General features: G+C 34.7%; 1 pseudogene; it reads left to right on the forward strand.

Moving 5' to 3' along the window:
• The first annotated feature begins 20,085 nt into the window (after positions 1–20,085).
• LOC120188022 lies at positions 20,086–49,803 on the forward strand (annotated as a pseudogene).
• The last annotated feature ends 10,854 nt before the right edge of the window (positions 49,804–60,657 follow it).

Genomic DNA, 60,657 nt, shown 5'->3' on the forward strand with positions numbered 1-60,657 from the left:
AAGAGATGCCAACTGATCTTGATATTATCTCAGGTAAGTGTGATACCAACCACTTTTTCTTCTATAATGTTGTAAGAAATAGAAACACATCAGCTATAGGAGCCATGTACAGAACGATATCCATGGAATTCTTGCCGCTGGGGATGAAACGCAAATGATAAAACCAAAATAGATGAAACTCAATTCACCCTGGCTGGCAATGATAACCACAGTAACAATGGGAATAAGGGTAATATACATAAGTCAAGCCTCGCTCTTCAATGTCATCAAGTAAGCAAAACTGATGTGAAAAATAGCTTCGTAACCTCAACAGTATGGTTGAAATTAATTCCAGGAATCTCAAAGAAATATTTCAATCATCACTGACATACAAAAGACCAAATTCAAAGCCGATATCTTGAGGAATTCGACCCTGGATCGAATAGTCTGCCTGGGGACCATCTTTATCTATGCAACTGTGATGTAGCTTAAAGAACACGCTGTCATGTGACACTTAGTTAAGAAGATTGGGTATTTGAAACCACACTTGCTGAGTAGATATTTGTTCAACAACAGGACCATAATGTAACTGCTTGATGAATGAAGCAATTATGTATAGTCAGCTCGACTACCATTATTCTCCATTTTTATTCTTCATACAGTTCTGTTTCATTGGAAATATTTTTTCAAATCAATGATATTTAACACATGATGTGGGCCTTCAGCATGCCCTATATTTGTTGATATGATCATTCAAAATACATCAAATTCTTGATTCTGATTGAAAGGGGTTTTCAGCATGTCCCAGCAATTGCTTCTTGTTAATCTGAGCCTTCAATTACCCCACATGGATCTGTCTGAAGTAACCTTTAAAATGCCCCAAATTTGTTGATACAGATGTTAAAAGTGTGCTCAATATTTCTTGTTGAGATGAGCCTTAAAAAATGCCCAAATATTCATATTGACGTGGGCCTTCAGGATGCTCCACATGTAACATTTTTGTCTGAAATGGGATTTAGAGATGCCCTAATATTCTGCTTCTGATCCACTTTCAATGTCGGTTGACTGGAATATCATGATACGAACGAGGTCCAATTTTGACAATGCACTGTTGTAGGTACTTGTAGCTTTATTCGTGCCTCAAATCTGTTTATCTTGAATACTCTCATTTTGGTGTCACTAAACAATAGTTGTCAAGTAACTTGAGGAATTCTCTTCATGTTATCACAAATTAAGAAGTACTAAATCATTCTGACGAAAATGTATGAGATATATGCCTCTTCTGAATGAGGTGACCATTTACAGTAGTACAGGTTCTTGAAAAGTCTGTACCTATGCAACATGTTGATTCTGATAACTACTCATCTGATTATGAAGCAGCCTTTCAGGATGATTTTACAGATATTGATAGTTCTTCAGATACCTAGGAAATCCTGAATTCTGATTCTGATGAGGAGAATAAACTGTTATTCTTGACGAAAATGGGTACTCAGAGGCTGAGGCTTCAATAGCCATGAAGAGTGATCTGGATTCATCAATTACATAGTTGACAGATTTTATATGTGTTGCTCAAATGGCTAAGCTGCTGACGCACTTCTTCTGGTAGAAGATAGGAAGTTATTATGCAATATTCCAATGACAAGAAATGTGAAACTCAGGCAATAATTTTTGGAAAAGGGAAAGTAGGGTAAGCTTGAAAAGAAGTTTCTCAATGAAGACGATCAGGCAGTTCATCTTTTAAATCTAATGATTGTTTTGGGTTCTTACTGAATCAGATCAGATAACTCAAAGAACACTTCCAGAAGATGCTATTATGCCTCCTTATTTCTACTACGAGAATGTGGTACTTGCTCCAGTTAGTGTTTGGACCGAATTATCATGGTACTTATACGATGTAGAGCTAGAATTTTTAGATTCGAAGTATTTTGTGCTGCTATACGAAAAGGGGCTATATTCATAATCTGTCAATTGAGAATAGATTTCCTCTTATCCGCTTCATCCCGCACCATACATGATGCTTTTCCATTGAAAAAAAATGGTGGTCTTCCTGGATCCAAGAACAAAGTTGAACTGTTTAAAAACATGTACAGGAAGTGCCAAATTGACATAAAGGATCCTAGGCTCTTGAAGCTTATGACGATGAGCCACCTTCAAGTATCCAGAAGTATGTTTTTGATGAGTGCCGAAAATGAAATCTGGTATGGTTGGAAGGAATAAAGTTGTTCCACTTGAATCTGATGAGGTGAAAATGCTTCTAGGTTTCCCTAAAAACCATACAGAGGAGGAGGATCTGCTAGAGACATGTTCCTCGGTGATCAATGTCTTGTCTTTTTTTCTGGGATCAGTGATGTAGAGGTTTCCTTCTACTGTCTTGGCATACATTGAAAACATATGCGCAAGAACTGAATGGTGATCAGTTAGAGCAATTAAGGAATAGATTTGACAAATTCGACCTTTTTGTCAGATGCATCCAGTGTAACAACCTTACCGGAAGAAATAAACATCAGGATGAACTAGAAGATTTTTGTTAGTGCATTTTCTTGCAATGGTTGCTACAATGACTGTCTCTTCTTCTGCTTCAAGATAGACATATCCATATGCCACTCTTCTCTAACCATGGAAAGGTTTAGTTCAAATGGGCTATAAGTGTAAAATATGTTACAATGTCTTATTTTGTGCCATAAGTTCTCAATTTCAAGTTCAGCAATCTTCTGAAGGATATAATGGATATAATCCTGACAAGGAAAATGATCGACATGGAAGAATTAGCAATGATGTACCAAGACTTGAGCAAGTATCACAGTATAACCCGAGTGCAAGTGGGGGACTTGTTCATTCCCATAATACACTTTAATGGGACTTATAGCTCTGTGATGTAATCTTCTAGAGAACATGGATTGATGGCTAGGGAAAATAATTTGTATGGCGATGCTTATCGCCCTCAGCATGAGATAAGTGATAATCTTTCTTGATGGATTACTATGATGTCACAGGAGAGCGTCACAAGTTCAATTCTCCAAACTTTCTGGCTTCTCAGACCACTTGATTTCAAGAGTGCTTCATTTTGGCTTGACTTATTCTTTTTCTTTAATAGAGGTAGAATAGGCAATAACTTGCTTCAAGGACCTTCCTCATTTGAGACTGTCCTGTTTGAAAATGTTTTTTTTCTTTCTTTATCAAAGAATGAAAGAATTTTGTAAAGTATTGCTCCTTATAGGTTCACAATAGAATCAAATCATAAAACATGAATTTATGAATATCAATAATCAACTACACTTTAAATAAAAATATATAGTCTTATGGCAAGTGTCAAAATTATTGACAGATTTAAGGTGTAGGTTAATTCTGGTAAAGTAAGGTATGTCAGGTTGATCCAGTATATATGTCTCTTTGAACTTCCACTATCTTGAAGGAATGGTCGTTATGCTCATTTCATAGAGATATTTCTTAGTTCTAGAATCTCAGGAACGTCTTTGGGATGTACGATACTTCATCAAGAGCTTAAGATCGTCTCTAATGTCGTTATTACACCATTCAATATTCGAGCTGCCTTTTCAGGTTTTCAACTCAAATCCTCCTTTGGTTCCTAGATGTTATTTAAAAATTTATATCTTGAACCCCCCTTTTATCATTTTTCATATCATGCATTAAAGATTTAAAAAACCATTTTTGCCAATAAAATCAATCTTGAGAGGCGAATGAAATATGAAGATAGTTTCTTTCACATAAAAATCCTGTATGATTAGAATGGACTTTTCAGGTACGTAACGTAGGCCAGGGCTTATGGTTACGAAAGAAGGGATAAAAAGGCTCAAACAAGTGTTTAAGGGTAATTAAACCAAGGAACAATTCATTTGATGCCTTCAATCTTGCCTTGCTTGACTTGGATATGCTTTGCTGAGGATTTTTCCATAAGATTTATTTATCTCCAGCGTTTCTTGTGCTTCTTGTTGAATATGAATCTTTGAACTTATTGCACTTGATCAACCTTATATCTTGAGGCTCATGAGTCACCCATCTTGATTCAATTTTTTTCCTTTTTTCTTTTTTTCTTTCTCTTTTTTTATGAATGCGTATAGGACTTCAATTGTTTTGAGAAAAAGGCTCAAACAAGTGTTTAAGGGTAATTAAACCAAGGAACAATTCATTTTGATGCCTTCAATCTTGCCTTGCTTGACTTGGATATGCTTTGCTGAGGATTTTTCCATAAGATTTATTTATCTCCAGCGTTTCTTGTGCTTCTTGTTGAATATGAATCTTTGAACTTATTGCACTTGTTCAACCTTATAGCTTGAGGCTCAATGAGTCACCCATCTTGATTCAACTTTTTTCCTTTTTTCTTTTTTTCTTTCTCATTTTTTATGAATGCGTATAGGACTTCAATTGTTTTGAGAAACTCCTTTTCCTCTTGCATTTTGAAAATTCTTTCGTTATTCTTGATTGGATTGATCTTCAAGAATTTGCATTTGATCTACCTTGTAGTTCAAAACTCTCTCCATTTCATGAAGATTGCCTTTGTAATTGACAATCTTTATTCCTACGAGCATATATCCTTCTTCTTGCCCCCCAATGTGAGGGTGATCCTTGGTTAAGGTTGAATCAGAAGAAAAATCATTTAGGCTCAAAAAGGGGACAACAAGGGATATATATACATATATTTGAAAGGATAAATGAAACAATGCCGTTCATCATCTCATACACAGAAGCATTTGTAAAAAGAGTTATCCCCAGGGGGATGAATATTCAAGATTAATCTTTATTTACATGAAAATATAATTAATGCATGATATATTTGTAAATCAATCTTTTTTCTTGTTCTTAGAGTATGCCCCAATCACTCGAAATATCTTCGATAAGTGATCCATGATGCCTCATCTCGTCTCTTCTTACAGAATATTCACGAATAATTTGAAAGTTTGGTTCTTTTGAGGTCTTTTGGTTCATGATGGTTTTGTATTTGGAAGGACAAATGTGACTTTTGAAGTCGTGTATATAGTGGAGGGTAAGAACCAATCAATCCGAGAAGGTAAACATCTGGATTTGGTGTCTCAAAAACAAGTAGAGGCATTATTCCTGAGTCTCAGATAAATGTATGGTCAAGATATTATTTTGGTGAGGATGAAGTAATTGGAATTGGATGTGATATGGAAGGTATAATTTTATCACTTGCCAAAGATCTATAATTCTTGAAAAAGAATATTTAATCTACTTGATACTCAAAAATTTCAAGATTAAAATTAATTCTTTCTTATAACCATAAAGCAACACAAATTTATTTATTACACAAAAAGCGGAGAAGAAACAAAACAAATTAAACAAGATGCTGAAAATAGAAAGTACTACAGTGGTAGATAACACTTCCACTTGTTTATGCATCATTACTCCTCTAATGTTGGGTGTGTAATAGGATCAGGGTCATTGTCCTCATTTGCCCCCCACTTCTTGATCATTTCTCTTATCTGGTCTCGTTTGGATGATTCCTCAGACGCAGCAATCTCTACTTCTTTTTTAGCAGCTTTGTGGTCAGATCTTATCTCCTCGTTTATCAGTTGGAATTTGGGTTCAAAACAATTTTTATTGGTGACAATAGCTTTGTCCTGATTCTGAACACATATTGTAGCTGGATGGGCGTAGTATTCATTATGTTCTCTAAACTGCCCAAAGCTCCATCTGTCCTCAGGAAGTCTGATATTGATGTTTGAGATTTTTCATGACTGCATCTTCCCAGTTTATTTTTAGACCTACGGGCCAATCTCGGATTACATCCATGGGAACCTTTTTACTTTGATTTCCTTTCCCATTTTCTTGTGTCTGATATTCTTCACAGGATTTGATCACATTAGTCTCAGTCGAGGTAATAATTTCTGAGTGTTGAACTTTAACCTCTTCTTTTACCTTGCATTTTTTAATTGCTTGCTCTAAAGGATCTTGGAAAATTCCCCCAAGTTTATCAGAAACCTTAGTTGAACAACTTGGAATTCCAGTCTGATTTATCCAAGGAACATCCTTATAGGTCCAATTCTCATTTGGAGGCCACAGTGATTGAACAAATCGTGGAGTAGTTAATTTGGCTGAGAGTATTTTTGAATGCAATTTTTCAACTGAACAGTGGAAATGAGGAAATTGAAAACTCTGCACATTCTTTTCTTCTTGATCACCTTTGACCCTTTTCTATGTCCCTTTTCTTTGGGTAAAACTTATCTCTCACAAGTGAACTTTTTCTATTCATTGATTCTTCATTCACCATTAATTCATCCATGCCCCTCGGGACCAAATCTTGAAGCTGCCCTGAATTACCATGCTCTTTAATAGGTTCTTGATCATCAGACACTATCACGTCGAACTCATTATCATTCAGAACCTCATTCATAGCCTTCATAGCGGGATCCTCTAAGGGCTTCTCTCCATAGATCATATCATCATCATGCTCATTAACATGGTCATTTGTTCTGTTGAATCAGCCTGGAACTTTTTTGCATGATCAGTCCTTCTTGTTGAGTCTTGATAAGTTGCTCTTGCAATTTCTCGATTCTACCAACCCTTGCTAGAATCACATTCATGGCTATATCCTCTTTAGGAAGACCAAGTTAGCTCCACTTTGATTTCAAAAATTCTGTCATGAAATTCTCCACGTTGTCATGATTAAATGCATGTAAAATAGTTTGAAATAAAATGTAATTATACAAGATGGAAATGCAAAAAAATGAAAATGTAATACAACATAAGAATGCAAAAATGCAAAATGCAAATGCAAATGTAAATATGTGAATAAAATTGCAAATTGTGCCATAAAAAGCAAACATAAAAGTATAAATGTAAAATGAAAAATGCAAAGATACAAAATGCAAATGTATGTATGAAAAGGTGTTACTCAAAGGAGTGATCATCTTAGAACATATTTTATTGAACACAAAGTTTCTGTGCATCAAACAAAACTTTACATGCAGGGGACAGCTTTCAGTCCTAACTTCAACAAAACTTACATATAGGGGATACTTTCCCTCCTAACTTCTTTAAACAAGTTAGTCTATCAGCTTATGGGCCATATTGCTTGTCGGACTGCAGCTTCTTCCGTGAGATTCTCTTTATCTTCTGTATCAGTTCTCGGAGTTGCTCATTTTCCCTGTAAGAGAACTTTTGTGTTCAAGAAGTTCTTGAACAACATATTCATATGTTGCAGTTCTTTTCAGCTTGGTGACCCTGTTATCCACTCTTCTGGAGTGTTTCGTATGCCAGCATTCGAAAGGCTTGACTAATCTTTTGGAAATCTGCATGCATGATTTCCACTTCTGTGCTCAATTTATTGTTTTGGTCATTCAAATAACATGCTTGAGCTTCATAAAACCTCCTACTCTGAATGCCCTAATGATGCTCTTACCATAGACTGCTTTGGTATCAATCTGGCAGAATCTTTGTGGAGTACTTTGGTATTAATATAACAGGATCTCTGTGTGGCATTGCTTGCTTCTATCCTCAGAGTTTCTCAGGATGTCTTTCCTTGGTTGCATCATATTTTATTTGATCATAAAACTTTTTGTCCATTTATGATTTCTTTCCAATTTGATGAACAGTCTTTCAAGTCAAACATGCAGTAAAAAGATAGAAAAAAAATGGTTAGTACCAACTAATGGAAAGAAAAAAAATTTCTATCTATCAAGGTATAAATCATAACCTCATGCTTTCTAGTTCCATGCTTTGTTTGAAAAAAATTAACCTAACTGCATGATTACTAGTTCACATACATTTATTCAGGAAAAAATAAAAAATCAAATAAATTAAAAAAGATAAAAAGTTAGAACTTATTTCTCCTTTGTGTACACCTACAGACAGAGGTTCAGTACTGTCTTAGATCAAGAGAATTTATAGGGTTTATTATATGTAGGGTTTCAGTTCTAAGAGTAAAGGTACCTGAATTGTCCTTGTTAGTACCCCTTTGGGCTGCTAACCCTCAATCCTAGTCCATCACAGACTAAAGTGGATCGAGTTCAATTCGAGGGGATATACTTCTCTATGCCTGACACGGAGAATAAATTCTCACGAAGACATAGAGCATATAAACCCCGAAAGCTACTTGCTAGGTCTGACACGGAGAATAAATTCTCACGAAGACGTCGCTTTCACTCCCACTTAAAAGGGATAAACTTCTTTATAAAGCTTATGTTATGCAATGCAATGTGTTTTGTGTGTGAGGAGAAATATCCAAACCTCTGACAAACAAATAAACAACGAAATTTAATAATGAAAATAAAATAAAAATAATTAATAAAAATAATATACACATAAATTATGAAAATAATAAGTATATAAAAATTTGAAAGGAAATAATTATAAATTAAATATATGAATTTTTAATTTCTAATTGATAGAGACAATTTAAAATTAATTTCAAAGCTTGACCAGGTCCCCAGCGGAGTCGCCAAGCTGTCGTAACCGGTTTTCGCTCGGGCCCGAATTTATTACTTGGCGGGAAAAGTGATATGAATAAATCGTTTTAAAATGTTTTGGGAGTCGCCATTGACCTTTTTGGGTTAGGTAGGTCAAATACCTAAAAACAATCTTTTAAAATAGTTTTTAAGAAAACATAATTTAAAAGATAAATTTGATCTGCGTAACCAAAAATTTAATAAAAAAGGATTCGTGGTCGATTACATTTAGGGAAGGATTAGCATCCCTACATACCCAAAATTGGTACTCATTAATTATAAATTGTCTCTATTATGGGAAAATTAAGAATTCAAAAATATATTTAATTCATAATCTTGTTATTTCAAATTTATAATTTTAAGAAAATATATTATATTTTACTAAATAAGATTTATTTATTTAGAAATATCAGAAATGACTTCTAGGTGTTTTAAGACAACTCCTTCTTAATATTAAAAAATAAATAAATATTAATAAAACATTTATCTAAAAATAATATATATAAAAGAAATAGATTTATTTATAAAAGTAAAATTTTTATTTTTATTTAAAAATATCAGAAAATGGACATCCAGTTGCTTTAAGACTGCCCTTTCTTAATATTGATAAATATATATTAAAATATGATTTTAAAATGATTTAAAAGTAATATATTAAATAGGATTTTAATAGAAAAAAATAAATAAATATTATTTATTAAAATTATATATATGTATTTATGATTAAATACTAATAATATTATATTAAAATAAACATGTAAAAAATATTATTTATTAAAATTATATATATATTTATGATTAAATACTAATAATAAAACATATAAAATTGAAATACAACTAAATAATGACAAAATAAATAAAATTAAACTATATAGTATAAAATAATAAAGCTTATAATGAAAATATTAATGACTAAATTTAATGTATTAAAATTAAATATCTAATTAGTAATTAATTATTTAAATTATAGTGGCTAAACATGCTATTTTACCCATTTATTAGTTTAGTGACTAAAATAAAATTATATTAAATTCAAATCTCAAATTACAATTAACTAATACATGCATTTCGAGGTTAATATATTAATTAATAAAATTATAATGACTAGATCGGTTATTTTACCTAATATATATATAATTATGTAAATGACTAATTTATAATAAAATAAACTTATGAGACCAAATTAAAAAGTTTAGAATTCTCTTTCAGTGACTAAAATGCAGAGTTTTAAAACTGTAATGGCTACGGGCATGGTTATTCCATGCGTAAAATTACGAACACACCCCTCCTCAAAACGACGTCGTTCAGGGAGGGGTATAAATACCCATTTAAACCGGCCCTTAGGCCATTTTCCTTTATTTTCTGGTTTTGCTTCTCTCTCTTTAAAGAGAGAAGCTCTCGTCTTCCTTTGCCAGAGAGAAAACTGGCCACCGGCCGGTGGCTATTTTCCGGCACCGACACTCCCGCACGGTGGCCGGATTTTACAAATTACCCCTAAATCATCTGTTTTTAAACCCTAAGGCCAAATCCAATACCCTCTTCTCCTAAAACCCCCTAATATTTCTTAGATCTAAGGAAAATACTTTTGGTGTTTTCACTGTTTGACGGCGATTTGGAGAGCTCCGATGGTCGTGGTGAGTTTCTCCTTTCTCCTTTTATTTCTTCTCGAATGGATGTTTGTTGGTGTGGTATTTTGTCTGCTGGGTTGCTCTCCTCTATTTTTTTTGTTTGTTCTTTTCTTTGGGTTCCTTCTTGTTGGTTGCTTCCTTTCTCTCTGTTGATGTTGTTGTTTTTTGGTTTCACAAGTATGGTGGCTTTTATAGCCACCACCGAGGATGCTCTCGGAACCGGTCCCAGAGATGAGCTGTGGTGACTCACCGAAGAATGGGACGCGTGGACGGCTGGAATGATTCTTCTGGGAGCTTCGACGGGCGTGTGGCATCAACGTTGGAGGCGGCCGCCGCTTGGTAGCAGAGGAATCGGCGACTGGCCCTAGGGTGATGATACCCTAGGATTTTCCTGCTGGACTCGTCTGGGCCGTTGGATCACTCCAGATCCAACGGCTGATATTGTCTGGCGGTTGGGATGAGATGGAAACCTTAATTTGGTTTTAGAGTTTAAATGGGCCATATGGCTGGTTCTGATTAGGCCTGGGCATGTAAGTGGGCTTTGGGTTTGGGCCTGCTTTTTTATTTAATAATATATATATAATATATATAATAATAATAATATAATAATAATAATAATAATAATAATTTTAATAATAATAAGTAAACTGAAAAATTATTTTCTACACTTTGAATTTGATTACGATAGAATAAATTTCCTAGAAATCCATCTCGAAGGTCATGAGTGATATATATTTTGACTTCGTATTCTACCTTTAGCTTTTGGTCTCATTAATGGTCAAGAAATGAACACGATCGATCATATGGTTGTTGAAAATGTCAGAATTTCTGATTCACAAATCTATAAAATATGTCAAATCAATATTAAGCTGACTCGAACCAATTATCACTTAGACTAATCAACTCGATAATTCTACATGTGTTGAATATAAATTCGTAACAGGAACCGAGGGGCTCCAACTAAGGTGAAACCTTTAGAAGATTATAAGATGATGTTCCTTGGTAATATTCGATGAAGCACTGAATATTTTTGAGATCCGTAAAATCACTAGAATCTTAAGACATTTTGATAACTTATTCAATAAGAGCATATTGCATCATTCGCAAGTTAATGAATCAATAAAAATATAAACTCCTAGGTGACACATGTAATTTAAAAAACATATAATATCACACACTACACATGTCTCAGTTTAGCCCAATTATGCTTTTAGGAGATAATTTACAAAGTTATCAATTGAGGTCAACACTATCAGCTCAACTAATTTTAGTAATTTAGATAGTCAAATCATAAATAATGCAAAATTCAAGGACTAATCCCTAGGCACCAAACTACACTTTAGCATTGCTTTCCATCCACAGATAGATGACCAGTCAAAGCGTGTCATTCAGATCTTAGAAGACATGTTTAGGTGCGTCATTATAGACCTTGAAGGTAATTAGGAGGACCATTTGCCTTTAATTGAGTTCACTTACGATAGCAATTATCAGTTGAGCATTCAGATGGCTTTGTACGAAGCCTTGTATGGGTGCAAGTGTAGCACACCGCTTTGTTGGTCAGAACTTAGTCAAGGAAAGATAGTGGGCCCAGCCTTGATCAGAGAGATTGAATAGAAGGTTTGATTAATTCGGGATCACTTGAAAGAAGCATCCAATAGATAGAGATCGTATACAGATTTAAAGTGCAAAGATATAGAGTTTGCAGTAGGGGACAAAGTGTTCCTCAAAGTGTCCCCTTAGAAGAAAGTACTTTGTTTTGGGCACAAAGGGAAGTTGACCCGCATTTCATAGGACCTTACAAGGTATTTAAGATGGTTGGACTAGTAGCTTACCGGTTAGCCTTACCGCCAGAGTTGGAGTATCCACAATGTGTTCCACATGTCCATGCTTAGAAGGTATCGTTCCGATCCTTCCCACATCATACCCTTATAATAGATTGAGGTGAGCGAATATAATCTATGAAGAAGATTCGATCAGGATCTTGGCGAGGGATGTAAAGGATCTAAGGAACAAAAAGATCCCTTTAGGAAAGTAATGTGGAGGACCCATGGCGTCGAGGAGGCAACTTGGGAAACCAGGGAGGATATGCACTTCAGTATCCGCATCTCTTCTATCTAGGTAAATTTCGATGATGAAATTTCTATTAGAGGGAGAGTTGTAATGCCTCGAATCCTAAGTTAGGAGTTTCAAACCCGAGTGGGTTAGTTTGTAGGAAGCCTTAGTTCAATTTTGAGTGGCAATTGGGCTTGCTTGGACCCAATTTGAGGTAAAAAGGACATTTTTATTTGGGATCAAAGTTATAAGGACCAAGGAAATAACTACCATTTTTATTTTGAAAGGTTGAATCCCATTAATTGAGAGTGATCTCACGTCTGAAGCTTCTCTTTTTCCCACCCTCCCTTGTTTTTTCCTTCTCTTCCTCGACCTATTCTCCTTCTCCAACACTTGAATAAAGGTTAAGCTTTTATAGTCCCGCAACTTAATCCGATTTTTGCTAAGGTAAGGAACGAAATCAGTAACCTTAGAGCTTTCATTTAAGGTATAATATCAAGTTTTGGTGATAATGGTCATTTATGGGTTTAGTGGGGGTTTAGAAGCCCATGGTATTCAGTCCATTTTTTTAGAGGTTTAAGCCTTAAGAAGTGTTCTTAATCTTTTTCTAACCATCCAAACAAGTTAGTAACTTATCTTGGAATTGATTTTTGTCTAGTGAGAGAGTTGGTGAAAGCTCCAAGAGTAGAGGCAAAGAGAAATTGGTCATTGGTTGAGTTGAGGACATTTCCAGTAACTTAGAAGTTAAGGTAACACATTTCCATACCACTTGTAGATTACTAGTGTTTGATTGGTTTTCATGAATTCACGAAGCATGTAAGAGCATTATACTATTTTAGTTTATAATGTTATTCAGAATGAGAATTGGCCTATAATAACCCTTCTATCAGACATAAGACTTAATAACGTTTGGAACCTTATAGGGGCCTTTTAGAGAAATGGGGTGTCATTTTCTTTCCCAAACAAGGCATTTTTAGGTTTGAGTATTGGTACTATTAGAATAGTAACGATATTGTTTCTTATAGGCCTAATACGAATAGGATTTTTGCGAGGAGTATCGATACCTTCATCAAGTATCGATACTGTTAGCCCAATATTGATACTCAAGGATAGAGTATCGAAACTATATTCATTCCTTAGATTTCAAATGTAAATTTGGTATTCATAGCCATAGGGTATCGATACCTTACTTAGGATATCAAATTTCGAATCAATGAGAGTATCGATACCCTAGTAGAGGATTATTGATACTCTAAATTAGGGTATTGATACTATAAGGTTATCCATATTTTAGAATATAATTTTGGTATGGTACCAAGGTGGGCATCGATACTCCAGTGTCAATATCAATACTAATAGGAAGAGTATCGGTACCCTTATGCAATTTTGGGCAAAAAGCTTAACTTGGGAAAATATTGATGAGGGTCGAAAACCACCAGAACTCCCCAAATAAAACTACAAGCAAGAACAATAAATTTGTACAATAACAAATTAAGATTCTACAGGTCGACCAACATAAAACTAGTCTTTTCGTGGCGTTCAAGAAACAACTAGGACACCCGTGTTACTTTAGCATGACGATTCCTTGCTATTTGAATATCCAAATACATCAAGTAGTGCCAAGGAACTTCATTGTTGGTTGGGCGCAGATGCCCCAAGTACTCTTAGGATTAAACCAGTCGAGTGTACTTTTTGATTCAATTCTAGATCTCACCCTAGATACTTGAGGTATTAGGGTAGACTAGAAGGGTGTGTGTTTCGATATGTAAAATCCTCTGATTCCACCATGATGCCTACCTCGAATTTTCATGTTTATGACCTTATATGTTTATGCCTCTGCCTGCTAGCATACCCATATAGTGAATACATAATTATTTATGTGGCATTAAGTTTGTGAGCTCAACGTTCCGAACTTGTTTTGTGCGCATATTCTTGGGAGAATTCTTGAGGAGCTTATCGTTAGTTCGTGATTATATTTTTCGAGGCACCAAAGTATGTCTTGACTCTTTATTAGAGGGTATGTACTATTCATATACCTTCGTGTATTTAGATGTACTATATTTTGTGTCAATTACTATGATGTTATTTTAGGATGTATTTGGGAGCTCCCCATGTAAACTTAAAATATTTTGTTTTACCTTTCAACAGAGGATTTTAATTAAAAGTTCTACAAGTTTTAAAGAAAGTTTTGGGTTAGCACTTCAGTGGTCCCGTGTGATACTCTAATCCTTTGATCTTTAGGTCAGTTCGGATTAAAGTGTACAAACCAATAGTATCAATACTATACAAAGTAATACATATACTTATGGATGGGGTCAATACATATTTAGGGTTCAAGTATTCATTCCTATAATATCGTTAATACCAATACTAATACTTCACTTTAATACCAATATTGACTAGATATAAATCTAACTATTACCTAAGCATCTATTAATTAGGATGGTACTAGTACATCCTATTGATTTAGTGTTATAACTGTCTATTTATATTGAAACCAAATGCACCAAATAAAATTCATATTCATATACACTTATGGTTTCATACTATTTTTAACATGATATTAGATCATTTTATCATATTCAAAACATGCATAAAATTCATGCATCATAATATTTAAAAGTTATACTTAACAGAATCAAACAATATCATTAAGCACACATTACTAATCATATATCATGTATACAAAGCCACCATCTAAGAGCAAAAGATCATTTCACTTAAAATTGCACATGCATGTTTTAGGGACTAAAACATAAATATTTTAAACATACATTAATAGAAAATATAAAATTTAAATGTTCATTATTAATTATAGTTATAAAGTGATTGGATAAATCATAAGCAATATGACTTATAATCAAATATTAATCAAGAAATCATGTTTTGGACATTTGAATTTATTTAAGGCTTAGGGGGTATTATAGGTCTTTAATGAATGAAATTTTACCATTTTCCCTCGATTTAGCCTTAAGAGATCGATCATTTGAAATCATAAGCAAATATGACTTATAATCAAATATTAATCAAGAAATCATGTTTTGGACCATTTTGAATTTATTTAAGGCTTAGGGGGTTATAGGTCTTTAATGAATGAAATTTTACCATTTTCCCTCGATTTAGCCTTAAGAGATCGATCATTTGCATTTTAATAGGTAAGGACTAGCAAGGGGTCGATCCTTTAAGGGAATAGATCGATCCTTTGCTTGAAGAGATCAATCATTTAGGGTAAAGAATTTATCTTTTTTTTTTCTAAAAAAATGCAAAAAATGCATATGAACATGCAAGAACATGCTATCGAATATTCTTGCAATCGATCTTATGGTTTATGAGCATGCTTGGACATACTTGATACACTTAGAACATGTCAAAACACATGTTACATACACCATAACATCAATTAACCAAATCAACATGCTAAAACATAAATATTTTAAAACATACAATTAAATGGAAAATATCAAATTTAAATGTTCATTATTTAATTATAGTTATTAAAGAGTGACGGATAAATCACAAGCAAATCTGACTTAAAATAAAGTATTAATCAAGAAATCATGTTTTGGACCATTTTTAATTTGTTTTAAGGCTTAGGGGTCATCCTAGCACTAGGGGTTATTATAGGTCTTTAATGAATGAAATTTTACCATTTTCCCTCTATTTAGCCTTAAGAGATTGATCATTTTTATTTCAATAAGTAAGGACCAGCAAGGGATCGATACTTTAAGGGGAGAGACCGATCATTTGCCTGAAGAGATAAATCATTTAGGGTAAAGAATTGATATTTTTTTCTGAAAAAATGCAACAACAAAAAAGCATATGAACATGATATCGAATGTTCATGTAATCGATCTTATGGTTTATGAGTGTAAACATCAATTTTTCATTTTTCTTAAATCATTAAATTATTTTTAATTATTATTATTATTAAAATTATTATTATTATTATTAATATATATTACAAGCCCAAAGGACCCGGAGGCCCATTTTACAACAAAAACCCATATCAATATGGCCCAATAGTAACCCTGAACCCTTCTAGGTTTATCCATACCCAGCCGCCGCTTCTATCAACCGTTGGATCTTTCAGATCCAAACGGTCCACAGGATACCAGCGTGAGCCCTAGGGTTTCATAACCCTAGGTTATCATTCAGCCGCCGCTGCTTCCAGACGTTCCAGCTGCCAGTGCCACGCCACGAAATCGCCGCCTCGCCAGAAGCCTCCAGAAGCCAGCTGCCTCACCAAATAAATGCTCTATGGTGAGTCAATGCCATAGCTTGGTGACTCACCAAGGCTGCTACCCATGGGACCGGTCCGATGATAGCCTCGTCGAGGCTATAAAGCCTTGGCTCACCTGCAATAAGAAAAGGGGGCCAGAAAACGGGAGACAGCAACACCAACAGCAAGCAATCCAGCCACCATCAAACACCAAAATAACGAGATAAAAATCGAAAAAACCTTACGAGGAAAGCCACACCACCACCGGAGTAACCACGCACCTCCACGCTCCACAACAAACCTTCGAAAACCGAAGGTATTTTCGTAGATTTGCTCCGATTTAGAGTTTTTTAAGGGAAACAGATACCGGAATCGTCATTAGGACGATCCGATCTACATTGTGGTATAAAGTTTTATTTTCCGGCCACAGGAGGCGGTGGCCGGCGGTGAGGTTGGCGGTGGCTATCGGCGCCGGAATTCCCTCCGGTGAGGGAATTAAGAGAGAAGGAAGAGAGAGCTTCTTCTTCTCTCGTTTTTGAGAGAAGAAGAAGAAGAGAATAATGAGGCTGCTGGCCCTTCGGGCTAGCTATGAAGGGGTATATATATCCCTTCCCGAACGACGTCGTTTTGGGAAGGGGTATATGCGTAATTTACATGAATGGCTAAACCCTTTCCGTAGCCATCCGAGTTTTGTAATTATTCATTTTAGTCACTGAAACTAACTTTTGAATGTTAATTCAGTCTTCGAATTTTATTTTATTATATTTAATCTTACCAGTATTAAATAATATATTTAAGATAATATCACATTTAGTCCCTAATAATTTTAATATTTCTATTTTAATCACCGATTAAATAAATAATGGTAATTACATACTAGTATTTATATTTTATGATAATTCTAATCATGTCTCTTAAATATTTATATTTTATAATTTGATCATTAAATTTTATATAATCTTAATTTTAACCATAAGTTTTATTATTTTTACATTTTTAAGTTCATATATTTATGAATATGATCCATTAGTTTTTAATATTATTACTTTTAATTTCTTTCATTTTAATTATTATTATTTTATTTTATTATACGTTTGATATATGTTTAAATTATTATCTTCATGATATTTTTTATTATTATTAAGTTATATAAACATATTTATATAATATTTATTTATTTATTCTATTTGTTTATTAAATAAAAATCCTATTTATAAATTACTTTTAAGAAAAATAAACATATTTTGATATGTATTTATTTTTTAATATCTAAGAAAGATCTGTCTTAAAATACCTAGAAGTCCTTTTCTGATATTTCTAATAAATAAATATTTTATTTATAATATATATAAATTAATTTTTTCATAATTATAATTTTTGAAATAATAGGATTATAAATTAAACATATCTTTGAATTCTTAAATTTCTAATAATAGAGACAATGTATAATTAAAAAGTACCAATTTGGGCGTTGTAGGGGTGCTAATCCTCCCTAAACGTAACCGACCACGAATCCCTTTTTATATTAAAAAGAATGAATTTTTGGTTAAAACGCAGATCAGTTTATCTTTTAATCGATGTTTTGTTAAAAACTCTTTAAAGGATGATTTTTAGGTATTCGACCTACCTGATCCAAAAGGTCGATGGCGACTCCCAAATTATTTAAAAAAAACCATTTATTCACATCACTTTTCCCGCCAAGTAAAAAATTCGTAACCGGGCGAAAACCGGTTACGACAGCTTGGCGACTCCACTGGGGACTGGTTAAACTTTAAAATCAATTATAAATTGTCTCTATTAATTATAAATTAAAAATTCTTTTCATTATTTATTTATCTGTTAGAGGTTTGAACATTTCTCCTCACACACAACACTTGCATAACATAAAACTCTATAATTGAGTTTGTCCCTTTTAAGTGGGAGTGAAAGCGACGTCTTCGTGAGAATTTATTCTCCGTGTCAGACCTAGCAAGTAACTTTCGGGGTTCATATGCTCTATGTCTTTGTAAGAATTATTCTCCGTGTCAGACATAAAGAAATGTCCCCTCGAATTGAACTCGGTCTGCTTAAGTCTGTAATGGACTAGGAAGGGTTTGACAGCCAAGGGGGCATCAACAAGGCAATTCGAGTACTTTACTCCTAGAACTAAACTCTGCATATAATGAACCCTAGAAATTCTTCTAATCTAAGACAATACTGAACCTCTGTCCATAGGTATACACAAAGGAGAAATAAGCTCTAGCTTTTAATTTATTTTATTTCCTTTTCTTTTTCCTGAATAAATGCATGCGAACTAGAAATCATGCGGTTAGGATAAATTTTCCAAACAAAGTATGGAACTAGAAAGCATGAGGTTAAGATTTATACCTTGATAGATAGATTTTTTTCCATTAGTTGGTACTGACTATTCTATTTTTTCTTTTTTTTTTATGCATATTACATTTCTCTAATCTGTTCATATTGATTTCTTTTATTTACATTGCATGATCATGGCATAACCAAAAGGTGTTTACTTGAAAGACTGTTCATCATATTGGAAAGAAATCGTAAATGGACAAAAAGTTTTATGATCAAACAAAATATGATGCGGCCAAGAAAAGACATCCCGAGGGAACTCCGAGGATAGAAGAGAGCTATGCACCTAGAGATCATGTGTCCATTAAGGAGCAAGAGGAGATACGAGAAATAAGAGAGCAGATGTCCAAGATGATAGATAGAATATCTGTTTTAGCCAAAAGAGAAGAGATTCATGCACGGAAAGAGAGAAAGCTTAATGAACATAATCCTGCAATTTTAGATATGCAAGGGACTTCTGATCCTAACTAATTTGAGAAGTTACAGACAATCATCATCCGTATTCACAAGTCATCTAGAGATACCAAAGAAATGATGACAATTGTAAAAGCTTCCAGAGAAGAGAAGAAATCATGTAACCTGAAATCATCGAATTTTAGTATGCTCCCGATATCTAAAACTCAGGTTCAATTCAATACAAGAGGCGGTTCTCATGTTGATGCTATACTTATATCATCATATAAAGAGTTGTATGAAAAGTTACTTGAAGCACGAGAAGTGGCTCCATATTACATAAAACCATTCCAACCTCCGTATCCAAATTGGTATGACATCAATGTTCATTGTGAATATCATGCCGGAGCTCAAGGACATACCATCGAGAATTGTCTTGCCGTCAAACATCGAGTCCAAAGTCTTTTGGATCAGGGAATCTTGCAGTTTATGATAAATGATCAACCTAGTTTGGTAATTGAAGATCCTGCCAGATCAACACCAAATGTATTCAAAGGTAATAGCATCAGTAGGGACGTCTAGAAGGAAGACGATTTGTTGAGATTCGAAGCCCAAATATGTCATTTGAATGATCAAAATGATAAATTGAGCACCGAAATGGAAAGCATACAGGAAGATTTCCAGAAAGTCAGTCAAGCCTTTCAAAATACTGGTATAGGGAACACCCCAGAAGAGTGGATAACAGGGGTCACCAAACTGAAGAAGAACTGTAACATACATGAAGGACGAGCCAAGAAGTTTTATCATAATTCACGAGTTACAGAAGAAAAATACAATACATCTGTTAGTGAATTGAAAAGATGTCAAGTCGAAAATCAAAGGTTGAATAGTGCTATGACCAACATGGAAGCATCATATCAGATTCATCAGCTTGAGATCGATACTGAATTAAAAGCCACTATGGCCAAGAACAAAACATTGAAGAAATGTTTAGATGATTATAGAGATCTTGTACGAGAACTTCTTGAACATAAAGAATCTCTCACAAGAAAAAATGAACAACATTGTTTACAAACCTGGGAATTGACACAGAAGATGAATGAAAAAGACAATGTCATAAAAGAAGCTGATGTTCAAGCAAACAATGTGGCTCATAAGCTGGTGGACATAGCTGGCTTCGCAAGAGAATTAAAGCAGATTGAGAACTCCACACCTGAGCATGAGTGGAAGTTAGTTTGGCTTTTACGGGAAATAGAGAAGTTAGGAGTGAAAGCTATCCCCTACATGTAAAAGTTTTGTTTGATGTACCGAAGCTTTTGTGTTCAATGAAATCTGTTCTAAGATGATCACTCTTGAGTAACACATTTCATACATGCATTACATTTTGTATATGTGCATTTTCATTTTGTATTCTTTTTATATCTTCGAATTGCACATTTTGCATTTTTATTTTTGGCATTTTGCATTTAACATTTACATTACATTTTTTTATTTAAGTACTGTTATGTACTTTAATTATAAAAACATGTAAGTAATTAATGAAAGGTTTTGTAACAGTAAAACCAAGGTCATTCATTCATTTTACTTTACCATCATCATGAAAACAATGGAGCAATCTTATGAGGGACTACAAGATCAGTGGCCAGAATAATTGACAGGGTTACCTCAGGATATAAGGAAAGAAACATCAGATTCAGTACCAGATGGATCAAATCAAATTATTCAGTGTATGGCATCTGATAAAGAAGAGATAATTGATAAAGAGTTACCATGCTATCAGATTGAAGAGTCGAGAAAGATAACATACTCTGGGGCATCCCAATTGAACCCAAAGAATAGCCTTGTTCATCATTCGCAATATGAGGAAAGATTCAAGAAGATGGATGAAGCAATCAGAAATATAAAAAGTGTTGATGCCCACCACAAAGAATTAGAAGCAAGAGAGCTCATCTTGGTTCCAGATTTGATTATTCCCCATGAATTCAAAATGCCTGATTTTGAGAAATATGATGGCACCAGTTGTCCCTTAATCCATTGGAGAATATTTTGCAGAAAAATGGAAGGATATTTGAGTTCTGATGATCTATTAATTCACACTTTCCATGATAGTCTTGTTGGCCCAACAGTAGTCTGGTACAATCAGTTAACCCAAGAACAGATCAAGAGATGGGTAGATCTAGCTGATGCATTTTTGGGACAATATCGGTATGTTAAAGGCTTAGCTCCAACACGTATGGATCTTCGAAGAGTAAAGAAGAAAACCAATGAAAGATTTCAAGAATATGCCTTAAGATGGAGAGGAGTGGCAGCACAAGTTCAACCTCCCATATTAGAAGAAGAAATATCACGTATGTTTCGTGATTCCCTTCCAGCGCCTTTCTTCGAGTTAATGCATGCAAATCCGACAAAGGAATTCGAGAATCTTGTGACAAGTGGAGATTTAATTGAGAATGTAATCAATGAAGAAAACTCAAAAGTCACATCCAGGAGCCCGACGGATCAAAAAACAAAAGCTGGTGATGTGAATGTATGTCGCATCCAGAATCCCCGCAACTGCAAAAGAAAAAGAGCAAATAACTGTTCGGATCGACCAAAGAAAGTCATGCGATCAAGAAAAACTTTGGAAGTGTTCCAAACTTCCATTTCAGACTTGTATCCTCATTTGGTTAAAGGTCAATACATCACACCAAGACCAACTAAAGTGACATCAAACCCTTCTGCTCATAGCTATGAAAATAGTGTTTATAATTCCACTTGGGGGTAAAGGGGCATTCTATAGGCAATTGTAGGCCACTGTTAAAAGAAATTGAGATGCTTGTTGACAAAGGGGTTTTGACACAAGAAATGATCAAGAAATGGGGGGCAAATGAAGAAAAGAACCATGATCCTATTACATACCCAATATTATAGGAATAATGAGGCATGATGCATAAACAAGTGGAAGTGTTATCTACCACTGTAGTACTTTCTATTTTCAGTATCTTGTTTGAACTTGTTTTTTGTTCCTTTCTCCACCTTTTGTGCAATAAATAAATGTGTATTACTTTTATGGTTATGAGCAAGGAATCAAGTTTTAATCTTGAGATTATTAAGTATCAAGTAGATTAAATATTCTTTTAATTTTTCAAGAGTTATAGATCTTTGGCAAGTGGTAAAATTATATCTTCCATATCCCATCCAATGCCAATTACTAGACCCTTACCAAAACCAAATCCTGACACTACATTTATGATCCTGAAGAAATGTCTCTACTTGTTTTCAAGACATCAACTCTAGATGTTTACCTTCTCGGATAGAGTTGGTTGGTTTATGATATTACCCCTTCCACCATATACATGACTTTAAGAGTCACACATTTATCCTTCCAAACACAAAACCATCATAAACCAAAAAACCTCAAATGAACCAAACTTCCAATTATCCATGAATTTTACTGCAAGAAGAGACAAGATGAGGCATCATGGACCAACTCATTGATGATAATTTTGAGTGATTAGGGCATACTCAAAGAAGAAGGGGAAAGTGATTGATTGAAATAAATATATCATGCATTAACTACATTTTTCATGTAAGTAAAATTAATCTTGAATATTCATCCCCCTGAAGATACCTTTTTTTTACAAAGGTTTCAGTGTATGAGATGATGAACGGCATTGTTTCATTTATCCTTTAATATATATCCTATATATATATATATATATATATATATCCTTTGTTGTCCCCACTTGAGCCTGAATGATTTTTCTTCTGATTCAACCCTAACCAAGGATCACCCTCCATATTAGGGGGCAAGGTGAAGGATATTTGCTCACAAGAATAAAGATTGTCAATACATTTTTATTACGAAGACAAGTTTCCATGAAGTCATAAAAGTTTTGAACTATAAAGTATGTCAAATACAGAATGCTTGAAGATCAATCCAATCAAGAATAATGGAAAACCTCCAAAATGCAAAAGGAAAGGAGTTGCTCAAAACAATTGAAGTATTATACTCATCCAGCAAAGAAAAAAATTGAATCAAGATGGGTGACTTATTGAGCCTCAAGTTACAAGGTTGATCAAGTACAAACAAGAAGAGCAAGAAATGCTGGAGATATGAGAAAATGGAAATGAATCCAAAATTTAGCAGTCTAGAGGAATCCAGATGATGGAAAAATCCCCAGCAATGCAGATCTAAGTCAAACAAAACAAGATTGATGGCATCAGAATGAATTGATCCTTGTTTTGATTACCCTTAAACACTTATTTGGGCCTTTTTATCCCTTTCTTTCATAACCATAAGCCATGGCCTACGTTACGTACCTAAAAAGTCCATTTTAATCATACATGGATTTCTAAGTAAAAGAGAATATCTTCAGAATTCATCCCGCCCCTCAAGATTGATTTTTATTTGCAAAAATTAGTTTTTAAAATCTTTAATGTATGATATGAAAAATGATAAAAGGGGGGTTCAAGATGTAAATTTTTAAATAACATCTTAGAACCAAAGGAGGATTCGAGTTGAAAACCTGAAACGGCGGCTCGAATATTGAATGGTGCAACAATGACATAAGAGATGATCTTAAGCTCTTAATGAAGCACCACACGTCTCAAAGACATTCCTGAGATTGTGGAATCGAGAAGCATCTCTACAAGATGAACATAACAACCATTTCTTCAAGTTAGTGGAAGCCGAAACGACATACTGAACCAACTTGAAAGAACCTACTTTACCAAAATCCACCTACACCTTAAATCAGTCAATAATTTTGACACTTGCAATAGGACTATGATTTTTGAATGATTTAAAAGTGTAGTTGATTTATTTGATATTCATTAAACTCATTGTTTATGATTCGATTATATTGTAAACCTGAAAGGGGTAATACTTTGCAAAATTCTTTCATTCTTCAATAAAGAAAGGAGAAAAAACATTTTCAAACAGGACAGTTTCAAATGAGGAAGGTCCTTAAAGAAATTGTTGCTTATTCTACCTCTATTGTAGAAAAAGAATGAACGAGGCCAGAAGAATGAAGCACTTCACATTTTTGAAGGCAAGTGGTCCAAGAAGCCAGAAAGTCTGGGGAATTGAACTTGTGACCCTCCCCTATGACATTATTAGCAGCTCATCAAGAAAGATTATCGTTTATCTCATGCTGAGGGCGATAAGCATCACCAGACAGATTATTTTCCCCAGCCATCAATTCATGTTCTCTAGAAGATTACATCATAGAACCATGAGCAAGTCACTACCTGCACTCTGTTGTTAGCTCAAGTCTTGATACATCATTGCTACTTCTTCTATGCCGATCACTTTCTTTGTCAAAATGATATCCATTATGTCCTTCAGAAGATTGTTGAATTTGAATTTGAGGACTTATAGCACAGAATAAGACGTTGGAACAAATTCTACATTTGTATGTCGTACAGGATTCCAAAAGTTGAGATAACCAGTTTTACCATCAACTAAACCTTTCCAATGTTAGGGAAGAGTGGGATATGATAGTGTGTATTTTGGAGCAGCAGAAGAGACAGTCACTGTGGCAGTCATTGCAAGGAAATGCACCAACAAAAATCTTCTAGTTCATCCTGATGACGTTTATTTATTCCAGTAAGGTTGTTACATTAGATGCCATCGACAACAAGGTTGAATCCTCCAAATCTACTCATCAATTGCTCCAACTGATCACTATTCAGTTCTTGCACATCTGTTTCAAAGGTATGCCAAGACAGTAGAAGACAACCCTGCATCACTGATTCCAGAGAAAAGAGACAGGACATTGTATCACTGGGGAACTTGTCTCTAGCATCTCCTCATGTATAGTTTTTAGGGAAACCTAGAAGCTTTCCACATCAGGTTCAAGTGGATTAACTTTATTCCTTCCAACCCATACCAGATTCCATTTTCAGCACTCATCAAGAAAATACTTCTGGATACTCGAAGGTGACTCATCGTCATAAGCTTCAAGAGCCTTACAGATAATTTTTGTCAATTTGGCACTTCCTGTACATGTTTATAAATTGTTCAACTTTTTCAATGGAAAAGCATCATGTATGGCACATGGAGGAAGCAGAATAAGAGGAAATCTGTTCTCAATTGGCAGATTATGAACATAGCCCATTTTTAGTGTAGTATCATGAAAATGCTTCGAATCTACAAATTCTGGCTCTACATCGAATAAGTACTGTGATATTCCAGTCCAAACATTAACTGGAGCAAGTGTCATGTGCTCATAGTAGAAATAAGAAGACCCAATAGCATCTTCTGGAAGTGTTCTTTGAGCTATCTGATCTGGTTTGATATGAACCCCAAAACCAATCATTAGATTTGAAAGATGAATTTGCTCATAGTAGAAATAAGGAGCCCAATAGCATCTTCTGGAAGTATTCTTTGAGTTATCTGATCTGGTTTAGTATGAACCCCAAAACCAATCATTAGATTTGAAAGATGAATTTGCTCATAGTAGAAATAAAGAGGCCCAATAGCATCTTTTGGAAGTGTTCTTTGAGTTATCTGATCTGGTTCGGTAGGAATCCCAGAACCAATCATTGGAATTGAAAGATGAACTGCATGATCGTCTTCATTAAGAAGCTTCTTTTCAAGCTTCCTCTGCTTCTTCCTTTTCAAAAATCATATCCCAAGTTTCGTCTTTGCTTGTAATTGGGGCCATTGTATAATTGATTCCTATCTTTTACTGGAAGAAGTGCGTCAGCAGCCTTCGCCATTTGAGCAGCACATATAAAATCTGTCAACTCTGTAATTGATGAATTCGGACCACATCTCTCCATGGCTATTGAAGCCTCAACCTCTGAATATCCTATTTTGTCAAGTATAACAGTTTATTCTCCTCATCAAAATCAGGATTCAGGATTTCCTCGGTATCAGAAAGAAATCAATATCTGTGAAATCATCCTGAAGATCGCTTCATAATCAGATGAGTTGTTATCAGAATCAACATGTTGCATGGGTGTGGATTTTTGATGAGCCTGTACCACTGTATATGTAGTCTTGCTATTGCATCAGATTATTGTTCGCGTAAATTGGTTTCTCTCCCACAGAAAAGTATATTTCAGAGATGGCCTTCACTGAAAGATGATAAGCCACTGTGTCAGCCTGGAATGGATTACCAAGCTATTATATTACTCTGTCTGACTAAATCCCTCCAGATACAGAAAATGGTCACCTCATTTCAGACGTTTTTGTCAGAATGATTGAGTACTTCTTAAATTTGTGACAACATGAAGAGAATTTCTCCAGTTACTTGACAACACTATTGTTCAGTGACACTAGAATGAGAGTATTTAAGATAAACAGATTTGGGGCATGAAGAAAGCTACAAGCACCACAGTGCATTGTCAAAATTGGACCTCATGAGGATCATGATATTCCAGTTAAACATATATTGAGAGTTGAATCAGAAGCAAATATTGGGGCATCTCGAAAGCTCACTTTAGATAGATACATGTGGGCATTTTGAAGGCTCAGATTAACAAGAAGCAAATGTTGGGGCATGCTGAAAACCCTTTTCAATCCGAATCAGAAATGTTGAAATATTCTGAATATTTATCAGCAAAATGTTGGGGCATGCTGAAAGCCCATTTCAATCAGAATTAGAACTGTTGATGCATTTTGAACACTTGTATTAGCCAATGTTGGGGCATGTTGAAGGCCCACAACATCCTGTGTCAAGATCATTGACTTGAACAAATATTTCCAATGAGACAGAAAGGTGTGAAGAATGAAAATGGTGAAACAGTGAGAGTCGAGTTGACTATACATAATTGCTTTGTTCATCAAGCAGTTATATTATGATCATGTTGTTGAACAAATATCTACTCAGCAAGTACGGTTTCAAATACCCAATCATCTTAAACCATGTGTCACATGACAGTGTGTTCTTTGATAAACTACATCATGATTGTATGGATAAAGATGGTCCCCAAATAAACTACTCGATTCAGGGTTCAGTTCCTTAAGATCTCAGCTTTGAATTTAGCCTTTTGTGTGTCAGTGATAATTGAAAATATTTCTTTGAGGTTTCTGGCAGTTAGTTTCAACCATAATGTTGGGATTATGAAGCTGTTTTTCACATCAGTTTTTGCTTACTTGATAACATTGAAAAGGGAGACTCGATTCTCACTTATATTACTGTTATTCCCATTGTTATTGGGGATCATCATTGCTAGCCAGGGTGAACTGAGTTTTCATCTATTTGGTTTTATCATGGGTGTTTCATCCCCAGCGGTAAGAATTCCATGAACCTCTTTCTGTAGCCCCTATAGCTGATGTGTTTCTAATTCCTACAACGCTCATTACAGAAGAAAACGTGATCAATATCACACTTGCCCTTGCCCGAGATGATATCGAGATCAGTTGGTATCTTTTATTCAACTCGACACTAGCATATATTGTGAATTTGACCAACTTTTTGGTCATACTAACATCACACTTGAATCCCCACTGAGTTTTGTTCTCAAATGGTCTTGTGACATCATACAAAAGCTTTGAATACTAGGCAAAGAGCTTCAATAATTGAGAAATCTGAGCAGAAGCCATAGGAAAGGATGAATGTGTTGTCAAATGCTTTACGAAAATCTGAGCAGAAGCTACAAGAAAGGAAGAATGTGTTTTCAAATGTTTTACATCTCGACAGAACATGAGATGAAGAATGTGTTGTCAAATGTTTTACGAACCAGTTATTCTGATGTTAAACCAATGTTGTGATCATATGGTTTCCATTTTTAATCCAAGATGAAGTTTGTCTTTTTCAACTTCAAGATTATAAGATGAGATATGATGAAGATTTCTTTCCGCAGAAGGAGAGCTGAAATTTTAACCACAAGAAACTAGTTAAACGACAGGTTGTGGTTAAGCACCTCAACATGATATGGTCCAAGTTGCTTTGTTTGAGAACCAATTAAATGTGGAGACATGAAAGGAATCGAAATAAATCTCCTTATGATATGTTTCAAGAGTCAAATCAGAACAGACTCTACTCTCCTAATTAATCCCCGCTGAGTCAGACATATCTACATCTACACTCTTCAAAGATGATAGATTCTCTTTTTAAAGATGATAGATTCTCTTTCCAAAGATGAAAGCTTTATGGGATTTATACACAAGTCCAAGCAAATAAAGTTGGTTTTATCCAAGATAAAATGGGGCATCAAGGTCATAATTTTAACTACGATAAGAGTTCCATAAATGAAAGATTTCTTCTGAGACTTAAATGAAGTTAAGAAGACGCAAAGATACAAGTTGATCAGATGATTCTACAGAAATGTAAGCTTGATAGCATAAGTTTCTACACTGATATCCAGAGGTAACCCTGACAATAAATGATGAAGTGAAGGAAGACCAAGTTCACCACTTTGAAGTCAAATGAAGATTGCATCAACATTCATGCATTCATAAAAATATCATTTACACAATAGACAATGCATTACATTGATATATCTGAGTGTATTCAAACATGAAGTTTTACAGATCTTCGGAAGAATAAGAAGATTCAGGGTAAAAAAAATACCTTACACGAAAAAGGTATTCAAAACCACAAATGCAGGAATCATGTTACCCAATCAACATGTTATTTTGAAAAAATGAGAAAACGATTTCCATAGTTTCTCATTCAATCTTTTCTAAAAATGAAATTGTTGAAAAGTAAGAAAACGATTTCCTTAGTTTTTTTACTTAGTAAACTATTTCCCACATTTGTAAGTCCTGCAGTGCATGATGTTTCCAAAAAGCCTTCGGGAGCTTTTTGATGTTGTTACTTTGAAAAATAATGAGAAAACGATTTCCATAGTTTCTCATTCAATCTTTTCTAAAAATGAAATTGTTGAAAAGTAAGAAAACGATTTCCTTAGTTTTTTTACTTAGTAAACTATTTCCCACATCTGTAAGTCTATAGTGCATGATGTTTCCAAAAAGCCTTCGGGAGCTTTTTGATGTTTTCAAAGCCTTAGGGTCATCTGTAAGTCCTGCAGTGCATGATGTTTCCAAAAAGCCTTCGGGAGCTTTTTGATGTTTTCAAAGCCTTAGGGTCATCTGTAAGTTCTGCAGTGCATGATGTTTCCAAAAAGCCTTCGGGAGTTTTTTGATGTTTTCAAAACCTTAGGGTCATCTGTAAGTCCTGCAGTGCATGATGTTTCCAAAAAGCCTTCGGGAGCTTTTTGATGTTGTTACTTTGAAAAATAATGAGAAAACGATTTCCATAGTTTCTCATTCAATCTTTTCTAAAAATGAAATTGTTGAAAAGTAAGAAAACGATTTCCTTAGTTTTTTTACTTAGTAAACTATTTCCCACATCTGTAAGTCCTACAGTGCATGATGTTTCCAAAAAGCCTTCGGGAGCTTTTTGATGTTTTCAAAGCCTTAGGGTCATCTATAAGTCCTACAGTGCATGATGTTTCCAAAAAGCCTTCGGGAGTTTTTTGATGTTTTCAAAACCTTAGGGTCATCTGTAAGTCCTGCAGTGCATGATGTTTCCAAAAAAGCCTTCGGGAGCTTTTTGATGTTTTCAAAACCTTAGGGTCATCTGTAAATCTTGTAGTGCATGATGTTTCCAAAAAGCCTTCGGGAGCTTTTTGATGTTTTCAAAGCCTTAGGGTCATCTGTAAGTCCTGCAGTGCATGATGTTTTTAAGACCTCTGGAATGATGTTTTCAACATTTCAGTTTTACTCAAAAGAAGTCAAATGAAAAACTATTATTTTTCATCTTTGCTCTATTCTTGTTAAAATAAGAATGAGCAAAGAGGGGCAGCTGTAAACATCAATTTTTCATTTTTCTTAAATTCATTAAAATTATTTTTAATTATTATTATTATTATTAAAATTATTATTATTATTATTATTATTAATATAAATATATATTACAAGCCCAAAGGACCCGGAGGCCCATTTTACAACAAAAACCCATATCAATATGGCCCAACAGTAACCCTGAACCCTTCTAGGGTTTACATCCCATATACCCAGCCGCCGCTTCTATCAACCGTTGGATCAAGATCCAACGGTCCACAGGATACCAGCGTGAAGCCCTAGGGTTTCATAACCCTAGGTTATCATTCAGCCGCCGCTGCTTCCAGACGTTCCAGCTGCCAGTGCCACGCCACGAAATCGCCGCCTCGCCAGAAGCCAACTGCCTCACCAAATAAATGCTCTATGGTGAGTCACCGCCATAGCTTGGTGACTCACCAAGGCTGCTACCCATGGGACCGATCCGATGATAGCCTCGTCGAGGCTATAAAGCCTTGGCTCACCTGCAACAAGAAAAGGGGGCCAGAAAACGGGAGACAGCAACACCAACAGCAAGCAATCCAGCCACCATCAAACACCAAAATAACGAGATAAAAAATGAAAGAAACCTTACCGAGGAAAGCCACACCACCACCGGAGTAACCACGCACCTCCACGCTCCACAACAAACCTTCGAAAACCGAAGGTATTTTCGTAGATTTGCTCCGATTGGGAGTTTTTTAAGGGAAACAGATACCGGAATCGTCATTAGGACGATCCGATCTACATTGTGGTATAAAGTTTTATTTTCTGGCCACCGGAGGCGGTGGTCGGCGGTGAGGTTGGCGGTGGCTATCGGCGCCGGAATTCCCTCCGGTGAGGGAATTAAGAGAGAAAGAAGACAGAGCTTCTTCTTTTCTCGTTTTTGAGAGAAGAATGAGGCTGCTGGCCCTTCGGGCCAGCTATGAAGGGGTATATATATCCCTTCCTGAACGACGTCGTTTTGGGAAGAGGTATATGCGTAATTTACATGAATGGCTAAACCCTTTCCGTAGCCATCCGAGTTTTGTAATTATCCATTTTAGTCACTGAAACTAACTTCTGAATGTCTAATTCAGTCTTCGAATTTATTTATTATGTTTTAATCCTTACCATATTAAATAATATTTAAGATAAATATCACATTTAGTCCCTAATAATTTTAATATTTCTATTTTAATCACCGATTAAATAAATAATGGTTAATTACTACTAGTATTTATATTTTATGATAATTCTAATCATGTCTCTTAAATATTTATATTTTATAATTTGATCATTAAATTTTATATAATCTTAATTTTAACCATAAGTTTTATTTTTACATTTTTAAGTTCATATATTTATGAATATGATCCATTAGTTTTAATATTATTACTTTTAATTTCTTTCATTTTAATTATTATTATTTTATTTTATTATTACGTTTGATATGTTTAAATTATTATCTTCATGATTATTTTATTATTATTATTAAGTTATATAAACATATTTATAATATTTATTTATTTATTCTATTTGTTTATTAAATAAAAATCATATTTATAAATTACTTTTAAGAAAAATAAACATATTTGATATGTATTTATTTTTTAATATATAAGAAAAGAGCTATCTTAAAATACCTAGAAGTCCTTTTCTGATTTTCTAAATAATAAATATTTTATTTATAAATATATATATAAATTAATTTTTTTCATAATTATAATTTTGAAATAATAGGATTATAATTAAATATCTTTGAATTCTTAAATTTCTAATAATAGAGACAATGTATAATTAAAAAGTACCAATTTTGGGTTGTAGGGGTTGCTAATCCTTCCCTAAACGTAACCGACCACAAATCCCTTTTTATTATTGAAAAGAATGAATTTTTTGTTAAAACGCAGATCAGTTTATCTTTTAACTGTTTTGTTAAAAACTCTTTTAAGGATGATTTTTAGGTATTCGACCTACCTGATCCAAAAGGCCAATGGCGACTCCCAAATTTTTTAAAAAAACCATTTATTCACATCACTTTCCGCCAAGTAAAAATTCGTAACCGGCGAAAACCGGTTACGACAATGAGCATGCTTGGACATACTTGATACACTTAGAAAATGTCAAAACACATATGTTACATGTATCATAACATCAATTAACCTAGTCATTTGTGCATTATATGTCATTTCATACTTCCTACGAGTCTAACATATTATGTAACAAATTAGTTCTTATCTAGATGATCAATATGTAAAATTAAGGCACATTTCACTTTTGGTCAACTTAGGCATACTTGAAGATCAACTCAACTCGTAATTCAACTTCAAAAAACCTCAAATGTTATTCAAACATGAATCAAAGATCAACAGTCATTATAGGTCGTATAGGTACCAACAACATGTCAAGTCTACAAAATCAACCAAACAACCCAACAAGGTTCCAATATTGCCTCAAAATCAAACTAAAGTTCAACATACACTAGTAAAAGCTCTTTACTTGATCACCATTCAATGCGTTGCCTCTCAAGCTCTGAATCAGTAGCTAATTGTAGAAAATCAGACTATAGAAAGAAAACAGACTGTATAGTAGAAAACAGACTGTAGGAAATAGTCAGGTCTGTTATTTTCTTGCATACTTTCAATAGAAACATATTACATATTTATATAAAAATTATGCCTCTAAACTAGAAAACTCTAAGTTAGGAAAGATATTAATCCTAGGAGATGTAATCCCTTGAAATAAGGGATTTGAAAACATAAAATAATTACAGAATCTCTTGACAACTCATTTCTATAATTCCTACACTACCCCTCAAACTGGTGTATATGTTGTATATTCCCAGTTTGAATGACAGCTCATCAAAAGTCACTCGTGGAAGGGCTTTGGTGAAGATATCTGCAAGCTGTTTCTTCGTCGGAATGTACTGCAGTTGTGCAACTCTATTATTGACCTTATCGTAAATAAATGTATGTCTATCTCAATGTGTTTCGTTCTATCATGATGTACTGGGTTTTTTGCTATACTCATAGCTGATTGACTGTCACTAAAAATCTTAAAATTCTTCTTGTCATCTAAGTCCAGTTCTGTGAGCTTTTAATCCATATTCCTTCACATATTCTGAGAGCCATTGCTCTAAACTCTGACTCAGCACTACTTCGAGAGACAACGTCTTGTTTCTTACTTCTCCAAGTCACCAAATTACCCAAACGTAGGCACAGTAGCCTAACTGATCTTCTATCAGTTAATTCACCTCCCCAGCTTGCATCCGTATAAACCTTCACTGTTTGTCTTAATTTTTCTAAAGATAAGTCCAACTCCTGGGGTAAAAGAACCTTAGAATTATGTTAACAGCTTCCAATGTTCTTCTCGAGGATCACTCATATATTGGCTGACAATGCTCACTGAGTATGCAATATCAGGCCTGGTCAGAGAAAGGTAGATCAACTTCCCAACTAACCTTTGGTAGGTTTCCTTTATTGGATTTCCAGTCCGGTCCTTGCAAAATTTCAAGCCTTGCTCCATTGAAGTTTCAACTAGTTTGCAGTCAAGCATCCCTGTTTCTACAAAAAGATCCAAAACATACTTACGATGGTTTATGACCAGCCCTTCTTCGGACCTTGCAACTTCCATACCCAGGAAATACCTATACTCCCTAAATCCTTGGTTTCAAACTCCTTTGCAAGATTCATCTTTAACTTTTCTATTTTCTATATCACTTCCAGTTATGTTCATATCATCTACATAGACAATTAGGAGCGTTATCTTACCACTCGGTGTAATTTTTCTGAATAATGTGTGATCTGTTTGGCTTTGTTTGAAAGTATTCTGTGTCATAGCCTTAGCAAATCGATCAAACCAAGCCTTGGGAGACTGTTTTAAGCCATATAAGGATTTATTGAGCTTGCATACAGTTTTCTTAGTGACATTTCCTTCTAATCCGGGGAGACCTTCATGTATACTTCTTCTTCAAGGTTCCCATTCAGAAAAGCATTCTTTACGTCCAGCTGATACAATTTCCAGTCCATGTAACAGTTATAACAAATTCAGATGGTATTCAATTTTGCAACCGGTGCAAAAGTCTCCTGGTAGTCAATGCCATAGGACTGAGAAAAACCTTTAGCAACCAGCCTTACCTTGTATCTTTACACACTCCCATCTGAATGATATTGACTGTGAATATCCACCTACATCCAAGCTCTTTCCCTTCTGGAAAATCTGTCAAACTCCATGTCTTCTTTTGCAACACTTTTATCTCCTCTTCCACAATCTTTTTCCACTCAGGAGATTGAAATGCTTCTATCACATTTCTTGGGATTTTCACACTGTTAATGCTTACAGTGAAGGCCCTGAAATTAGGTTGTAATTTCCTATATAAAACATACTTATTTATGGGATGAGCAGTGCATTTTCTTACCCCTTCCTAATAGCAATAAGAAAGTCATCAAGATCAACCGTAGTAGCCTCTTGGTAATCATCATACCTTCTGTTTCAGATGCACAGGATCCGAATCTGGTTTTTGGTTTTCAGAGGCAACAGGATCTGAATTTGGTTCTTGGCGAATGCTAGGCTGACTGATTTCTTCAGCAACATCTTTTTTCTTCTTGAGTAAACACTGAGTTATTTCGGATGGGGAGTTATGGTTTCAGGGTCATTGTTAGGTGCATTTTTTATAGTGGTGGAAGGGGTTTTGCACGGACTAGAGTTCTGAGGTAAGAAGAAAGGTAATTCATCAGAGTTATTTAGGTTATTCCCATCACCCTCACTAGGAACTGGAACTGTGCTAGCCAGCTTTAGAGAGACAGTAATAGGTAAAGAAAGATAGGCTGTAAAGAAATATTGGTTGAACAGACTGAAATTCCTTGTAACTCTCCCCCTGAATTTTGTTCCCAAAAATAAGGTTGGTTTTCAAAAAATGTAACATCAAAGGAGACATATGTCTTTTTTGTGGAAGGGAGTAACACTTGTAACCCTTCTGACTCGAAGAATAGCCCAAGAACACACACTTTATGGACCTAGGATCTAATTTCCCTGTTGTGGATATGAACAAAGATGTACACCCAACACCCGAGAAAAAGACTTGAGTTTAAATGTTTAAAATGGGGTAAAAGTTGAAACGAACCTTAGTAGGAATTTTGAAATCTAAAGTCTTACTTGGCATTCTATTGAAGAGGTACGTGGCTGTAAGAAGAGCTTCCCCCCAAAGATACTTAGGAGCATTAGTAGCAAACTAAGAGACCTAGTAACCTCTAGAAGATGCCTATTTTTCCTTTCTGCTACCCCGTTTTGTTGAGGTGTGTTGACACAAGACGTAAGGGAACAATGAATTTTTCCTTAAAGAAATACCAAGAGTTTTATTCAAATACTCCCATTGTCACTCTCAAATTTTATTTTTGTCAAATTGGGTTTCAAATTTTTTATAAAAACTTTTAAAAAGAGACTATTTTTCCTTTCTGCTACCCCGTTTTGTTGAGGTGTGTTGACACAAGACGTAAGGTGAACAATGAATTTTTCCTTAAAGAAATACCCAAGAGTTTTATTCAAATCACTCCCATTGTCACTCCTCAGAATTTTTATTTTTGTGTCAAATTGGGTTTCAAATTTTTTATAAAAACTTTTAAAAAGACTCAACCTCATAATTTTCTCTTATTAAGAATACCCATGTTGTCCTAGAGTAATCATCTATAAAAGACACAAACCACTTATACCCAGAAATACTTTTGACAGGAGAAGGGCCCCAAATGTCACTATGGATGATGGAAAAATGTGTTGTTGGTTCGAATTTGGCTACAATATATGGTTTTCTGGTGTGTTTGGCTATTTGAAAAATTTCACAGGAAAACAATGATGGATCTTTATTTATAAATAAGTTCGGTAGCATTTTGGAAAGAGAGTAAAAATTAGGATGACCTAATCTAGAGTGCCATAACATAATTTTATCGTATTGAGATCAGAAAATAAAATTGGTTTCCTAAGAGCATTGGATAATGCATGATTATGAGATGTTTACCTCCAAGGGTGTATAATCCTTTGCCCAGCCTAGCACTGCCAATCACCCTCTCGAGTCTTGTGCCTGAAAAATGCAACCACCAGTACCAAACACAACATTACAACCAGAATATTTAATTAATTTGCTGACTGACAGCAGATTGCATGCAAGTCTAGGAACATAGAGGACATTATGAAGTATTAGATTTTTGTTTAATGTAACATAACCACTCCCTTTGACTGTTGTGAGAGAGCCATCTGCTATTTTGATAGAAACTGGTAAGATGCTTTCATTATATTCCTCCAAGAGATCAATATTTCCTGTCATATAATCTGATGCACCCGAGTCTATTATCCATTGTACCGAGAAAGCATATGGGTTATTCCCATCAATAGCAGTATAAGTCATATTGGTAGGCTTGACTGTCATACTGCTCAAAATCTGTTACAGCTCCTCTATCTGTTTCTTGCTAAAACTGCTTGAGGAATCATCTTGAGAGGGAATATGGGCCTCCTTTTGAAATCTAGACCGTTTGGGCTGCCAGTCGGCTAGTTTTCCATGCAGCTTCCAACATTGGTCTATCATATGGCCTGGTTTCTTACGATGTTCACACCAGAGGTGATTTTGCCTCTGCTGCACTGAAAATCTGAAATGTGAAAAAACAGAATGAGATGGGCTGGTCTGGGAAGTGATTTCGGATACTGAGGGATCCCGATTAGCCATGAAAAAAAATAGAGTTGAACAGGAATTGATTTAAAGAGAAGCGGAAATCGGATTGATCGCTCTAACCTGATACCATGTAGAAAATCAGACTATAGAAAGAAAACAGATTGTATAGTAGAAAACAGACTGTAGGAAACAATCAAGTCTGTTATTTTATTCTTGCATACTTTCAATAGAAACATGTTACATATTTATACAAATTATGCTTCTAAACTAGGAAACTCTAAGTTAGGAAAGATACTAATCCTAGGAGATGTAATCCCTTGAAATAAGAGATTTGAAAACAGAAAATAATTATAGAATCTCTTGACATCTCATTTCTATAATTCCTACACTAATGATCTAAAAATGGTTAGACTAAGTGAATGAACAACATTCAAACAAGATATACACATTAAGACTAAAGAAGAGCATCATATATAACATGAACCTCACTGCTTTACCTCACATATTCATCATTGCAATGTCATTTTATAATGCACATGTGATGCACATAATTCCATATAAAACCAAAAAGTTATCAAGCTCAATACCTTACGTTCATGAATGCCAATGTCACATGAATACTTAAAATACCTTGCACTTACCAAATGCAACACATATTCACATCACCATTTCATATTCAAGATTATTGGCACTTTATTGGGAATACAACATACTCATTGGATAAATGGACTCCATAGAACTTCCATTTTGCTGGGGACTCACCTAGGTACCAAATCCACAATACAGTGAAGCAAGCTCTAACACCCCAACCTTAACCCATAAATTTTAGTGGAGTAAACTCTAACACTCTCCTATTCACTGATCCCGATTTCTCATTAATCAAATATATTACTCTTTCCTAAGAATGTTTTCATATCCAAAGGTCTCGTAAGGAGAAGTTTCCCAACTAATCATAATTATCATAAGTAGTTGTTATTTAATGCATAACATATATCATATCCAAAACATAGTTTTAAATCCCATTGCATTGGTTGTCATGATCAACATCTTTTGGACAACAGTATCACCCTAGTCATCCATGGATAATAAGTATTATCTTGTCTATCACACATATACTAATTCACATAGTTTTTTTTTTAATCTTTATGCATCAAGCCAGTAATATAAATGCACATGTCATCATAGCTTACAATGATCATACAATTTCAATGCATCATATTTCATCATAAACATTAAATAAGAAGAGATCACTTAATTTAGAATCTTAGAATATGAGTAACACCTACACTACGCCCTCTTTCAAAATCAATTAAGCACATCAAGAAAAAATGTGCAACCACTCACCTCAATGAAAATGATGCACAAATCACAACGATTCAATACCGAAAACACTGCCAAACGAATACCCAATACAATAACACTTTAATCACTAAATCAACTATACTTAAAAGCATTAATCAACAATGGTAAAAAATTATTAGAATCAATCTTAAATGAAATTTAGAACATATCTAAACCGTCACAAGCAACAAATCAAGGAACTTTTGAAATTTTGGAAAATCAAGCTACATTGATTTATTTGACTTGAAAACCTTCATTCACTTTAATCCAACTTGTAAATCTGATTCCAATAGGAAAATAGCTCTTAAAAATCACAAAGATTAATTAAAAATAATCAAGAACCATTATAGAAATAGGAGCTAAAGGAGAACTCTGAAAATCAACTTGAATTTCCCAAATCCTTTACAACGCAATGCATGTCATCAAGATCATTAAAATGGATCGTCATATCATTAAAGCATGATATATATATAAAAAAAAAAGAACAATCAATATCAAGAGAAATGTGGTTACCTTAAAGAGGTAGGGATAAATAATGAAAGGTAAGAATGTTCTTAATTCGATTAAGGGAAAGTGGTAGGGAAAAATAACGAAGGGGTAAGTAGAAGTCCAAATACATGAAATGAAAAAAAAACCCTTAAAGAGGTAAGTTTACTAAAATACCCCTTTAATGAGTAAAATTATGAAAATATTCCCATAAACTTAAAATGATAAAAAAAATGAGGGTAAATGATGAGATGCATAAGATATCTTTAGGGTCTCTTAATAGGTTATGAGAACCGTATGTGTCAAGAATGATGAAACTTAAAGGCTAAAATGTTTAGAATACCTAAATGCAAAGCGACTAAAACGCCTAAGTGTAAAGGGTAAGAATGCCCTTATATGAATGAAAGAATAGTAAACTCCTCACAACTTGAATATATTCATAAATGAATGATGAATATCATTAAATATCATAAGCTACTAAAAGGCTAATATATCCTTGTATAATGTTCTAAGAGAGAAACAAACTATGATTATGATTAAGTTACATAAAGAATTGTAAGGAAATACTTATGCCTTATGTGCACTTTATGGATGTGTATAATCACATGTGGTGGTAGATTATTCGAATATTGTGATTGCGTAGCACTTATGTTTATATTGGTAGAATGATATATGATTGCTCAGTGACATTGGGTGCCACCTTAGCTAATGATACCTAAATTTAATGACACCAGGTACCATATTCATTGCTTACCTGATTGCTAGGTGACACCAAGTGTTGTCGTTGTTTGTCCTTGCAATATGAATGATCTAATGCAAGATGACACCAGTTGATATTAATTGTTATATGATGTTAGGTGAAACCAAAAACCCATTGATAAATATTATGAGTACGTGTGATTAAGTTCTAGAAAGAAGTACTAGATTAAGAATAATGGTATTAAGTTCTGGTTCATAAATGAATGTTGATAAACATGTCGTGTCTATGGATTATAAAACATGTATAGACTCATTGCTCACTATTTATATTATTATCATGTTTATGTTTATGAATTACATGAAGTATAGTAAATAGAAGTGTGTCATTGACTTGTAAAGCTCAACGTTTAGATGTTTCTATTCACATGTTAGTAGATCAAGCCTGAGGAGCATCTTCATCAAAGGAATTCCAACATTCTCGTATCAAAGTTGCTTTTTCAATTAACAAAACGATCATTGATTAATTCTAATAGTGGGAAGGCTTCATTTGACTAGAAGATTAGCATAATTTATTTTAAGTTTATATGACGGTTAATAATGTAATATCGAAAAGTATTAGTTTTTAGTTCTATTCTACCACTGTCTTCTTTCATTTTTTTCTTTTGTTGTTAGATGGTACCTTCAGTCGAAATCATATTAAACTACTATTCTTCTTCTTCTCTTTCTTTTCTTTGGTTCAAAATCTTTGAAAAACCTTTAGTCTCTTCAAATCCCAAGTAAATCCTAACCGAAACTAAAATTTAAAACTTAAACTATCACTAACAAAAGTCAGATCAACTCAACTAAAACTATGTTAATCTTCTAACTAAACGAATCCTTCATGTTGTTGGATTGATCTAAATCGTTCCATTCATTAAAAAATTAGCCTTAATAGTGGTTGAAAACTTGAAACTTAAGTTTTCTTAAGAAGAAAACTTTATCGTGCCATGTTGCATTTTTAACAACAACAAACAATACAATAATGATCATAATGAAATGAATTAAAAGTTTAGTAACTATAATAAAAGTTTAAAGGTTTGATGACCTAAATGATAGAAAACTAAAAGTCTAGTGACCACCAGTATAGTTTACTTCTAAATAGTTTTGTTCGCAGAAGAAAATTGACAGTCCACTTTTGTTTTTATTCTTGTGACTTATTACTCTAGAACTCTAGAATCGTAGAAGGAATTGAGATTCTGAACTCCAAGCTGAAGCTCAAGGAATAGAGATCTGAATTTTCAAGGCTTCTCTGAAGAGAAAAAGAAGCTAAAGTAAGAGGCGGGCAGGGCACCGACAGATGAAATGGGAGGTTACGCTCTAGGCTCGGCGTTCGATTCGAAATCAGGGCAGATGATAATGGTGGCATTACTTTTAATGCTTGGATCTTTCTTCGTTGGCAACCTTTTCGGCAACAATGCTCCCATTTACATCTCTCAAGTTTCTGAAACATCTTCCTCACTCGCATCTTCATCTTCGTCTTCCCCAGGTACCTTTCGATCTTACTATTAGCTCAGCATTCTCTTGAAACGGTCCATGCCCACTTCCAATTCAATGCCTCGTACAAAGCAATTACCTTTAGTATTAATTGTTTTGTGCCATTTGGTGGTTTTGTTTTTCTTTATTGCTAGCTTAAACTGAAAGGAAGTATGCTGTTTTTTTAAATGATATACTGGATGGCCGATATAGAAAAAGTTGAAGCTCAAGGAAAAAAGACAATATTTTCATAGTTAAGTTGTAGGGTCTGTTTTGTGGGTGAAGTCACATAAGATGGTAATTTCTTTGGAAGGATTGTTTACTTTTGTGTTTTTTCTCCTCTAAATTTAGAATCCATAATGTGGATTGAAGTTTAATAGGCTTGAATGTTGATGTGAAAACTCTTGCTACATTGGCTTGCTTTTTGATTCGTTCAATTTGCATTACGAGATGATGATGACCTTTGTTCACTAAAATCCATTGGATTGTTTATAGGCATGCCCATGTGTATCAAACTGTTATTAATGATCCAAACAGTAGGTCTAACCAAAGTGTCACTTTGAAACTTATAGGTATAGTTCAGTATGTAAATTGGCTTTTCCCCTTATAAAGGAGAATGGAGATAATTAAGGCTAAAATGTCACAAAGAAAACTAGTCAAGCTCAAACTATTTGCTAATCCACATGGTGTAGAGCATTAGGTTACCATTTGAATTTCAACATATTTACTGATATGCTACTGTAATTTCTGGTGTCAATTAAAACCAATGTATGCTATGTTTGTATCATCCTATGCCTCATGTTTAAAACAGGAACATGTGTAAGGTTTTGTTTATTAAGTGGAAATATAGGATTCAGTGATTTACCTCATTCTTCATGTTAAATTGTTAATAGCATACAAGGTTTATCTATGTTTTTTAAAATTTTAAACCTTTCTCGGCAATGACATGGGTTTCTCTTTCTACATTTGCAGCTATATCTACATTTATTAACAAAGTTTCTCTTACTTATCGAGAATCACCACTTGTAGTCCCCAGCAAATGGGATGAATATATGTCCATTGAAGTTTAATGAGTATATCCCTTGTCATGACATCCCTTATGTGAAGCAATTGACTCGAAACTTGAATCTTTCCAAAAGCGAAGAGCTAGAGAGACACTGCCTCCACTTGAAAAGCGTTTATTTTGTTTGGTGCCGCCACCAGAAGATTATAAATTCCCATAAAGTGGCCAGTGAGCAGGGATTATGTTTGGCGAGCAATGTGAATCATACATCTAGCTGAAGTTAAGGGAGGACAAAACTGGGTGCATGAGAGAAATCGCTGTGGTGGTTTCCAGGTGGTGGCACTCATTTCAAGCATGGCGCAGCTGAATACATTCAAAGGTATGGACATTGATATTATTTCATAAATAGTCTACATATTTCTTGCAATTGCCTTGAGATAGGTAGGCTTTATCTTAACAAATTTGGTATTACTTGTCAAATTATTTTAACCTATTATAAAAAGTAGAAACTATTTAGTGTAGCATTGGGGAAGTTTTGGATGGACTTCCATCGTGCTAGTCTTCTTTTATGGTACAATAGCCTACAAAGTGATTCTCATGTAAAAAGTGGGAAGTCTGATCGTATGTAAGAAAAAGTATTCAAAAAATTGTTCTAGTGAAATGGGAAGAAGATAGATGTGAATTGCAATTGATTTAAACATATGATGAAATAATTAGATCAATAGTTTCTCCCAACTCTCAGTTCTCAGATTGTGGCTCTGTATTTGGGTCTCTAGTAACTAGTTATCCCCTTCTTGTTGTTCTTATTTGTTACATATCACTGACCCTTGGACGGGCCACAGGGGCAGGTTTTGAACCTTGGACCTTATCACTTTGGTAGCAGTCATTCTATCAAGCTTTGGTTGTTTATCCTATTCAGTGTTGACTACGTTGGAGAATCATGTAAATTTTGGTTAGGTCCATCAAATAGGTCCATCAAACATCACTTTTATATGGTTTCTGCTGGTGACTTTGTCAATGCAAAAAACACTTTAAATGTCTCTCTTGGGGAAATCTGCAAATACTATGGTTAGAGTCTCTGCTTGTTTCCTTTCTTAGTCTGTCAGAATTACAAGATAATTATTACTGATTTGTGTATGTATGAATGTTCTTGCCTTTGAATCATTCTGGTCGCTAGTGATATGTGTCATTAGGATATATTGACTGCTTAGTCTGCTTAGTTTTTTCTAGAGAAAAGGGATTTGTGTAGCTAAGCTCATTCAGATTGAGGTTAAGACGAGGTTGATTTTTCACCAATGTCTGGACACCAAATAATATTCTTAGTGGCCCTGAAGGAATTGAATTGTCTATTTACCCCTTGACTCATTAACTGACTTTTCCCTTAGGCCTGGGTGAAAATTGAGGGTGTTGTGTTGTACTGTTAACGAGTGGATTTCATGTAGGAATTATATAATCTAGTTTATCCATATTTATTGTCCATGCTTTAGGATTTGAACTAAATTTGACAATTTCTTTTAACATGTTCGTAAGAACTTTTTTTAGTTCCATGAGATATTATTGATTATTTTTTAACAATATTCCTGCTTCTTGTTGGAAATCCAGGCTAGGAAATATGGCAACTGACAAAACAGGTGACCTGCGTTCAGCAGGGGTAGTTCAAGTTCTCGATGTTGGATGTGGAGTGGCCAGCTTCTCTGCTTATCTTCTCCCCTTGGGTACAAACAATGTCCCTTGCACCCAAAGTTGGTCATGAAAATCAGATTCAGTTTGCTTTAGAGCGAGGAATTGGTGCAATGATCTCTGCTATATCCACAAAACAGTTGCCATATCCAAGTAACTCTTTTGAGATGGTTCACTGTTCTAGATGTCGTATTGATTGGCATGAGAATGGTACCCTTCTGCTCTCTACTTCACACTTCATATTCAAGGATAACAATCACTATATAGAAATAAGGTCATTTCCCTGTTGGTAGTCACTCATGTAATCAACAGGGAGTAGTACCATCTGCATCTGATTAGATAGTTTGGGGAAGGTTCTTTATCATGCACTTAGCAAGTTCCTCTTCAAATCTATATATAAATCTCCACCTATGGATCTAATATTTCCCAGTCACGTAATGTCTGTAGTTTTCTTCCTTTAGTTTAGATTATTGTTACTTTTTCTTCCTCTAAATTGAACAAAAATACTAAAGACTCGAGCACTCTGTCCAGAACTCAAGTGGTTTAAAAAGGTAACTAATTTAAGTCTGAAAAGGACTTCAATCTAACTTGACCACACTGAGTTTCACTGCTTAAAGTTGGTGGCCGGGAAGCTATCCTACGAGGTGCAACATTTCATGTGGATAACTTTATTCATGAGTCCTATATTTTCTAAAGTTGTAGTCAATTCATGATTTGCAGGCATTCTAGTTTCTTTTATGTCAGTGTATGTTTGGTAGATTACTATTGGGATAAAATGAAAAGCACTCAAATATATGCTCCTAAATTGTTTCTATGAGAGTGCCATGTTGGGAAAAGAATTTCCTGTAGTTAAATTACGAATTATAGTACTCTGATGTCTTCCAGTCCATAAATTTTTTATGCATTGATATCATGAGATTAAGACAATCATGCTGGATGCAGCCCCTCTCACTCACCACCCTCCTTACTCTCTCTATCCTTTTTATTGCTTTAATGGTTCTTCTCCCTTTTTGTTATAGCAATGTAAAAATGGTGCAAGTCACACCAAGGATATAGGGGTCCTATAGCCTAGGCAAAAGGCGCTGTTGTAAGGCGCGCACCTTATTGAAGTGAGGCGCACTTTTTAAAATTAAAGTTATACGTACTAATCTGCATATATAACTTATTAAAATAGACCATTAAACCATAAAAATTACTGGTGGAGGATAAATCAGATCTCTTGGAAACCTCATCCCACTTGGTCTTCTCTTTAACTGTACTCCATATTAATGAAAAAAAATGAAAGGTGAAAGATAAAGAAGAGAAAGTAGTCTGCCTTGTGTGAATGAAAAACATTGGTGGAAAAAAGTGGAAAAATTAATTATTGATAAAAGTGAGAGAGAAGATGAACGGTGAGAGAGACAAAATTTATTGGAAAATAAGGAAAAAGAGAGAGAGAGAGAGCAGATCTGGAAAAGCTTGTCTTCAACGCTAGAGTTTGAAGATGAAGAAAATATCATTTCCTTTTATTACCCTTCTTTTTTGGACTCTTGCTATGCTAGGGACTGTTTGTGTGGCCCACATTAGTATGCTAAAGATAATAAATGAAAAACAGAAAGACAAAAGGAAAAAAAATTAAAGTAAGCGCTGAAAGGCTGCGCCTTACATGCCTCAGGTGCCTTTTGAGCGCCTTTAAACTCCTTATTAAAATCGCCTCGCCCAGACTTAATTAAGCGTTTTAGACTCATAGCCTTGCGCCTCAAACGTGCCTTTTTAAACACTGTGTTATAGGTGGTAATATGTTATTAAAATGAATAAATATAGTTTCTGTAATCTGATCTTGGCTTCATGGTTCAATTACTTTTGTTTTTTTTTGTCCAAATTGGCACCTGAACTTTTCTACAAGTTCCAATTTGTACCTAAACTTTTTTTTTCAAATTGGAACCTGAACTCGGCTTTTATCACCCATTCTGTACTTGAACTTCCTTTTGTCACACATTTTGACGTGTTCAACTGATGACGGAGAAGCCAAGTATAGGTATCAATTTGTAAAAAAAAAATACAAGTACCAATTTGAACCTTTTAGAGAAGTTTGGGTATCAATTTGGACCTAGAAAAACCAATTTGAACATTGAAGCCAAGGTCAGGTACCAAAAAGCATATTAACCCTATTAAAATATATGCTTTGAACTATAAAGGTGTTTAACACTCTAGGTTTCAGATATCACATTGTTAGCTTTTTTCTGTCCATTATTATATTCTGATTTGAGTTTCTAATTTCAATTTGTATCATATTGCTTCCTTAGGTGGTATTTTACTCAAGGAAGTTAGTCGTCTCTTGCGGCCTAAAGGATATTTTGTCTATTCAGCACCACCTGCTTATAGAAGGATAAAGATTATCCGGTAATTTGGAACAAGTTGGTTGATCTGACTACAGCAATGTGCTGGAAACTGGTTTCTCGAAAGGTTCAGACTGCCATCTGGATCAAAGATGAAAATCCGTCATGCCTTCAGCATAATGCAGAGTTGAAACTCATTGATATTGTGATGCTGTGGATGAGACTAAACCATCATGGGAGACTCCTCTAATGAATTGTATACAACTAGCAGATGCAACTACTCAGAAGCTCCCTCCTAGCCTGAGCGTCTGTCAGTTTATTTCGGATAGCCTCAGTAGAATCGTAAGTTCAGCTTGCATTTGTCTAAAATTAAGATACATTCTGTCTAAAATCTAAATTTAATATATTACAGCTTATATAGTTCAGAACTTTATTAAACCAATGGTCAAACATTTAGGAAAGAAGTGCTTAATAGTTAAACTTTATATACCATGCATAATTATTGAACTTAAAATTTATGAACCCTGACTATACTCTTTCATATATGATACAGGCATCAGTAGAGAAGAATTTAGCTCGGATTCCAATTTCTGCAAGACCAAGTTCACTATTACTGGAAGCTGATGATGTTAGCAAGAAGATATACGGAACGTGATGGACTTGAATGCCTTTTGTGGTGGTTTTGCTGCCTCTTTGAATGAATATCTGTTTGGGTAATGAATGTAGTCCCTTCAAGCATGCAAAATACCTTATCTGCAATTTATGACAGGGTCTAATTGGTGCTTTTCATGATTGGTAGAAAGATTTTATATCATTTCTCACTCCATTGCTAATATCCATAGGAATTATAGTTCATGTTGGTTACTTTAGATCTTATTCGTAACTGCCGATACACATGATTTTTCAGGTGTGAACCATTTTCAACATATCCACGCACGTATGATCTATTGCATGCCAATCATCTTTTCTCGCAATATAAAAATAATGGAAAAGGTTGCCTGCTTGAGGATATCATGCTTGAGATGGACCGTGTTTTAAGACCTCAGGTACTTGCTCTCATTAAGATGGTAACATGATATTTCACTCTGTTGTTCTGATTTTGAATAATTCATTTACAAGTCCATGAGTTAGTATCATTAGCATCCAACATTGAAGTATGATCTATATTTTTCTGAAAGTATTTCTGTTTTAAGCGCCTAAATCTTTGGAAATTATTGAAATTGTTATGAAATTTTGATCTATTTCAATTAATGCTGCCATGTACATTGTTGAACCTCTACATGTTTGGCATTAGACAGTTTGAATGAATGTTATGGATACAGGGCATGAGAAGATTATCCATAGATTAGGGACCAATTAAATGTTTCTTTTATGTGCTATTTGTAGTGAACATTGATGTTATATGTGTTTTGGCTATTTAAATCAGCTAGTATCATTCTTACCGAGTATTTGGTCAGGTAGTTGGGTAGTGGTATCTTTTTATTTAGTTGCTAGTAGCTTCCAATTAGTAAGATGCCGTGCATTGAATTTAGATTTGATATTCAAATACAGATGCTTCCGCTTGTGGCTCTCGTCTTTTCAGTATTTACTTTGTTTCTTATATTTATATCTCACCGGAGTTCCTCAATTTCAGCCTTTTCTGTCTGATATTTGTCTATTCTCTGTTTCATTCTCTTTTTCCTTCCTTTTATTCACCCTCAGCTACATATCCGAGCTAGTCAGGTTGATGAGGCCCAAAGTAAATATTTATGCATCTTTTTTTGCTTGTGTTCCATTGTAACACCCCAACCCGTACCCGACTCGAATACGAGTCCGATGTGTCACTTTGACTTTTCAAACTTTGACTCTTAAAGAAAAACCCTGGGAATTTAAAACTTTGTTTAAAACAAAGTACGTTAATTTACATAAAAGATACCACAAAATACAAACTCAATCAGAGTGCTCATAATTAACGACTTATTACATGCCAACACTCTATACACAACAAAATACCTAATTTGTCGATTACTTCTGATCTGATCTTCTAGTAATAATATTGTCCTTGCTATTTCTATTCTTGCTCTTCTCGTTTCTTGGTACCTACGTGTAAATCACTTACACGTTAAGTCATAGACTTAGTGAGGCAATAAATAAACATGTAACAGTAGATTCATGAATATGCATTTTTACCATTTGATCATGATATTTCAATATGCATGTATATTTCATATGACATATATAACAAGCATGCACACATGAAACTTACCTTTTTGCATCACTTTCACTTAATTTATATTTCAATTGCCCATGTATATTGTTGTTGAGAACAAAGGTATGTGAGTACATTGAGGTTGTGCACTAATGCTGTCACCACAGCTCGTATAAATTCCCTCATGGGCACCGAACATTTGTTCAGTATTCGTCCCGAAGGACTGTTATATATGTCACATAGGACCACTACGTCCCGAAGGACTACAATACCCTCGACTCCTGGCATGCCAACTATACCTATAGCTCTCGTATCATATACTATGGGCCTTTACGATGAATACATTTCTCATCACTTGTTCTTTCTTTTCACATACCACATGTATGTGTAACCATGTATTTCATATCATATCACATAGCTTATCTCATTTCACATTGGTCATGTCTCATAGCATATATCACATATGCATAATCATATATCATATCATATATCTTATGTTTATGCTCTTATGTCTATGCATCATAAATACATAATAACCTATACCATTTCATGTATTCATGCACATATAAGAATCACAAATCAAATACATTTTAGGAGTCACTTCTACCATAGTAACTCCATCACTAGCTCATCGCAAGCCAATGTTCGTCAATAATATAAGTACAATTAAAATTGCACTCACCTTAGCTTTGTTTGCTTTGATTCATTCCGGAACTTGTTTAGACTCAATATCTACATAAATATAACATTTCAAAACAACTATCAGAAGCCTAAACCTTAAACTTGATGTTAACAACTTAAACCAAATTAAAGAATTAAATTCATTTTCATTTAGGGGGGAATCGATACCCCCCAGGGGAATCGATACCCCCTGAACATACTGGAATTTTTTGTTCAATAGGGGGAATCGATTCCCATTCATAGGGTATCGGTTCCCTCTACCTAGAAATTGTTTTTTAAGCCCGAAAATAATTAATTCTTCATTCAATTCTTCTATTTTAAACCCCTACCATGTCATTAAACTCAACTACCATTACTTAAATCAACTTATATCCATGAAAATCATCTATAACTTCAAAATCATATCCTTCATATGTAATTCAAGAATCATACTCAAATTTCAATATGTTCTAAATACAATTCTAACACTTCATATTCCTTAATTAACATAATGACAAGTCAAATTTAACTTCAAATTCAACTTATCAACTCTTTTCCATAATTTCATATAAAATCCTGTTTCCTTTAATCTTTTATAACTTCTTCATCTTTTGATCATAAGACAACTTAAGCTTTCCTTAAGTTTAGTTATCATCTAATGATCAAAACCTAACCTTTAATTCAACAAATAACCAACAAATCAGAAAACCCTTACCTTTGTTGTGGCTCTCTCGTATGAAGGAAGAAGAAGAAGAATTCTCTGGATATTACTTCCTTCTTCTTATCCTTTTACCCCGTATATATCCCCAACATATCACATTTTAATTCATTTAATGGTTAAATGACTATTTTGCCCTTTAATTCCTTTAATAATTACTAATAACTTTTAGGAAATATTTTCGAACAAATCATTGGACTATACAAATATCCTACTTAAATCACCAAACTCTGAAGTTTTACGATTTAGTCATTAACCCGTATTTTGGGATGTTACATCCATGTTCCGGTTATTATATCTAACGCAGGTGGATAGAGACTGACATCTAACATCATCTTTGTTTGGCTGGTTACTTAGTCTATAAGCCAAGTTGCTAATTGTGGTTTTAACTCATACATTTTTGTCTCAGGGAATTGTTATGATTAGAGATGAGGATTCTATTACATCAAGAATTCAAGATCTTGCTCCAAAATTCCTTTGGGAGTTAGAGTCACATATTCTGGAGAACAAGGAGAAGCAAAGAGAGACTGTGCTAATTTGCAGAAAAACGTTCTGGGCAATTCTTTAAGACACGTTCCTACAAGTGCTAATGCATCAGCTGTATGTATTTCCAACCCTCTATAAGCGTTGTTACTTATTTAACCATGAATTTAGGTTCTTATTTTTTGCTCCTTTTTTTCACACCTGTACTCTATATTGTTAACCTTATTACTGGATAAAGAGATGATATGTATGAATGATTTATTCATTGCACCATCCTAACCTCTTGCTTCTTGCATTAAATTTCTTGTTGAAGATGGATCCTGGGGATCATTGTTAGGCAGATTAATAAAATCTGAGGCCTCCCCTCCAAATTCAAGTGCTTTTTTGTCAGCTACAATGGTCTTGATCTGTAGTATTTTTTATGCTCAAAGGTATGGGCGTAGGAATCTGAAAATTCGTTGTGGTTTGTGCACTCGATTCTTAGTATTTTTTAATTTGCTCATATTCTTGTTGAACCAGATTGAACGCATCATGCTTAAAGAGGAGTCATGAATCCCATACTAGTTGTGGGATAGAGTTGGTTTTGTGATAAAGTGTTAACACCACATTTTGTGATAAAACCATGAGGCCCAATAGGTCGAAGTGCATAATACCCTGTAGGTTTGCAACTTTGCATGAGGTACTTAGCTATGTGCCACGGAAAACAATGGATCCCATTGGAGTGGAACTAAGATGTTATGGTCCTACGAAGGAGCTGTGAATTGGTCTTGGAATTTAAGTGTTTTTATACATCTTTTTAACCTATAAGGTGTTTCCTTTGACAACCGTGAGCCTAATTGGTTTAAGCCGATAATAATATCACACACAGGAATGGTGATCGTCCCTAAAAATTTTAAATTCTCATATATTTTAAATTTTTCTTTATTTTTTTATTAATAAATTGTTTTCGGCCTTAAAACTTTATAAGTTTATTCCTAACTGAAAATTTTATATATATATATTCTAAATATCAAATTAACCGTTAAAAGTGAATTATAAAAAGAGAAAATAACTTCAGTGACAAAAAATGCCTTATAATATACAATTTTAACCAATTTTTTTTGGATTTGCCAAAATGACCAACTAAATCGCAATGCGATCGATAATTCGCAACGCGATCTCCGGTATCGCAAATCAGTTTCCAGATTCGCATTGCGATTTTCCAAATTCGCGTTGCGATTTTTCGACTATCGCAATGCGAATATGTAAATCGCAATGCGATTATGACTATCGCAATGTGATTCTGACTATCGCAATGCGATTCTGACTGTCGCAACACAAATGTTTTGGGTATATAACTACGCAGCAGAAGCAACTCATAATCTAAATCGCAACTCATTCTATCTCCATCTATCACTCTCTCCGGCGACATCTGTTCTTATATCTAACGACATCCTTCCCCATCCAGCAACAGGTTTTAGTTTCGCAGCTCGTTTGTTTAGTAAATTAATTTACAATAATGAAATCATCTAATGTTGATCATATTTGGATAGATTTGTGTTTTGGAGGATCATGGGAGAATGTTCATGGTGTTTTACAATATATGTTTTTACCCATGAATCTTGATGATGAAACAGCCGCTGCCGAGGAAGATGTTGTTGATGATAATGAGGAGGAAAGTTACGACTGTGAATGAACATGTTGAATATACATTCTGTAATTCATATAACCCTGAAGAAGAAAAAGAATAAGAAGAAATCCCCGAAGAAAAGTCCCCGAAGAAAATGCAACGGGAGTATAACTGGAATATGTCAGAATTACTTCACATACCGTAAGAAGAGTTGGTAAAAATAGCAGTTGATTGTTACACAAAAATTATTCGTATTAAGAAAGATGATTATTTTGATACATAAGAAGACTTGAAGATAGCTTTGTATACGAAATGTGTGGAAGATGGCTATCAACTAAACAGGTGTATGATTGACAAAAACTGTACGTGACGTATGATTGCAAAGAGGATAAAAGATTGCGAAATGTTTCAAGTTAGGACTTTTATTGATAAACATACATGTTCAAGAACCCAAGTTTTTTCTCACCATAGACAGGCAAACAAAAAGGTGTTGGGTGGTTTTCTGGCTGAGTTAATGTTTTTGAATGGCAGGGTATATCGGGGACATGAAATTATGACTAACATGAATGATCGGCTCAAGATTAGTATCTCATATTCTCAAGCTTGGAGAGTCAAATGTTATGCCTTGGAATTGTTGAGGGGGTCGCCAGAAGCATCGTTTGCCCAACTGCCGGCTTATTGTCACAATTTAAAGCTGAAAAATCCTGGGTCGGTAACTCATATCAAAACAGATAAAGATGGACGCTTTGAGTTGATGTTTATCGCCATTGGTGTTGCGGTTAGTAAATCAATATAATTTTGTTGACTCATTTTTGTTAGTTACATGCATTTCACATTTAAATGATTATATTTCTTGTGTATATGATTTTGTAGATTCGTTCGTTTATTACTTGCATGCGCCCAGTTATTATAGTTGACGGAGCACATTTAAAAGATCGATACCTTGGAGTAAACTTATTAGCAGTAGCCATGGATGCTAACAATGGGATACTGTCAATAGCTTACAGGGTTGGCAAATCTGAAACCTCTGATTCATGGATATAGTTTATGGGGCATCTTAGGGATTGCATAGGTCCTATTAGCAATCTGACAATCATATTCGATAGGGCAAACTCAATTGACAACGTTGTTAGAAGGTGTTTCCCAAATGCTTTTCATGGACTTTGTGGTGTTCATTTATATAGAAATCTAAAATCAATGTCTAATGGTATAAAAAATCACAAATGGACATACTGGAAGGCTGTAAAAGTTTATCGGGAAGTGAATTTTAATAAGCATATAAATTGTTTAGGACATGTTTTGCCTCAGTATGCTCAAACACTAGAAGATGTCGAGTTTGAAAGATGGTCAAGAGTACATCAACTTGGAGCAAGATATGGTTTCATGACGTCTAATAGTGCAGAATCAATCAACGCTCTAAGTCGTCATTCCCGGAAATTACCCATTACTATGTTAATGGAGTTTTTTCGAGTCTCTATTTAACAGTGGTACTACAAGAAAAGAAACCATACAGGTATTATTTCTTTAAATTCGTAACTTATCATATATTTTACGAAGTATTATTTATTTAAATTTACAGGAACATTAGAACATCGTGTTACAACATGGATTGAAAAAAAGATAACGAAACGTGTTGTGAAGTGAAGTCAACGTCATGGAGAGTTGAATCATGTTCAAACACTTTGTTTGAAGTACTAGATAATAACTTAAATGAGCTTGTCGATCTAAATGCAAAGACGTGTAATTGTATGAAATGGCAAACATCTGGTTATCCGTGTGGGCATGTTATAAAAGTTGTTTTTCATCTAAACCAAGATGATTCAAGCGCATACGCTATGGATTGCTACACTATAGAAGTATATCGACAGACTTATGCCGAGATTATCTACCCTATTCCACATCCTTCTGAGTGGGATATACCAGATGACTTACAAACAGTTTTGCTACTAGTCATGGACAGAATGCTACCTGGCCAACCAAAAAGTCACGATCGTATACCGTCTAAGGGTGAAGAGAAGAAGAGATCGACATGTAGTCGGTGCAAGGAAAGTGATCATACAAGGTTGGCATGTGGATCGCCAATACCATCACAATCATCTTTTCCTCTACCAAAATATGGATCCTCATCAAAATACAAAGCTCATATGGTGTCAAGAAAAAAGCAATCAAAATCGCAATCAAAATCAAAATCTTAATCAGAACCGGCTTCACCTTTTGGGACTATTAACTTAGGTGATTTTTAAATGCAAACGTTGTATTATGTGTAAACTTTTAACATTTTCAGTTAGGCATGTATTAATAACTTGAGTTTGAACATTGCTATGATATGTTCAGTTGTTATCACTTATTACACATTCATTTGAATATCGCAACGCGAATTTGACTATTATGTGTATTTTATGTGTAAACTTTTAACAATTTCAGTTAGGCATGTATTAGTAACTTGAGTTTGAATATTGTTATGATATGTTCAGTTATTAGCACTTATTACACATTCATTTGAATATCGCAACGCGAATTTGACTATCGCAACGCGAATTTGATTATCGCAACTCAAAAATCGCAACGCGAATTTGACTATCGCAACGCAAAAATCGCAACGCGAATTTGTCTATTGCAACGCGAATTTGACTATCGCAACGGTTATTTAACTATCACAACGAGAAAATCGCAACGCGAATTTGAGTATCGCAACACGAATTTGATTATCCCAACGGGTATTTGACTATCGCAACGAGAAAATCGCAAAGCGTATTAGACTATCGCAACGCGAATTGACTTTCGCGTTGTGATTTTGTCTTTCGCATTGCAATTTTGAGTTTAGCGTTGCGAAAGTGTACCTCCAACAGGTCTTTTGCCTTCAATATGATGCAGATTGAAATCAACAAATCAACTTTTACATTTCAATCAATTAAACAAGCACAAATAAGAATTATTTACACATCAATATTAAACAAATCAACTTTTACAAATCAGTTTTTATAAATCAATTAAACAAGCAAAAAATGATAATAATTCTTATTTTCCTCATCAATTAAACAAATCAGACTTTTAAGAATCAATTAAACAATCAAAAAAAAGTGTACCCCATACAGTTGTTTATGCACCCATACATCAATTTCACGCAGCTCACTTCAGGATTAACCTGCAGAAACCAAACATTTGCTTAAATAACACTTTCTACACATCTAAAACCAACAAACAGTAAATTATTATTGAATTCTATGTACTTAACAACACTTGCATTTGACTTACAAATTGTTTATAGACACTTTCATAACGCGGATACAGGTAGGCAGCGTCTCGAATATATCGCTCTAGCCATAAAATGTCGAAACCACAAGCCTACTGCACCTCTATCTCTATCGGTGGGAGGTAGAAACTGTGTACTTCCTGTCGTCAAACGCTCCAAGCACATGCATACGAGAGGACCACAATCCCCTCTGGCTTCCGGCGTTTGTTGTGGCGCGGTCTCGTCTCTGATAACTGTAACATTGAACTTCTTTGGCTTCTTGTTTCCAGAATAAGTCCAATAATTAATCGCATCCAAGAATTTAGCCAAATGAGAGCTCCATCCCTTAATAATATCTCTCAAATCAGACAATGATATGTAATTTATCATGCTGTCATATACTATTGTCTTCAGGGATGGGAGCTGAAGCTCGACGAGAAGCCAATGAGTACGTTCCAAAACATGGATAAACACCTGTAATCATAAGTAATAATTCAAATTGCGCACTTATTTATGAACACCTTTAAAATATTTAAAAAAAATAAATACTAACCTTATCGACCTCCCACCATGCAGGATAAAGTTTAGCTTGTCCATTAGCCAATACATATGATTCCTGTCGTTGATTCTTCAAGTGAACTACGTGAAAAGAAGTCGGCATAATTGTATATCGCGTATTTTTTTTTATTTTTATTTTTCTTCAAAGCCCTTACTATTAGAAGACGTGACACCCATGCATCAATATGATGTTTTACAAAAAAAGACATATATTAGTGAATTAAATAAATTTAAAAAAAATAATCAAAATAAAATATAAGAAGAAATATAAGACTTACCCCCCATCGAAATAGCCATTGTCTTCAACCCCTAATAACACACCCCACCAAGACCGTTCAATCAACAAATGCATATCATCGTTGAGTTTGTATATGTCAGCGTAACACCCTTGGCTCCGCTCATGTAGATAAAAATCAACTGCGGTCTTAGCCCAAAGGGTATTATCCAGAATTGTTTCTGGTAGTTGTTTCCTCTCCACTTCATTTGCCGGAATGGTACTGGCCGGTAACTTATACAAAAGCCAACAGTCATCCATCATGTCCGGCACGTGAAGGGGTTTCTCAATAATTCGATATATTATGCCGTGTGAATCGGGCTCTAGAATGTTGGGAGGGACGTCTTCAACGATGACAGTGGCCTCTTGAACGGTGGGAGGGGACTCTTGAGGGATGATAGGGGCCTCTTGAACGATAGGGGAGGCCTCTTGAATGATGACAGGTGAGTCGGGCTTTTTCTTACGGATTCTTTGCACTATTGGGGTGAACGGAGACTTAATGGCACGTGCACGCCGTCTGATGCGTGAACTCAGTCTTGCAAGAAAAACCCGACGTAGAGCATCCACCTTAGCGGGCCGCTAAAAATAAATTAATACATAAATCAGTAAATAAACAGACATGATATTAAACAGTGAAAACAAACACAAATATATTTCAAATTTGCACGGTATTCACCCAAGTCATTATTCTATCATTGTTCACAAAATGCATCAGATAACATTCCAGAAGTAATCACTTATATAAACATTTAAAAGGACAACATATAGGTTTAGTGCGGGTTAAATGACAACATAAAGAGTATTAGTTTATTCTTGAAACTTAAATTTTTAACACTGTGAAGTTAGTATTTATCTTTGTCTTTTGGTTGAAGTAATGCAATTCATTCAAGTTTCAATTTACAGAAGAAGAATAGAATCTGAAACTTAAAATCGCAACACGAATGACTATCGCAACGCGAAAATGACTATCGCAACGAGAGAATCGCAATGCGATTTTCATTTCGCATTGCGATTCTTTCGTTGCGATAGTCAAATTCGCGTTGCGATAGTCATTTTCGTGTTGCGATAGTCATTTTCGCGTTGCGAAAGTAAACTATTCTTCTTCTGCAAATTGAAACTTGAATGGATTGCATTACTTAAACCAAAAGACAACCAAAAATAAATATTAACTTCACAGGGTTAAAGAATAAACAGTTTAGCAGTATTGGCAGCAACCGAATGAATTTACTAAGCAATCTAAGTGAAGTAGAGGCTGCTCATCATCTGTGCCATCAAAAAAACGCTTACTAGTTTGCCACCAATCAGTGGCAAGCTCAGCTTCTGTGGGTGTCAGCCTCTGTAATGGAGTGTTGGACTCCTAACAATATAAAAGCTCAAACAAAGTTAAACGTGTACTAGTAATAACTTGTTTATAAATATATGGTAGTATTTGTGTTAACTTACATTATTTATTGTCGTATACGGTAGTAAATCTTCCTATTGCTGCAAGGTCTGTTTCCTCTTCCAGGAAATAGCCCTAGGAATATCATTAGAAGTTTTTAATGCATATGTCTGCATGGCGGGAAAGACCTCAAATATCCAAATCTACAAACAATATAATAACAAACATTAGTAATTGTTAAATAATAATTAATTATAATTTTAGAAACATTATATAAAAATTCTTACTTTAAAGGCCTAAATAAAGCCTGACAGAGTGTATTTGGAACTATCGTCACGCAAACTTTTTCGATCATCAAAAGTAGACGACAACTTATTCCATGTAGCTTTCCATAGATACAAACCCCACGGAAATAGGTTCCATGCATTTAGGCCCTCTACCAATTTAATTAGATCATTAGGAATAGGTTGTCTGGGCTCTCTGCCTAAAAAGTCGGCATGTAAAAGTATTAGAAGGCATACTCGGACAACATCGACGTCATTCATCCGAGTAAAACCATCTTTCTTATTCAATAATCTCGTCAAGTCTTCCACGTGTAAATTCGGCTTCTCCCATTAACAGCTCAGGAAAAACCCGGGATAACCATGATAGGCGGGTAATATGTCTAGTGTACCGATCTACATCATCGTGTCCGAAGCGTAGACTGGTGATTAAGCAAAACTCCTCCCGCCCAAAACACATATACGCCGGTGGAAAATCAAACAATATCTCTTCATCACGACGTTGTATAGTCTCTGGTAGATCGCTAGTCATGGTTTTAAAAAACAGATGTTGTCAACATAGCATCTCCACCCGGATGTTGTACTTTCAGCCATGGCCCGAAGCAAGTATCCTCAAATATTTTTCTTTGTGCAGGTGAAAGCTTCGACGCAATTGTTTTGGCCAGGCTTAATTTATTTCTTAAGGTCAATTGAGCCGAATAAAAGTTCTACAAAAACAATAAACATACCAAGTTAGATATACCAAAAACTACACTGTGAAGATATACCAAGAACAATAAATATAAAGAGTAGTAGTTTATTCTTCAAACTTAAATTTGCAACACTGTGAATTTAGTATTTGTCTTTGTTTTTTTTTTGTTGAAGTAATGCAATTCATTCAAGTTTCAATTTGCAGAAGAAGAATAGTTTCTGAAACTTAAAATCGCAACACGAAAATGAAAATCGCAACACGAAAATGACTATCGCAACGCGAATTTGTCTATCGCAACGCGAGAATCGCAACGCGAAATGAAAATCGCAACGCGAAACTAAAATCACATTGCGATTCTGTCGTTGCGATTTTCATTTCGCGTTGCGATTCTCGGTTTCAAATACTAAAATTGAAATTGAATGGATTGCATTACTTCAACCAAAAGACAAAACAAAGATAAATACTAAATTCACAGGGTTTAAAGACTAAATAGTTTAGCAGTATTGACAGCAATCGAATGAATTTAATAAGCAATCTAAATGAAATGGTTAATCTATTATTGAAATTACCAGTAAACTTATCATCAATTTCAAAATGAAAAACCTAATAATAATGCAAAAATTTCAAAATAAAAATAATTAAAAAAACTAACCATCGGTAGTTGATTTGGTTGATTTTCCATTTCTGACCGTAAATGATTGTGAGGGTGGCTCTGAGAGATGGAGATAAACGGATTTCGTCGGAGATGGGGACTGATTTCGTCGGAGATGGGGACGGATGTCGCCTTAGAGAGTGAGAGATGGAGATGGGGCTGAGTTGTGATTTAGGGTTTTAGGTTATGAGTTACGATTACGGGATATATTGTGGACGATTCAGTGTTCCGATATATTAATATTCGTGTTTGGAATTTGAAAAAAATACGCGTTGCGATAATAATGGCGCTTTGAAAATCGCATTGCGATAGTCAGCATCGCGTTGCGACAGTCAGAATCGCGTTGCGATAGTCAAAATCCCTTTGCGACAGTCAGAATCGCGTTGTGATAGTCATACTCGCATTGCGATAGTCGGAAAATCGCAACGCGAATTTGGAAAATCGCAATGCGATATTCAGAATCGCGTTGCGAATCTAGAAACTGATTTGCGATACCGGAGATCGTGTTGCGAATTATCGATCGCATTGCGATTTAGTTGGTTATTTTGGCAAATCCAAAAAAAGTTGGTTAAAATCGTATATTATAAAGCATTTTTTGTCACTGAGGTTATTTTCTCTTATAAAAATATCCGTTTAAAATTTTTAAATTGACAGTTTTTTGTTTACATTAGTTTGAACATTGAATCATGGATTTCATTAATGAACATTAAATAAAAATGTACAAACCAAGTGACCTTAACAGCGATGAACATTGTTTCGTACGAACATAGTTTTTGAGAGAATTTCTAAACTTGAAGTTTGATTTTATGTTTACATTGAATTTAAAATTGTATAATTTTTACAAATTAACTGATAAACTTTAGATTTTCTATAATTAAAATTTAGTAGAAAATATAATAACAAATATTGGTGCTAATATTTATAATTATTAGGCCTGTAAACGAACCGAACGCACATGAACAGAGGTATGTTTATGTTCGTTCATTTAATAAATAAACAAACATAAATGAACAAATTTTTTTTGTTCATGTTCGTTTATTAAGGAATATAACTTATTCATGTTCGTTTATTAAGGAATATAACTTATTCATGTTCGTTCATTTAATAAATAAACGAACATAAACGAATACGAACATAAACCAACACGAACATAAATGAACACGAACATAAACGAACATAAACTTTAGAGACCCTACCTTCCATTGTTCTTTCTAGGGGTGTAAACGAGCCAAGTCGAGCTCGAGTATTGCTGAGCTCTAATACTCGAGCTCGACTCGAACTCGAAAACTTTAAGAGCAAGCTCGACTTGACTCGAAAACTCGCAAGCTTAAAATTATCAAGCTCAGCTCGAACTCGAAATATAATAATGAAACTCGACTCGAACTCAAAAAAATTTCATCAGCTCGACTCGAGCTCGATTGAAGCTCAATTTCAAGCTCGATTCAAGCTCGATTCAAGCTCGATTGACCCAATCCAGGTAAGTATGTTGAAAGGAGGTAGTTGCCTTTTATTTATAATGCCAAATAAGTGGTCCACTCATGTACTTCCCCAATGTGGGATATTGCTTCAACAAGGCCACTGAGCTATCGTGGGACTGAGGTCTTTATTCTTGCATTTTCTCTCATCAGCAAGGCCAATTACGAAAATGTTTAACCACAATGACTATGATTTTCTTTTCGGTTAGCTATAATATTCGTGCTTATAATTTGTTCCTGTGCATTCCGTGGGGGAAGGCAGAAGCATCTCCTCAAGAACCTAGTATGTTTAACCACAATGGTTATGATTTTCTTTTCGATTAGCTAAAAACTAAAGCTTGAGTTGTGTGATTTTGCGCATCTTGTAAAACCTTGTAACAAGAATGTTGATTGATTCTGCATTACTGGTTTTAATTCAGTCTTGCGGAGTACTTTGGTTTTTCTTTTCTTGCAGTAAAACCAAAGAATACAGATGCGGTTGCACAAGAAGGGTCTCTTCCCCGCACAAGCAGCACTCGGTTTCTACAATATGAAGAGCTCAAAGATGCAACAAACAACTTTGAACATGCAAGCACGCTTGGGGAGGGCGGATTCAGTAGAGTTTTCAAGTGTGTATTAACTGATGGGACGGCTGTAGCGATTAAAAGGCTTATCAGTGGAGGGCCTCCAGGAAATAGAGAGTTTTTAGTTGAATTTGGGATGCTTAGCAGATTGCATCATCGCAATCTTGTGAAACTTGTAGGTTACTATAGCAGTCGTGACTCTTCACAAAACCTTCTTTGTTATGAGCTTGTTCCAAATGGAAGTTTAGAAGCCTGGCTCCAAGGTAATTTGCCTCTCTAAACTTGAACCACTTGGCAGCTCATTAAATGATGTTATCCATTTTTTTCCTGGAGGGGCTTTTAACATGTGGAAATGACTCCGATAACAAGTTAGTGACGGTCGATAACAAGTTTAATTTTACATTTACGTGA

Source organism: Hibiscus syriacus, unplaced genomic scaffold (genome assembly GCF_006381635.1).
Source record: "Hibiscus syriacus cultivar Baekdansim isolate YM2019G1 unplaced genomic scaffold, ASM638163v2 tig00116937_pilon, whole genome shotgun sequence".
NCBI classification, from domain to species: Eukaryota; Viridiplantae; Streptophyta; class Magnoliopsida; order Malvales; family Malvaceae; genus Hibiscus; species Hibiscus syriacus.